General features: G+C 30.1%; 5 protein-coding genes across 12 annotated transcripts; 2 read left to right on the top strand and 3 right to left on the bottom strand.

Annotated features, from left to right (window-relative positions):
- Window positions 1-2,092: 2,092 nt before the first annotated feature.
- On the bottom strand, window positions 2,093-4,503 carry LOC108324134 (uncharacterized protein C24B11.05). Of its 8 annotated transcripts, none has more exons than XM_017556971.2 (8): window positions 4,364-4,503; window positions 4,036-4,124; window positions 3,698-3,763; window positions 3,499-3,596; window positions 3,240-3,365; window positions 2,877-3,140; window positions 2,695-2,760; window positions 2,093-2,582 (listed from the first exon to the last, which is right to left on the bottom strand). In XM_017556971.2, the coding sequence occupies exons 2-8, from the start codon at window positions 4,094-4,096 to the stop codon at window positions 2,430-2,432; spliced, it is 834 nt and encodes a 277-aa protein (XP_017412460.1). In that variant the 5' UTR covers window positions 4,097-4,124; window positions 4,364-4,503; the 3' UTR covers window positions 2,093-2,429. The 8 variants fall into 8 exon arrangements, with proteins under 8 accessions (XP_017412460.1, XP_052731534.1, XP_017412462.1 ...); XM_052875574.1 differs by having other exon boundaries at window positions 4,045-4,124; window positions 4,364-4,502; XM_017556973.2 differs by having other exon boundaries at window positions 4,036-4,114; window positions 4,364-4,501.
- A 7,242-nt stretch (window positions 4,504-11,745) lies between these two features.
- On the top strand, window positions 11,746-17,909 carry LOC108326527 (protein ABC transporter 1, mitochondrial). Its single transcript, XM_017560081.2, has 8 exons — window positions 11,746-12,469; window positions 12,602-12,827; window positions 13,896-14,048; window positions 15,079-15,237; window positions 15,647-15,806; window positions 16,506-16,615; window positions 16,902-17,018; window positions 17,346-17,909. Exons 1-8 carry the CDS (start codon window positions 11,940-11,942, stop codon window positions 17,739-17,741), a joined length of 1,851 nt encoding a protein of 616 aa, XP_017415570.1. The 5' UTR covers window positions 11,746-11,939; the 3' UTR covers window positions 17,742-17,909.
- Window positions 17,910-20,320: 2,411 nt separating this feature from the next.
- LOC108326489 (pectin acetylesterase 6) lies at window positions 20,321-28,722 on the top strand. Its single transcript, XM_017560020.2, has 12 exons — window positions 20,321-20,824; window positions 21,572-21,654; window positions 21,806-21,935; window positions 22,079-22,152; window positions 26,099-26,185; window positions 26,259-26,383; window positions 26,475-26,535; window positions 26,825-26,878; window positions 26,967-27,044; window positions 27,413-27,518; window positions 27,693-27,838; window positions 28,297-28,722. Exons 1-12 carry the CDS (start codon window positions 20,626-20,628, stop codon window positions 28,408-28,410), a joined length of 1,257 nt encoding a protein of 418 aa, XP_017415509.1. The 5' UTR covers window positions 20,321-20,625; the 3' UTR covers window positions 28,411-28,722.
- Window positions 28,723-34,494: 5,772 nt separating this feature from the next.
- LOC108324149 (transcription factor MYB61) lies at window positions 34,495-36,254 on the bottom strand. The gene is made up of 3 exons (XM_017556998.2): window positions 36,122-36,254; window positions 35,894-36,023; window positions 34,495-35,759 (listed from the first exon to the last, which is right to left on the bottom strand). The coding sequence occupies exons 1-3, from the start codon at window positions 36,252-36,254 to the stop codon at window positions 34,685-34,687; spliced, it is 1,338 nt and encodes a 445-aa protein (XP_017412487.1). The 3' UTR covers window positions 34,495-34,684.
- A 32,658-nt stretch (window positions 36,255-68,912) lies between these two features.
- LOC108325538 (transcription factor PHYTOCHROME INTERACTING FACTOR-LIKE 15) lies at window positions 68,913-71,319 on the bottom strand. The gene is made up of 4 exons (XM_017558627.2): window positions 70,338-71,319; window positions 70,182-70,247; window positions 70,016-70,081; window positions 68,913-69,940 (listed from the first exon to the last, which is right to left on the bottom strand). Exons 1-4 carry the CDS (start codon window positions 70,899-70,901, stop codon window positions 69,524-69,526), a joined length of 1,113 nt encoding a protein of 370 aa, XP_017414116.1. The 5' UTR covers window positions 70,902-71,319; the 3' UTR covers window positions 68,913-69,523.
- Window positions 71,320-72,089: the final 770 nt, after the last annotated feature.

Here is a 72,089-nt window from a genome sequence, read left to right on the forward strand (position 1 = left end):
TGCAATAATGGATGTTTTAGTTATCATGCAATTTCAGTTCAGCGTAATTATTTTCTATTTTATATAATTATTTAACCTTTTATTTATTTTTTATTTTGTACTGTGATTAGATATTTATAAAACTAGAATTTTGTTCTTAGATATAGAAAAGAAAATGTATCTTTCTGAAATTAAATCATTTATAATATCACCATCATTTTATTGAGATTTTTATTTTTAATTTTTTAAAATATTTAATTAATATTTGAGAAGCTGAATTAAAACAAAAAATTGAAATTGAACATGACAGTATTTAAATTGTAGCACTGAAATAGGAAATTACAAAAGAATGAAAAAAAGAAAGTAGAAGAAACCAAATTGCATTAACATGAAACTCGAAAATGAATGCATTGAAGCTCATGGTAATCAGTAAAAAAAGCAAATAAAAATGAGAACCTAAAACTAGACTAGAACTCTTCCACGAAGGAGTATTGTTCTCGGTTCCTAAGCCTTCATCCTTGTCACCTCGACAGAATATAAACTCAACAGCTTGACAACACAGTAACCCAGTAGTTTCACAGTGTAGCAGCCCGATCTTGGTAGTTTAGAAGCATGGCAGTTCAAGCCAGCAACTCAGTAGGTCTGCAGCTAAGAAGCTTGGCACCTAGTAGGTTGGCTCCAAGTAGGTTGACTTCCATGAGCTCAACATCCATCAACTCGACACCTATCAACTCGACTGTAAAACTTGAAGCTTCCTAGGATACACCAATCTAAGCTAGAATTGAAAAATAAAGGAAAAAATATGCTAAAAAAGTGTAATAAACTTCAACAACAAAAGAATATAGAAATTAAGTTATCAGTAGGCCTGACTGAAATTTGTTCAAATTTGACAAAGTCAGTCCCTATTTCGAAGATTTTGACCGAGTCAACCTCATCTTATATTTGACTGAATTTTACTTTTAAAGATAAATATTTTTTATCTATTTAATTAATTTTTCTCTATTTTTTAAAGTTTTTAAAAGATAGTTTAGTTCAATTTAGTTTGTTAAAATATAAAAAAATTCAGTTTGTCTGAACTAATTTTTCAATTAAGAAAAATTGCTTTTTAGTATAATATATTTTTTCATAATTCATATCAGTTCAATTAATTTTGTCAAGTTCTAATAAGAATTACATATACGAATAAAGATATACCTTTCACTCGATTGAAATTGAGATAAAAATAAAAATTTCATATCATTCAATATAAAAAACGAGAATAACGATGAATTTTTACTTAAATATAAATATGAAAATGAATTTTTAGTTTGAAATATCTTATTTTGATTAAAAAAACATATGTTAATTTATAAATTGTGTCTTATTCTTTTTCATTATTTATTTTTCTTTTTCATATTTTAATTAATTAAATATTTTTATAGTATTTGGACAAGTATGTTAGGATTACCATGAAGTTGAAAAGAAAAAAACAACCTATACAAAATTAAGTATTGCATCAAAATTGTGAATTTTCTAAAATGAGACTAAAAAAACAAAATCAAATATGAAGAATTAAAAAGAAACTAAAAATGTAATTTTGTCAAAAAAGTTCTACGTATCCAATTTCATATTTAATTTGTGTTTCTGTCACGAAACTTCTTTAATTTCTTAAACTCAAATTGTTATGCATTACTTTAACCCATTTTTTATGATGCAGTTGGCAAAATTGGTGATCAATAGTGAACTCTCTTTTTCTCTTCTTACATGAAATTGACAAAATACACTTGCAACAACTTCTGGTCCATCATTATACACAAATATTTATGGGAATGTTGATTCACTTACTTTAATGCCCAATTGCTTAGCTAAGCCATCCAAAAGTTTCCCATTTTAACCATTACAGACACACCACTTAAAATTTGTTAATGTTTTGACCTTACTAAGTAAACGATGTTAATGTATGTTGTAGACTCCATGGTTAGAGAAATTCCATGATGTGTCAGTAGATTTCATTGATGAAATGGATGTTGACAGACTTGAATCACAGGTTAGTGAACTGACTATATACTTGATCTTAACAGTGAAGTGCAGTACAATTTTCTAACTGTGAATTAGGATTGTAAGTTCAAAAGAGTGTAAGAATATGGATATTTGATATGATTATATGCGTCTGAATTATTGATTTCTGAGAGATACACAACACACATGTCTCGTATTACCATTTACCAGACCTACGAAAAACCTTATTTAGTATATTAGTATATTTTTTTCTCCCTCCATTTTTTAGCTCTGCAATATACATTTACAAGTTTCTCATCCATTCAATGTGCCAACTTGAAGATTTATATAGTTAAGCATCGCCATGATATGGAGAGATTTCAAACTTATTGTAAATTTAGATAGACACAAGCTTAGGTTGAAACCCCGCGATTGCTTGATAAGTGTGCTAAAATCTTTCGTCGAAGCAAAACTCAAGCTAGGACCATGGTTTCCACTGCTGGGGGTTGAATCTTTTGCTGTTGATTGCCTTCTTCAATCTCCCATATTTCAGGTAATGCTTCTTTGATATTGTGAATACTATTCAGGGCATGATCAGCACCAGGCACCAAATCTGAATTACCCAACTGCCATCAATTACTTGTTAGGTTACGTTGCAGTATTGCATAACAAATGAACATGAATGTGGAGTTATTTAATTTCTTGTATAAAATGCATAGATTGCAAACTAGAGCTTACTAAAACAGTGTGAAGTCCAGCTACTTTTGCACTCGCAACATTTCTAACACTGTCATCAAAGAAAATCTGCAGAAGATAGGATAGAACTGTTATGAATTGATTCCAAGAGTTTTACAAAAAATAATATAAATAACCCCATAAGTAATAATCCTATGTCGCTTTTAGGTAGTGCTGAATCTTACTGTTTTCTTCGGATCCACATTAGCAATCCGAATAGCAGCTTCAAAGGCTTCCACAGAGGGTTTGCAGAGGATATGAGTCTGGGAATTGAAACATCCACTCTCTGTTAAATCTGTGAGAACATGATTATCATTCGGTAAATCCATGTAATTGATTTGTTTGTTAGGATTAAGTGTTTCAAAGCATATGATGCCCTCAAAACAATCTTCCAAACCCAATCTGTTGAGAACTTTAACTGCATGTGCGTGATCTGCATTGGTGAATATCTGGAAATAACATTTTCAAGTCAAAGGATATTATGGAAGGCTCTTCTTCACTGAACAAACTTATAAATGTATAAGGTTTAACTTTTTTTCTCGACATACTATTTTACGTTGAGGCATGGAAAGCAGAATATTCCTTAATACTGGATCAGGTTTCAGTTTCTCGTATGGTAACCTTCCATGAACGTAAGCATGAAACTCGTCGTTGTCAAATTCATAACCAAGGACCTGCGAGGAAACATGGTAGAAAAAGATTTCTCTTCAAACTGTATAAACTCACTGAGATCATATATAATTGACAGTGAATCAATTTCAGAAGTATGATGAAGAGAAAAATAAGGGCAGCACCAAATCTTCATACCTTCAATCCTGCCATAGTTGTTCCGTATTCTCTATACAAATCCAAGCACATTTTTGGCACTTCATCTTCTTCAATATGCAAGTGTTCTAACATATACTCTGCAAAAAGTAAAAGATTGGTTAACTATAGTACTTGTATCACATGAGATTACCTGAACACTAGACTGTGTAAGATTTTGTTATAACACTAGAATATGTACCTTGAATGTTCTTGCGACAAAACAAATTGAGACCTATGCTCAGCGGGTAGAGAGTGTCATCCATATCTGTGACAAACATTTGGAATTAGAAATTAGTTCCATCTTCTATTTTAGAGGGAAACACACCATCATTAACCCTTTTTTCCCCTTTTGAAACAGGCAAATTGAATTCTATATTTTCTTCCGTTTCTTTCTTTTCTTTTAGCCTTGAATTCTGAATTAACGTTTGCTAATTCTGAAGCAATACCAGATAAAACTGAGCCAATATTTCAATGGAAAATTTTCTAGGTGGCTGGAGGGAAGTTAAATGAAGAGGCTAAAAGGTTATAGAGTTGCACCATTCATACCAAAAAGCAAGCACTCGTACTTGACTCCAACAGTCCTGAGAGCAGAGTCCATCTTAGCTGAATTTCAAATCTGCAACAAACTTCAATAACAGTGAATAATGAGCACTATATTTGCACTTTGATGATCTTACAAGAATATGAGCAACTGAAAAAAGTATGAAATAGAAACCAACTAAAACATGCCCAGTGCAAAAGTTTCAAAGCAAGAGTAGAAAAGTTTAAGCATCAACACACCAAATTTGAGCAGAAGATTAGTGCTTTCTATGTAGTGTATTAAAAACAATACACTTGTGATTAAGTAGATGAAAGGATTACTAACCCAAATCGTGAATTTATAGTTCGATACTCTCCACTCGAATCTGCTTGTTGTTAAAAACAGCAAGTTAGTAAGTATTAGTCATTTCATGGGTTATGTGTTAAATAATCAATGCGTTGAAACATGCCTAGCAGTTCGAACCACATAAACAAAACCTATTTAAAATAAAATAATATCTAGACTTTATGAACATTAACATGAAGAGAGATAAAAACAAATGCAATAAGTGGCACGAAACTAAACGTAACAGTACCTTTACCCAAAAGTAAACTAGAGTGTCCCAATGTAATACCTCTACTGCACGAAATGGTCGTTCGTGGCTTACAAAATCTATTCATTTATGTATATATGAATTTGTAGGAGGACCCCACCACTACGCATAATGTGCGAGGTGACAAACTATTTCTGAGGTGGTGAGCATCGTCATTTTTCAAATGTAAGACTTTCTCATCTCTCTTTCCTTTTCAGTCACTTTCTCTTCCATAACTGCTCCATTTTTCATTATATGCTTCTATCCTATAGTTAGGAGTTGATACTTGCATTTACTTACAAAATATATATATATATATATATATATATATATATGACTCCATGCATGTTGACAGTGTGTTATCTCCACCACATGCTTCACTTGAAGAAAACTGTATAAATTGGTTCATAGGATGTGCTAGTGGGTGTCAGATTTTCATACCAAGGAAAGATTGGGTAGTAAAAGAAGAGGTTTATTCGTTTAGCTATGATGGAATATAACTATATATATATATATATATATATATATATATTAAAGCATCATTGGTGTGTATGATTATTAATAAAGCACGTAGGACCATTAAAAATGTTATGATTTAATTTAATGTCCTTTGCGTACAGAACAGAAGCCACCACCGTCCATGCATGTGACGATGTTAGGCTGGTAGTGGTAGAAGCCGAATCATCAGCACTAAAGAGGATGTGGTTTATATTGCCACGGCAACATGGAATGGAGTAAGTAAATCTCTCACGATGGACCCACACAATTCTAAACCTTTAATAATAACAAGTTTAATTGGTTAAGTTTCACAAACTATATTTCTATTAATTATCCTTATTTTATTTCTCGTTTTCAAATATTTATAAAACTAATGAAAATATTTATTTAGACTTATTGCCTTAGTAAGTTATAAATAGATATTTGTTCAAATTATAATATATAATGGAAATAGCTTTCATGTAATACACTAGAGAGTATACTAAGAAAAACTTAGTTGAAGAGTGTGTGAATAGTTAATCTATGGTGTATTAGATGAGGAAATGATAGTTCCTTTTGTGGATATTAGGTATTAGGTTTTAACGTGTGTGTTATGCACCGTTTAATCCTATAAAGCTTATGTTTGTAAGGTGATAATTCAACTTCACTTTTATTTATATATATAAATAAAAGTAAAGTTCAATTATCACCTTATTTATATATATATATATATATATATATATATATATATATATGATTTTATGACTTTTTTTAACAATTTTTTGACAATGGATTACATGTTACTGTTTTATTGGTTTGTATATTTAAAACGAACTAATCACAAGCTATCCCATAAGTTGTTATAAAAAAATTGTCAAAAAAAGTCATATATATATATATATATATATATATATATATATATATATATATATATATATATATATATATATATAATATAATATAATATAATATAACTTAATTTTATTTATAATTGATTGAAATTCTTAACTCTCTTTTTTATATTGTAAATATTTTTGCATAATCTAACATGTGTTTTATGAGATAATAACCTTATTTGACTTAGAATATATTTTAAATAATTCTATTACATTCTTTTAAATAGTTAAAATTGATTTATAAAGTGAGATTTCTTTTTATAATGTAAATTGATGATAACTAAAAGGAAGTTTCGGGTGATGCTAAGTAACAAAACACTTCAAGAATTTAATTAGTAGATTAGCATGTGAAGGTTTTAAATATAAAGATGTGAAAGTATGTGCCAAAATGGCCAAAGAAGGGACATCCACTTCAATGAGTAGGCTAAGGTGAACAACATATGAAACACACAAGAAAAGTGTTTAATATAAATAAATTGATAGTGTCTGAAAATATTATATGCTTATGGAGATGTCAAAATGGATTAATATTAGGTTATTCGGATTAATATGTACTCATATTTATATAGCTATTTTTTTCTAAAATTTTAATGAAAAAAAGTCATGTGTGATATACTTATACAAAATATCCATTTCTAATCTATGAAACAGAATTATTTTAATTTAAGTAGAAATAAAACATTTTTTATGCTCTAAAAAGAACAAAATATTGTTCCCGATAATATAATGTTGCACTTTCCTCTTAGATTGTCTGTTTAACAAAAAAATAAAAATAAATAAATTAAGACGGCTTTTAAGTAAGTTTTCTCCTCTCTTCTTTTGCTAATCCCATATATAAAAGGTCTACCCTATTTATCTTTTATTTCTAATTATTTCTCTTGATTTTCATACATGTATTGAAGGTATAATATTAGTTATGAATTTAAATTAAAACAAATATAAAAAAATTATTAGATACATTGACTTTAATTAGATTTTGAATATAAATCATATTCACCGATCATGTAAATATTTACATTTTAGATAGAACTATCTAAAGAATTCTTCAACAAAAAGTTCCTTCTAAAGTTTTGAAATATTGATTTAGAGTTTGTAGGACAAAATTATACACTGTAGGTTGTTAAATTATTTTAAGTCTAAATCATTAATTTTTTTTAAACAAATAATTTTTCTGGCAAAAGAAAAAAATACATATTCCCTATTAATATTTTCCATTCCGTTAACTTAAAGAGATGTCTTAAAAGTGGAAGAATCATGTTACAATGTTACACCGAAGAGTAATCACAAAAGAACGTATTTTCATTAATTAATACGAAACAATAACAACATATGTTCTTGAAATATTTTCTAGAGTCCAAATTTTTATGAGTTTTTGTGTTGTTTATCTTTTTATCTTTAAAATACTATTTTTTGTATATTAAAAAAAGTTTTTAATCAATAAAAAATTGAGATAAGAATTCAATTTTGAAACGTTGCATTGATTAGAGAAAATTAAATTTGTAATTTGCAATGGCTTAAAATTAGTTTTGTAAAAAATACCGAAGCATGAGAATATATGTTCATAATAACATATGCAATAATAGATTCATTGCAGGCTTACTTTCAAACGAAATATCAAACTCTTAAATCATAAGTTAAAAGCGACAAATATAAAATAGAGGTTGACGTAACATAAAAACCAATTGGAGATAACAAAAAAATATGAATTTTAAGCAACATGAATTCATTTTTAAACTTTCTGCACTTTGTAACTGTGTGATTGAATCAATTATAAAATTTAAATTAAATGATTTATTTAATTCGTGTTTAAAACTATGTAACATCAGATGTGGCATTTTGTATGCGTTCCCACAATATAAGAAAATCCATTATAATGTCTAATGTAAGAAAATAAGATGTTAAAAAATTACAACATACTCATATCTCTTTCAATGATAAGTGTGTATAATTATGACTTTTTTCTGTCATTTATTCATTATTTTTCTGTCAACACTCCTGTGAACTGTCGTCCACTTAGAATTATGAAACAAGATTTTTGAAATGAAGCATAGAAAAGGTAACATTGTTGTAAGCTGTTCCGTAGGTCATGGAGAAGGGATTTTGAAATGTTAACTGCCAAAAATAAGAACACCTTTATTTCCTTTGTCCACGGAAAGGGTTTTAGATTTCAAATTAATCTTCTTTTGCATGTGTCAACTGTCAAATCTAGAAAGGAAGAAAATTTGGGTAAGTTTTTTATTTTCCTTTGTCCACAACAAGGATTTTCATTTATGGGTGACCAATATGCATAATTTTAGTATTTTGAGGTTTTTGGTTTAAATGTAAATCTTGAAGTTTTCTGCCATGGATTTATTATACAAGGGTTGCATTGTAGTCACCTCATAAATATTGCAGAAAAAAAAATAAAACAAACAAAAATATTTATTTCTTGTCATGATCATAACATACATTCTTGACAAATTAATTGTATCAAAATTAGCTTTTTTGATACTTTAACCAGTTAGGTCACCAGTTATGATATTATATTTATAAAAAACAGCTTTCAAAATCAATGCTTATTTATGATATTATGTTTATAGAAAAATAACTTGTGAGTGAATCAAGGATATGTGATTTCAATAGTTAATTAACCTTGTATTTAAAGGTTTCTTCCATAAAAAACCTTATTTATGATTTTGACCAGTATGCATCATTGCATTAATGTCCCTCTATGAACATTTTAATTTTCATTTATGAATATTTTAATGTTTATTGTCTAATGTGTTTCTGTGAAAGTTAAACAAAACCAAATTAATAGTGTTTTATTTTGGTTTGAGGTTCATTACATTGTTATATTTTCTTACTTTTTTTATTTTATTTTTTATGTTTGTCTTTCTAATAATATGATTTTTTATTTGTTTATAATAGATGACCAAAAAATTTGATCTCATAAACTATATGGATACTAAGCAGGAAACATTGAAGCTTGGTGTTATAAAATAAGTGACTTATGGTTTGTTCAAAATCATGATTTTAGTAATCATATTGAGATGATTCTGGTAGTATTCACAATGACTACTACTATGCATGTATATAATTATAGATAAATAATAAGTACGTATTTTATATTTTATATGTAGGATGATATGATACCGATTTTTGTTATGAAGAAAGATGTATGGTTGTGGAAGGATTAATTGGTTGAAGGCTAAACTTATGTTTTTCTCAAAATCTTAAAGAATCAGGACAATAAACACCTCTATAAATAATGTTTATTGGTGCAACGACTATTAAGCCACAAGAAATTGCAATTTGTTTATGAAATATATATATATATATATATATATATATCATATTTAATATTGTTTTAATTCTAGGGTTAAATATGTTTTTAGTTCCTAAACTATAAAGCGAATTTGTTTTTAATCCCTTTTTCAAAGTAAAGTACATTTTAGTCTTCCTCCTTCAAAAAAACCTTAATTTTTGGTTCTCCTCGGAGGATAAAAAATTAACGTTTTTTTGAAGGAGGAGGACTAAAATGTACCTTACTTTGAAAGAGAAGACTAAAAACAAATTCCCTTCATAGTTTAGGGACTAAAAACATATTTAACCCTTAATTTTATAACACTAGTATATCTATCATATGCATTTAATATAATAATTTGTTTTTCGCATAATGGACAATTGAGTGAAAAAAACATTTAAAAATTTTAGAGGTGTAGGATGAAATAATTGGAGATGTAGTGTGAAACAACCTATAAAATTTCAACTTCAATAACTTTTTTTTGTACTTTCATAATTTCTTCTTGCACTTCCTTGGAAATTTCAATTTTATCGTTTTTCTCATTTTGAGTTTTGGAATGTACATTAGAAAAGTTATATTCTAGATTGAATATTCAAAAATAAAAAATAAAAAATATATTATGAATTATATAATTTATAATAAAAAATTATATTTTAGGTTGTATATTTTGAAATATAAAATAAAGAATACATTTTGGATTGTAGAATTTAAAACATTTATTTATTTTTATAAAAGGTGAAGAGTGGAGGAGAGAGAGTTGATGGAGAAAGAAGTACTAATAAAGCTGGAGGAAGAAAAAGAAACTTTAATGGAAGAAGAAGGAGCATCGTTAGAGAGATGGAGGAAAACACTTTGATGGAAAAAGAAGTCATAGATGAAGGAAATGAGAAAGAGAAATCTGTTGGTTGAGAAGAAAGAAAATAAAGGAAAAAAAATCATTTCATATTTCTATAAAAAAAAATGTAAGTTAAAATAAAATCTATGAAAATGCATAAAGAAGCTCCATCCTTATTCTTGCATTGAAGTTGTCCTTAACTTTTAAGACCTCTTCTCTATAAAGATAGGATTCATCCATTTTCATTGTGTTTGTTGGTTTGCTTTCGCCTTTGTTTATTTATGGCTTAATATCTCTATGGTCCCTATTTTCGTTAGGTGTGTTGGATTTGGTTCTAGTTTTTTTTTTCTGTTCAATGTTGTTCTATAGAATGTAATTTTTGTTCAATTTAGTCCTTTTTGCAAACCGCGTTTAAATCGTTAACGAAGACAGTCTAGGTGTGCACAAGACTAATGAGATGACATTTAACTTCTGCCACGTCACCATCTTCTTCAACCTTCAACCCAAAATTAGGGTTCTGCATTTGGAGGAAACCTTCATGTGCTTACGTCGCGAGAAGAAGGAAAATGTTGCTTGCAGTTTTGCTTTAATGGAGGATGATTTCGCGAATTATGCAGGTCGTGGTAGCATGAAGAAGACGAACCTAGTTGTGTAAGAAAGCACTCATGGTGGTCGGTGGAGGCAAGCAGCGGCGCGATTCTAGGTTTCTTTGATTTGGGATTTTTCTGGATTTCATTGTGGTTCTCTGCAGGTTGGAGAAGATGATGGCCTTGGGGCTTTGCGCGACGGCGGCAAGGATTGTCGCGTTGACGATGAAGCTCTCGATTTGGATGATTCACGGCTGATGCGCGAGAATGAAGATTCGAATGGAGTTCGAGATTAGGGTGACTTGCGACATTATTGACGGTGAAGACTTAGTGGTCTGGGTGGTGCAATTCAACTTTCTCTGTTTCCGGCGGTTTGGGTGGGCGACTTGAGAAAATCCTGTGTTGGTGGAGGCGCGGAGGTGATTTGGGTAACGCGGCGACCCGAGGAGAGTTTTGTGATTTGGGAGAGATCGCGACTTTGGTGGTGGTGGCCATGGAGGTTGCGCGTGATGGCTGCCATGGTTCTCTGCAGGAGCGGCTTCACGGCATCATGGTGACTTTAGACGATCTCTGCGGCGGCTGTGGCGTTAGGGTTTAGTGGCGGTGCTAGGGTTTCGGTTTCTGTTTAGGCTGAAGGTTGAAGAAGATGGTGACGTGGCAGAAGTTAAATGTCATCTCATTAGTCTTGTGCAACTCCGTTTGCAAAAAGGACTAAATTGAACAAAAATTACATTCTTTGCGACAACATTGAACAGAAAAAAGAAAAAACTATGACCAAATCGAATACACCTAACGAAAATAGGGACCATTAGAGGTATTAAGCCTTTATTGAAAAACACTTTTTTATACTAAATATCCATTTTTATAGATATTTTGGTTATTAAAAACAGTTAACTTTTATATATTTTTATACTAAATATTCATGGATTGAATTTACAAAGTTAAAATCTATGTTTATAAATTTCATTTGGTGTGATTATTTGTGTTCAATTTAACCAGCAGCTAAAGAAAATAGTTGTTATATGAAATATGAGAAGACGAGGAAGATACTTGTAATTGATAAAGAAAAAAAAAATGACAGTAGCTTGTCCTTCCTTCCTAGTTTGATGGAGGAGACAGAGGCCACGTACAGGTGTTTGGTTTAGGCACATGAATTCAAAAGGAGCCACTAAACTTGAATTGCCTCCTTAGCGAATAGACTCACTACTCAATGGAACATGAAATGACGATTCTGAATCTCTTTAGAAAGTAATGGCTTCTTCCTTCAGGGACCTCACCAGACTCTTCAACGGTGTCTCCCTAATTGCCAATGAATTCGCCAAGCGCTCTTTACCCGCCACAACCGATGATTTCCAAACCCTAATCAAGAAAACCCTCCTCTCCGCCACCGATCTCACCGGCCTCACCAAAGGAAACCTTCGCCAATTTCCCAACTCTCCACCCTCCGCAAACCCTACACCGCACCGTGCTGATACTGCGTCTAGTTCCGTTGTTTTTTTCACCGACGGTAATCCTTCTCAATCTGAGTCAACACAGACGACCACAACAACACCACCAATAACAAACGATGACGGTGTTGCTTATTCTCCTTCCGACGCATATCATCGGCAAGCTTCCGATGCAAATGTTTGTGCTGCGGAGGAAGAGAAGAGTGAGGTTGTGACTTCTTCTGAAACGGTTAATCGAGGTGTGAGTGGGGAAGTGGCACCTTTGCCGCCGTTGAGGAAACGAAGGCCCCGGGAGAGGAAGGTTCCCGCAACACCATTTTCTAGGGCTCTCGGGTTGGTATTGGTTGATTTCATTTACAGTTCATCACTTGGATATGATTCATTGCTTTCTTTGGTGTGGATTGTGATGAATCGCATTTACTATTTCTAAGTCATTTGTTTGGTGTTATTATCATCCGCTTGTAGGTTTGCTGGGCTAGGAGCAGGTCTTGCGTGGGGGACACTTCAGGAATCTGCAAAGAGGCTTGCCTTTGGTACGCCTATTTCGCAAGGCAACCAATCTGCACTTTCCCCGTTTTTGTCTGAAAAAAATGCCGAACGTTTGGCTCTTGCACTGTGTAGAATGCGTGGAGCGGCGCTCAAAATTGGGCAGATGTTGAGCATACAGGACGAATCTCTTGTTCCTGCTCCGGTAATGTGACATGCCTTTTATGCTTGCAGCTTAATTGGTATCTAAAAGGCTCATCTTATTAGGTCTGATTGTCTCTAGAGTGTTAAGTAGGGGTCTCTTTATGAAGATTACAGTTATCTTTTAATTAAGTGAAGGATGGAGACACGTTGCATGGTTTAAAGACAAGTTTACTTTAGAGGAGCCTCATCTAGTTGGTATGATGTGAACATTTTTATCTTGGATGAGCATCTTGCATATGATGGTGTCTTGATGATGATAAGTTGGATTGTTTTTTTATGTCTTCCTATTTTAGCTGAAGTTGGGTACCAAGGGTGCATTTAATTGAATTGAAATTCATTGTTATTTATAAATTCATTGCTATATTATTTCCAGTGATGAAAATCTAAGCAGTGGACATTTTATTTAGTAGAAACAACTTCCAATCTTTTTCATTGGTTATAGTGTTCCACTGTGAATCATGTTCACAGACAAACCATCAGTCTCTAAATACTGAATGGTTTCACCTATAGATTTTCTTGGCCCCCACTATCTTAGTACCTCTAGTGATAGAGCTACCCCCTTTTGATCTACTCTCTTAGCTTGGACTTTTACTAGTCTTCTCTGCACATTCTCAAACCTCCCAAGGTAGAAAAAAACAGAAATTTGAATGATGAAATTTATTAAAGTAAACTATTTATGGTTATATAAACAAGGATATTGTTTTTTTTTTTTCAATTATTTACGCAAGGAAAGAGTTGCTGCTAAATAAATTCAGTGATCTCTCATGTCCTTAGTGTATTTAGTGGATTGAATTTTTAAATAGGCTTTCAGTGTTTGCCTAAGTCTGATTAATGGATAAAAATCCTCTAACTAGGAAATTTTCCATGATTATGTTTTGGATGGTTAATGGTGCTTGTCATCCCAGACTTGCTAATTAAGTTGTGAAACTGATACTATTTCTGATTTTTTATTGTGGTTATGATTGTCGTATTAGCTGTTAAAAGTATTCTGCATTGAGGAATCAGTAAACTACTTTTGTTTATATTTTTATTTAACTTTAAATGTAAACTCTTAATTCTTTGTCTGCAGATTCTGGCTGCATTAGAAATTGTCCGTCAAGGTGCAGATGTGATGCCAAAGAGCCAGCTTAATGAAGTTTTAGATTCTGAATTAGGTCCTGGCTGGTCATCAAAATTAATTAGTTTTGATTATGAACCTATAGCTGCTGCAAGTATTGGCCAGGTATTTTTGCTGCTTTTTTTTAAGGGTGGGGGGAGGAGTTGGTACATTACATCTGAAAAAGTAAAGAATCAAGCTAACTTCTAATAGAAACTCCATTACATCTGCCCAAAGACGCAATTAAAGCTGATATGATGGAACAGTCTACACGAATTAGTTTTCATCATACATGGCACCCTCCTTAGCTAACCAGTTGGCACAAAAATTGGCCACCTTAAAAATATGCTGAATGAATAATAGTCAGTCATAGGAGATTAATTTCTTGAAACTATATTTAAGTGTATATATGGTCCTTAAAATCACCCTTGTGAACGAGATCAAAAGCTGTCCAAAGCCACCAAGGTGTTATGAGAAACATAACTGCTAACCTACATTGGGTTTGAACAAAGTTTGTTAGAAAATCGTGCAGGTCCATCATGAGGAAATCAGGTTGACTAACAAACACACAAACTTTGCAAGCATGATGAGCATAATCACATTCATACAAACGTTAAATTATAGTCTTTTGAAGTGCTCCATTACACGTGGTGGAATGAGAAGATATTGATTCTCTATAAAATCTCATTTAGTGGGAGGGAATTGTGAAAAAATGGTAAAAGAATGGAGATTTCTTATTGGACAGCCTGTTTCCAAATCCATTGCCAAGACAAAGAACGCGAGGCTAAAATTAGATTGCTTTTCATTGGCCTACTATAGGCTTAGTTAACTGAATATTGACCCAAAAGGTTCACATAACCAGATAAAGGAGTCCTCCACCTTGGTCTGCATAAGACCTCAACGAATTGGAGTCACAAGGAGATTCAGCTGGCCACATTTGCTTCTTAGATATGCCATCTTTTTGACATTTTTTATTTTGTTTTTATTCCTTGCATGCCAAATTTCTGCATCTATAATTATTTTTCAAATAATTAAAAGTTCAAAACTTCCTTGTTTTTCAAATAATTGTCCTAGCAGCAATATCAAGCAGTTTTATATTGAAGCGCTTCTGCGTAGTCTAATAATATTGCCTAATGCGGGTCCTCATGGAATTTAGGTGCACCAAGCTGTCATGAAGGATGGCATGCAAGTTGCAATGAAAATTCAGTACCCTGGTGTTGCAGATAGCATTGATAGTGACATTGACAATGTGAAGCTTCTTTTAAACTACACAAATCTAATTCCTAAAGGACTTTATCTTGACAGAGCTATAAAGGTGCGTATTTATTAATATTAATTCAATTAATTCAGACATCTTTAGTTGTATGTTTAAATCAATATTCTCTTTTCATAGTCTTTAAACCCACACATTTTCTGTCTTGTCTTTAGGGGTTTGGATCCCTTAGCCCCGTCTCTTCCTTTCATTGAGTGCTATGCCTTCTGATTCATCAGTGAAATCCTAAACCATATTCAATCTGTTATAGTTTAATCTGTGTGCATACTTGTTCAACTCTTGAATTAGCACCTCTTTCTTTTTCCCTCTTCACCTTTCAACCATCCATCTAATTTTCCATGATCTGGAGTCTCTTACCTATATCATGTAGAAAAAAATGTCTTCATAATTTGACAAGTATATGTCTATATGCTAAACCTTGCTTTTTAAGTTCTTCCTGTAATTTTTCTAGGTGGCCAAAGAAGAATTATCGCGCGAGTGTGATTATAGGTTGGAGGCAGCGAATCAGAAGAGGTTTCGAGATCTTCTTGCTGGGATCGATGGATTTTATGTTCCAATAGTTGTGGATGCTATTTCAAGTAGAAGAGTATTAACTACCGAGCTTGTTTTTGGTAATTATAAGAACTTTAACAAGTTCTTTTTGATGCATTTTTCTATACATCTTTACATGTGATTTTCTGGTACCATAATTTGCGTAGCCTGCCTACACACTTAAAGTGATGTAAAAGAATAAAAACATATGTGGTGTTCGATGCAGTTGCATTTGACATCCTGTTTAGATGGCAATGCTCTCAACATATATATGTAGTTATTATTTGTGTGGAGGATATAGTTTTCCAGATTAGATAGCATATTTTCCCTGTAGATGCTCCTCTTTTATCTCATAATCTTATTTGGTATCCATTTACTCAATCATTTTTTTTCTTTTTTTGTAATTCATGAAAAGTGAGAAGAAATATCTGTTAACTAAAAGAAACTTCATGTAATTAATTATATAATTATGTTTGGAGAAATTCTGTTTCCTTTAATCTGATAGTTTTATGAACAAAAATTTGCCCATGATGTTTTTAATCATTCTTTGCTACTAGTTGAGAGATGCTACTTGTCCCGTTCATCAAAGAAGGGATGCTTTCCTTATTACTTCAATTTTTTTATTCTATTGGGGGAAAAATATTTATGAATTATTGATTTCATATTTAGTGTGTCAATCAACCTGTTTACAGTATTCAGATGAAATAAATAGAATGATATTCTTGTGAATTAAATATTTTGCCTGTCTTTGAACGTGGGGTGGTTTTCTCTTGCTACAGGAATTACAATTGACAAAGTGGCGTCACTGGACCAGGAAACTCGTAATCATATTGGCAAAAAGTTATTAGAACTCACACTGATGGAGTTATTTGTATTCCGATTTATGCAGGCATGTTATTCTGCCCTGTGTTATTTTGACATACTGACTATAGCATCACCAATCGGAGAATTCCGGTCCATGCATATGAAATTTGAAGTGTACCTTATGAATTTGGTTTAGCTATCTTGTTCAGGTGTTGTCTAAGTGAAGTAAACATATATTAATTGTTAAAAGACTTGAGTGAATATGACAGTAGTTAAGATTTAAGTGGAAAAACTTCACTCTATCTGTGCATAGTTCTCACACACACGATTTTTGTGATCTCTTCTTAACTTGGAGGGTGTTTTTAATGCAGACCGATCCTAATTGGGGTAATTTCTTATTTGATGAAGCTACAAAGATCATCAATCTAATTGATTTTGGAGCAGCACGGGATTACCCTAAAGTATTCGTTGATGATTATCTAAGAATGGTTGGTTCTCTTTCTTTCTAATTAATCTCTCTATATCAACAACTAAGCTGAGGTTTGAAATCTTCATTGTTTTGTTTCCTATGTCTAATTTTTATTTTACTCTGTCGGACTTGCCTTTATCATAATACACATGTTAATGATAAAAAAAATGCTATAAATATACGTAACTTTTCATAACTTGTATCCCAAACTGTTTACATGGCAATATATTGCACTTATACATGACAATTTTTATGGGTCCCATCCTAGTAACTAAAGTGAGGATTTTAAGCCGGGCAGCAAATTCTTCTGGATTTTTATTATTGTTTATTATGCATAATTGATTAGGTTCTAGCATGTGCAAATGGTGATAGCGATGGGGTCATTGAGATGTCCAGGAGACTTGGGTTCCTCAGCGGAATGGAATCAGATGTCATGCTAGATGCCCACGTCCAAGCTGGGTTTATTGTGGGTTTGCCATTTTCAAGATCTGGTGGTTTTGATTTCCGATCAAACAACATTACTCAAAGCATTTCTCATCTTGGGGCAACAATGGTCAAGCACAGGCTTACTCCTCCACCTGATGAAGCCTATAGTCTTCACAGAAAGCTTTCCGGTGCTTTTTTGGCATGCATCAAGATTGGGGCCGTTGTCCCGTGTAGGGAACTGCTGCTTGAAGTATACAAACATTATAAGTTTGGTGATGTAAATGATATCTTATCTAGTGGCTCAGTGTCTGCATAGGTTAGTTATTTCCCCAATTATTTTTTTTTCAATTATAATAATATGTGGGAAGCTTAATTTTTTTGCTCGAGCACCTTTCGGGAGTAAATTTTCTCCCTCCCCGTTTGTAACATTAGTTGCCTAGAGTTTTTCCAATACAAATTATTTGAAAGGTGATTGATGCTTTAAGATTGTGTTTGGATAAAGAATTTTAAAAGGAAACTTTATTTTTTACATAGAGTTTGGAAGATATTATGATAAAAAGGTTGTTTTGAATAATTTTTTTGAAAGAAATTGTAGTTTTATAAATTTAAAATATGATTTTACTATTTAAAATTAGAGACTTTCAAAATTTTATGAAAAACTTTTTATTTTCTTTAGACTCTTCTACAATCGTTTATGCATTTATGTTATATAATGATTTGCGTTATTGATTATATGTTAACGCTAGTTTCACTTGGACGAAGAGAAACATTTATTAATTTGAAAGTTGCAATTTTGATTAGAATTTAATTTATTAGTTTTGGTTTTGGAAAGTCATATCTATTTTGATGAACTAATTTTTTTCTCTCTTATGATGTGAATGTTTAAATTTTTTTTATTGAATGTTTTGCAATTAAATATTTAATGTTTGGTGATGAGGTTGAAAACCAATTAATTAAATTGTTAAAAATTACTTTAAAATAGAAAAATATATCAATTTTTTTAAAAAAAGTAAAAAAGTTAGAAAATCACGACTTCTACATAAATAAAAAAATAATAAAATAATGTAAGCATATTTTTATTTTAAATTGATTATAATGACTTAATTAATTAAATTTTTTAATTTTTATGCTTTTTTTAGTTTTTAAATAATTTTTTTATTGCTTTATAGAAGTTCTTATATGAATATAACTTCAATTTTATTAATTTTTTTATTAATATTTTTTGTTTAAAAATAATTTTGACAATTTTATTAGCTAATTAAAATTAAAACATTAAAACTTTTTCATATTTTTTTACAATTTTCATATATATATATATATATATAATAAAATTTATATTTATAATTTTAATAATCAAATTATTGGAAAATACTTAAAATAAATAATATTTTTGTACAAATAAAGTATAACAAATTTATAAAGTAAAAAAATTACAATTTTCTTACTTCATTTGTCATATTATTTAAAAAAGTATATCTCAACATACAAAGTTTAACTATTTAAAAATTTAAAAAACATAAAAAATGTGAAAATATCAATTAATCAAATTATTGAAAAAAAAATTAAAATTAAAAAGTGTGTTTATATAGAAATTAAAAAAAGCAAAAAAGTTAAAAATATTAAAATAAAAAGGAAATGATAGAATGGAAGAGTTGAAAATCTTAATAAAAGAGAAATCATGCTCTTAAAAATAAAAAAAAGATGCCGTAAAATTTGAGAAAAAAAAAACAGAGTAAAAGATGCATTAAAATTGAGAAAAAAAATCTTATATGTTAAGTACCACTTTTATACAAATAAAAAAGTTAAAAAAATTTAAAGAGATATGATGTCTGCACAAAAAAATTATATGAAAGTCGTTACTCACTTGCACAATTTCAGTGTATATGTTTTTTTAAAAAAATAAACCAAAATTCTTACAGGAATACACGAGTTAATTTCAATTTATTTTTGAAAACCTTTTTGAAAAACGTGTTAAAGTTGTATACTGGTTTCACAACTTTAATTAAGTGTAATTAATATTAGTCGCAGTTAACTGACATGATTTCAACTTTTAAAGAAGTTGTTGTGTGATTTTACGGCTTTGCTCTTAGAAGTCAAAAGTTATCCTATGGAATGACTTCTTCTCAAATATACATGATTTCTCTCTCTATACTTAGTCTTTGAAAGAATAAACCCAGATCCATAATTCTAAAAGCTTATTCGCCCCACATTGATAAAAAGAAGTTCATTTTGATGATTTTGAATTTGGGTGTTTCCTATAAAAAGTTAAAACCAACCTGCTGAAGTAGGGTTTATCAAATATTTTAAATATATGTGGTTTCTAATAATAAATATATGTAGTTTCTAATGTATTTTAAATATTGTTAGACATAGAGTTTGGTTTATAACTATTAAAACCATTAGACCCTATTTGTTTATAGAGGTGTGGTAGCCTTTTGCCAAGAATCAATTCCCGTTGTACGTGGTGGGCACAGCAAAACTTTAGGCATTACATTGCTTTTGCCCCCGGAAAAAGTAAAGCTAATTATTCAGCACTTTACTTTCTCTCTAGTCATTCATTGATACGGATCTGTCCATTTAAAATGATGTATATATTATCAAGAAATTTTATTTAAAGCATTAAAAACGGATATTCATTGCTCAAAGCATAATGAAATATCTATTTGTTTATTGTTTAATACAATGAATGATATTTGGTAAAATAAAACAAAGAAAGCCTAAACGGGAAGCGTAATTTCTGGATTTTATGATAGCAAGCAGGAAAATCTTGATACCCTTTAATAACAATTGATACAATTGAACGTGATTGGCTCCGTCAGTGTCTTCTTCAACTAGTCATGACAATCATTGTGTTGTTTTATAATCTTTGTTTCCTATAGCCCACAAATTAACACAAAAGAAGGGGCAGAAAGAAAATGAGATGTAGCTTAATTTTGAAGACATGAAGAATTATTAAACTTTATTATCGTGAATGGTGATTGTGTGAAGAAAAAGAACATAATTTAGGAGATGGGTGTACCATATTTTGTGTTGGGTTTCTTAGGAGAAGTAAGGTAGCTTTTGTTTGGTCCACATGCGAAGAGAAACGGCCAAGGGTTGTTATTTAAAGGAAATAAATAGTGAAAGACAAGGAAAGAGATAAATTGAATGGGTGAATAACTGAGGAGAGTTGAAAGAACAGTGTGGTCAGCTTCATCAAGATGATGACAATGAAGCTGCTTTTGGTAGCCGTTGAACTTGCATGCTTAGTTTCTGGGATCTTCTCCTTCGGATCTCAGACACTGTCTCAGCTTTCTTTCTTAGAAAACGGTGTCGTCTCCACTCGCCCTTCCTCAACTCAACCTCAACCTCTTATGGTCGACCTCACTCTCATTCAAGAAGCTCATTCTAAAGGAGCTGGTCTCTCCCTCTTTCTCTCAGTTAATTTTCTTTAAGTGGTTTCTTTGTGTGACGTCTTTCTTGCTGAAAACTGCATTTTGAGCCTCTCTGATGTTGGTACTTCACATTGCATTTTTTTTGTATCGTGTCGCATCATCTTTGATTTGCTGGTTATTGTGGGTTTAAACATGAGTTTTAGTCCATTGATTTCTTTATGAGTCTTGCATATAATTAATATACTTTTGAGTTATTACACGAAACTTACATTTTCTAGCTAACCCTCATTTCTTGTTTCTGCTTTAAATTATGCACGAGATGTTGAGCAAATGTTTTCTCTATTTACCAGACTTGCATTTCTTTGCTTTTCTCCTTTCAATTCTTTTATTCTTGGACATTGGTCACTTATAATCGGGATTCTTAGTTATGAGATACCATGGTGGCGTTTTAGATGAAGAGTGACCTTTCACCTCCATATCTTAAATTCTTTGCTTATAGCTCCACGCAAACATCCTATTTGTCTCTGCAATGCATTTCTGGTTTTTCTATTACTGTCTGATTATGCCCCGTATTTGTATGGAACTGTGGATATGCTTTTTAAATGACCTGATACTCGAAGGATAGACTTCATTATGCGTATGATGCTTGTTTGAGTTGGTTGAGTTTTCGTAATAGATGGCAAAATTGAAAAGTTTAAATATAGTCTCATGCATAATTTTCTTACTTGATTTGAAATCGTGAAAATTCGTTTTTTTTTTCCTATAATGCCAGTCTGTTTGGATGGAACATTGCCTGGTTACCATTTGGATCGTGGATTTGGATCTGGTGCAGATAGTTGGCTTGTTCATTTGGAGGTAAAGAATGTTCGAGGTTTGATATAGTTTCTAAAATTTTCCCCCATCGTTATAGCCACTCATTGGCCTATATTAAGAAGGCACACTGTATAGAAAAATTAATATCTGAAGTCCTTATTCAACCATACTGATACTTTTCTAATACCTACAGGGGGGAGGATGGTGTGATACCATCAGAAATTGTGTCTATAGAAAAAATACTCGTCGTGGTTCCTCAAAATTCATGGAAAATCAAATACCATTCACGGGAATATTGAGCAACAAACCTGAAGAAAACCCTGGTTTCTCCCTTTACCTTAAGCATGCATGCATTTTTTTTTTTACCTTTTTAGTTCATTTAAACTCTTCCCTCCTGGAGGCTGCAACTTATACATACTCAAGCCTGTCTTCTTTCATTTTTCTACATGTAATCTTCCATGGACAGATTTCTTTAATTGGAACAGAGTTAAGTTACGGTACTGTGATGGGGCGTCTTTCAGTGGAGATGCCGAAGATGAGGTTAGTGTCAAAAACATGGACTTTTATGAATAACTGTATTGTAACTGAATGAATTATGATCCCTTTGGCTTTGCTTATATCCTAAAAAAATCATTGCTTTTGTAAATCTTCCAAACCATGCTTTTGGACATTGTTTAAGACCATATAAGGTCTTCTTTAGGAGACTTGCCTTATTTCTTCCTAAGTGAGTTTTAAATCCCGGAGGAATATCCATGTACACTTGTTTTTCTAAAGTTCCATGAAGAAAGACATTTTTCATATCCAACGGGTGTAATTCTCATACAAAATGAGCTACCAGAGCGTGAACAACTTGAACTATATTCTTCTTTCTTGCAAGAGAAAAAGACTTCTCATAAACAACTCCATAAGTTTGAGTATACTGCTTTGCAACCAATCTAGTGTTATGCTTGTTTACTTACCTGTCTACATTATGTTTCACTATAAATATTCATCTACACCCTAATGCCTTTTTATTTTTTGGTTTGACAACAATCTCCCATGTTGAGTTTCTTTCTAATGTATCCATCTTATCCCTCATCGTTTGAGTCCAATGTTTACTTCTCATGGCTTCTTGGACTGACGTAGGAATTTCTGTGGCATCAATGACAACAATAAAGCTTAGAAATGGTCAACGTAGACGTATTGAGAAATATGATATTTAACCAATATTTTTCCCTTTCCCAGCATAATGGGTAAATTCTCAATGACTCTTACCTCATTGTTGCCATCAAGGCCTCTCGCCTCCAAGTTAGATAACTCTTCTTGCTCCGGAGTCGAAGTGAGTTTTTTTCTTTGATGTTTTTTCCCAAAGAATTTGTCTTCTTTTTTATCACCATGGGTTGGTTCTATCTCATTTGTGGTGGCTTCATCACTTGGATATGTTAAAAAATGACACTCACTTAGATATGCTTATGGTGTATATTCATTTTTCATAAGCCTTACAGTTTATAGGACTAACAATAGAACTTTTCATCTATAGACCATAATGATCCCAATTATTACAATTTAAACACTATAATGATTATAAAACATAACAATATCCTACAGATATCGGTATGGTAATGATAGAAAAGAGAGTTCCACTGCCTCAAAAAACTATATTTTATCATCTACCAAAGGTATAATGTCACTACTATGGAATACATAATAGACAAAGAATATGAGGTTGATAAAAGAAAAAAAATACAATAAAGAATGTCAAATTAAATGATGTGATCTCATGGAAAAAAAAGGAAGACAAGAATGAGAAGAAAAAAAAGGAGGAAATCAAGCATTAAAAAAGTAGAATCAAATTTAAAATTTGAAATTCATATAAACAAATATTGAGGAAAGGAAACATGTTGAGAATATTTGCTTAATATGTTTTTATTTAAATTAAGTTTTAGGAAACCTTTCATTTTTTAAAAAAATATCTTATTGCATAAAGATATAAGTATATTTATTTATTATTAAATTTATGAAATTAAAATCGAGATATAAACATTTAACATTTTGTTGCATTTTTCTATATATAAAGTAGATGAATAAAATAAAACGACAATCTTCTCTATATAACATATCTCTTATATTTCCAAAACCCAAAAATCCCAACCCTTTTTCTCCCCCTAAACCATGGGGTTGACGAAAAAATATTATATTTTGTGAAAGGTGAGATCATGGTGATATAGATACGATGACTCTCGAGATGATAACATTTGTACCTTTTTCTATAAAGAGGATAATCGACAAATACACCTTTAAGAGCTCTAAGATCTAATTTAGTGCGATTAGGATTATAGTAGTGGAGAAAAAACACAGAACATCCAAATTTTCTATAATGTAGACTTGACACTCTTGGAAGTATAGGAAACAAAAGATAATGTAGACTTGACACTCTGGAAGTATAGGAAACAAAAGATAATTTTAAGGTACGAATGGGTAAACTATTGATGAGATATATATATAGTAGTTCATACAACTTTCCTCAATAGGTTTTGAATAGGTAACCTATTGATGAGATATAGAGTAGTTAACACAACTTCCCTCAATAGGTTTTGAGAACAAACATCTAGAAAAAGAGGGCTCTAGCTACCTCTAAAAGATGACACTTCTTCCTGCAACTCCGTTTTGTTATGGAGTGTTAATGCATGTTAGCTCATGAACAATACCATTATTAGATGAAAATTTTGGAGAGTTCTTGATCCACATATTCAATACCGTTATCAAACCTAGTTTCTTTTATGTTTTTTCCAAATTGATTTTCCACAAGATGGAAAAAATTAACAAAAGTTTGAAAGACCTCAAGATTTACACCAAATACAGATAAAAATTCAACTCCTATAACTTTGATTTGTAACAAAAAAGAAAATTGTTTGGCAAAAGGACCAAATTAGAGTCAAATTGGACGTCATCACCCTTGGTGCTCAAGAGGTCCCGACGACCTTGTCTATTGGAGCGGTGAGTAGGGCACACCTTTCTAGCCCACCACTAACATCACGACGATGATGGCTATTAACAAGCCAGCACAAACATGACTCCCAATACCAGAGTTTGTTAGCAAAATGACACTCACTTAGAATAATCTAAATTTGCTTTTATGTATATTTCATATCACCTAAACATTACCATATAAAAGACAAACATTTGGCCTTTCATCTTCAAGCCATAATGTCTCCAATTATTACAAAACACAGTACTATAATGACCATAAATATAAAAACATAACATACTAACTTCTTGACTTTTGTTCTCCTAATACATTAAACATTACCACTCACAATAACTCTCTAATAACTCCTAAATTTAAATTTATTATAATAGGGGTTTTGATACCAACTTGAACTATGTAAGAAAATAAAGAATTATTTTATTGATAACAATCATACCAATTATATTCTCATCATTCCTATTTGTTATAATAAAAACTTGTAAAAAGGAAATGAATTGTAAGATTCTAAAGATATTGAGAATACTTTTTATTCTAATAATCTGCTATTTCCAGCATACATACCACATTTTTTTAATTTTATCTATATATAACATAATCGCTATTAAATACCTTTCATACTTCCATGGAAAGTGTAGTTGTTCCTTATGCATCCAATCAATGCAGCTATATAACAAAATCACTAAATTTCTGATAGAAAAGCTAGTACCACAAACCTATGCCTCATTCAAGAAAAGAATGTAACTGTTTTCTTTATGTTGAGTCCCTGACTTGGCATATTGTATAACATTTATGTTTTTTTTAGTGTAGGAGTAGCATTTTACCATCTCTAATGTTAGAAATTCAAGTGTTAGTTGGGAGTCCTAAAATGGGTGAAGATGAACGAGATAAACAATATATAATGAGAAAGACCCGTAAACTCATTGTCTTGTAATTTTTTGTTAGAAGTAGTGTCTCGTTCTCTCTGGTATGGTTGAGTCATGAATCAGACATTAAATCTCCTCGGTATGTCCCCTCGACGAATCCAACAATTGGCGCTATTTTTCGGGAAGTATTAGACGAGTAAGGTACTTTCGGTAAAATATTTGTTTGTGGAAAGTATTAGACAAGTAAAATACTTGAATTTGGAGGGGGAATTGATAGAAATTCAAGTGAATTTGAGAGTCCCATATTGGATGAAGATGAGTGAGATGAATAGTATATAAGGAGAAAGACATACATATTCATCGTCTTATATGGGTTGGCTCATGGCTTATCAAATCTTTCTCATATCTCCTATTAAAGAACCCAACATCTAAGAATGTGATAAATATAGTAGTGGTTCATAAAATTCCAGTATGCCGGCCTATAATTTATTTAAGATGCAGAAGTATCAAACCTATTTTGTATTTTGTGAATATTTGCTATATCTTTTCTAGTGAACAAGTTTCTCTTACATACCCTTTAGTGCTGACAAACTAGATCTTATGAAAAGATACTTTATTTGGAATTGTATTTGCGTTGATATCGTTCTTCTTTCAGTCTGCACAGCTTCAATTTCGAGGACAAAGAATATGGCTAGCTGCAATGGAGGAATTAATGTCGAAAGGAATGCAGAAAGCCAACCAGGTTTCCCATTGCTCTTTATATTGTTTTTCAGTCTTTTCATATGCATCAATGACAAACAACAAATGAATATCAGGCACTTCTCTCTGGATGCTCTGCGGGTGGTCTGGCATCCATAATACATTGTGATGAGTTCAGGAGCTTATTTCCAGAATCTTCCAAAGTGAAATGTTTGAGTGATGCAGGTTTCTTTCTTGATGCGTAAGTTTTATATTTTCCATTATACATTCTCTAAACTGTTCCCTGCCTAGAAACTAATTGGGTATAATTAATGATCTATTCAATCATGTAGAATTGATGTATCTGGGGGACGCACACTGAGGAATCTGTTTGGAGGTGTTGTTCAGTTGCAGGTAGCATTTAATTTAGCTATGTAGTAAAATATTTTTTAATCAAAATTAATAATCAATGTTGAGATTAGTAGGATTTATGCCATTAACTTAGGCATATATGATTTAATCATGAATGATGGGATTAGCAAGGACCAAACAATTGTCAGCTTTAGTCATACAGGGTAATACATAAAGATTTGGTCCCTAAAACAACTTTAGCTGTATATTCTTTAATTTGTTTTATTTTTTTGACGTAAGGTTAATAAAACCTGTACAAATATGTCATGTGGGTGATGTTTTGAAATTGTAGGATGTACAAAAAAACCTTCCAAAAAGTTGTCTCAACCAACTAGACCCGACTTCGGTAATTCTTATTCTGAATGCCATGCTATTCATAACATGAAATTACTTTAGACATTCATATTTTAATCGTCTGGTGTCTCTTCCCACAGTGCTTCTTTCCTCAGAATTTGATCGATCATATTGAAACCCCATTGTTTCTACTCAACACAGCTTATGATGTGTGGCAGGTAACATGACTCTGTACATTGTTTATCCCGTATTACGTTAATGATGTGCCCGATTATATACTAATTACAAAGAGCACAAAACTTCACTTGTCCTCCAAGTTCAATGACATGTACACCATAAGTTCTAGCTTGACTAATTTATTGTCTGAGCTTGCCCTTTGCCTCAAATGGTCCCCTGGTACTTTTTCTTTCTTCTTTTGTACAATTGGATGTACAATTTTTTATCACAAGCCTATTAAAAACCTGGAAACAGAAACCAGGAGTAACAATTACTATGATCTTTGATGTTCACACTTTAGTTATTTGTTATAGGCGCTTTAACTTCATTACCACTATTTTCTATATGATGCGAACATTGTTTTCATCAGGTCCAAGCCAGTTTAGCACCACCTTCTGCTGACCGCCTTGGCTCTTGGAATGAATGCAAATCCAACCATGCAAATTGTAGCTCATCACAAATTCAGTTCCTCCAAGGTTATTTCAATTTCCTATTGTGAATTATGCATGGAAATTTATGTTCATATTTGAAAATTTCTATTCTTCGTCTAATAAATGGTATATCTACTAACATGAATAATTCGTAGCAACTAAGGTACATCTCAATTATCCGATTCCCTTGTAACATGTCATATCTCTTCTTTGAAGCAGACTTCAGAAATCAAATGCTGAGTGACATTACAGACTTCTCAAGGTCATCTCAAACTGGACTATTCATAAATTCTTGTTTTGCTCATTGTCAGTCTGAGAGACAGGAGACATGGTTTGCTGATGACTCTCCCCTTATTGAGGACAAGGTTTATTCTCAACTTAGATTTCCATTGTTTCTAAGATAGATAAAATTTTCCGGTAGTGTGAGATCCACCACATATTCATGGTCCGAACTAATATTAATGACATGTACTCGATTTTTCAATTTTTGAGAAATAATCAATAATACTTAACTAGGCGTAGGAGATTAACTAGGATAGGACCATGATGGTCCTAGACCAACCTAATGAAGATTAAGACAACATAGTAGGATTTAGGAAATTATAAGAGGTTCATGGGGGGTAATGTTCAATTATATCTATAGGGACTTCAGTCCCAGGTCTTTCCAAAAATTACTATTTTCACTGAAAATACAAATTTGATTAGTTCAACAACAAACACTTTAATTCCTTGGATGAAATATTAATATTCACTTCTCAAGCTTTGCCTTTCCCGCTTTTTGTTTATTGGCCTCAGAAAATAATAATAATCTTTTATAATGCAGCCAATTGCAGTAGCTGTTGGAGACTGGTATTTTGACCGAGAAGTTGTCAAAGCTATTGACTGTGCTTACCCGTGTGACAACAGCTGCCATAATCTGGTGTTTAACTTTAAGTGAGCAAAATTTGTTGTCTACTCGTTACATCTTAATTCTTGAAATTGCAATGAGTTTTCAACAATCAACATTCATAAATTATTGTGGAAAGTCATTTTTAGCTGAGGATGCAATCGATTAACTTCGTCATTTTCACTGATAAGTTATGTCAACAAAGACTCATTAGATCTCATTTTTCTACTTTTGGTATATAAAATGTTAAATTGGTATAATTCAAAAAAGGAGTATAGAATTTCCATGCCACTTGAGAAGGAACCCTGTAACATTTCTGAATTCTGAGTTGTTGCCATATATGATGATTGTGTTGTTCTTTTACATGACTCGTTAGTCATCAATTTGTGAGTTGTTATCATAATGGGAAAATGAATATATCATAGTCATTGCAACCTATTTGTGAGCAATTTTGCATTAATAAAAGGATGATAACTTATGGTTTGCGCACAAACAAGTCTAAATTAACATTCTAATCAGAAAGAACAATTAAGATTAAAAATAAGTAAATAGCAAATTTTCTGTATTTTTTGTTTGGATCTAATTGTTGAATTACTTTTGATGATTGTAATGTTAATTATTTTAAACTACGTTTACTTTGTTAAAAAACTTAAAAGTCTTGAAACATTCCCATAATATTTAACCATTAATACAAAAATTGGATTTTATGATGATTTATTATGATTGCTATAATCCATATGTTATAGTAACCGAAGCGGTGACATAGTCATAAATATAATGAGATTTTTTATATTGATTATCACTAGAATCGATAGAAAGTGAGAACACGTAATTTTGTAATAATGTATACAATTTTTTATGTTAGTTATACCTACAAGTGGTATAGAAAGTGGGAGTGGTGACAATTTTGTAGTAAAATACAATACATTCTAGGGCAACTCCTTTCAAAGTTGTAGAAAAGGCCTTACACATAATGACATCATTAGTCGAGTATAAACTAACTTGAGTGATGTACACATCGACATATTTGTTTGGATTGATGCTACCATTATATCCTGATATCGCAACAAATGGATGTTGGAGATTCCCTCTTGTTGTTGAGGAGTTGTTTGTTGTTCCTCTAGTTTTATTGTCACTTTCTCCTTGTTGATTACTTCTTCAGCTTCAACGCTCCTTTTGAGTTAGACGTTCTCTTGCATTAAGGTATTCATCTCTTTAGCACTTCTTTTCTTGAGGAATTTCTATTGCATTTTCATATGTGCTTCCAACATTGCAACTATTCAATCGAGGAGGGTCCTGAACCTATGTAGACACGATCTAACAATTCTTTTTCACATAATATATGTCAACCAATGTTCTTACAAAGTTGAATATACTCTGCAAATACTCCAACTTCAAGCACTCCTAGCTCCAAATACAAGGTACTCGTCCTTTTCAAGAGTACTCATCCTCTCTAGTCTAAATAGAGGTTGTACCTGCAGAAAACACTTTGATGTACTTTACTGCTTTAAATAGTAATAAATATGGTAATCAATGAACGTAATTAATTTATCTTGTGTAATGTGTTATTTATACATTATTCATTTATCCTTACCAATATAGGCCTAAGCCATGTGACTTAATTACCTTGCTTGAACATGTTTTAAACTTTTACTATTATCTTAACCATAATTTGTAAATGTCAGTAAGTTGGACAGTTTCTTTGGATTGAATACATGTCAGTTTAAGGGGTTGATATGCATTCAAACAAACAATACTCATCGAAATGTGCTTAGACATATTTGATACAACTTATATTCACTAAAAGTAAAAATTTTAATTACTTTATTTTTTTTATTTTAATTATATATTTATTATAATATGCAAATATATTAATAATTAAGAAAAAATATATAAAAACCATAATATATATATATATATATATATATATGTTAAAACATATTTAATATATAATTATAATATTATATATAAAATAAGCTGTTGCTATATAACATTGAAAGAATTTTAAAAGTTTCATATAATCGAATATTTTATAAGAATGTTTTCAGATGCAGAAATTATTTCCGTTTCCGTTTTTCAAACTTTCATACGTAAGAATTTACTCATGATAAGAGACTTTTGTAATAATTTTTTGGATTTAGTAATTCGGTGCTCTTGGATATTGGGTCATCAAATTGGAGTGGTTATTTCAGTGCACAACTTTCTTTGGGAATAAAATAAGAAAGAATGAAAAGTGGGTGTTGCTCCCTCCACCACCACACATCTCCTCTTAGGGTTATTATTTTTTAATTTTACCCATTCACAACCTATTTCATTAATAACCTATTCTAGTCCCGTACATGAGTAAAATACTTTTCTTTCATTTTAATATTATATTTCTTCTTCTCTTTTTTTCGTCGTTGTGAGATACTACAAGTTGCAAAGGGTGGTGGTGGTGGAAAGAATTATCAAGCAGTCTCCCTCTCGTGGTGCAGTGCGTGTCGTGCTTCCTCCAGGTGCGTATTCGAATAAACCTTGAAATAAAACCCTAAAATAAAAAACGTAACCTTTAAACGGAGGTGACATGCTTCAACGGATGTCAACATCCGTTTAAGGAAAAACGGATGTCGACATCCGTTTTACCTTAAACGGATGTTGACATCCGTTTTACCTTAAACGGATGTTGACATCCGTTTTACCTTAAACGAATGTTGACATCCGTTTAAGATATCACCTCCGTTTAAAGGTTACGTTTTTTATTTTAGGGTTTGTTTTATTAGGGAACATCCGTTGAAGGATGTCACCTCCGTTGATGTATACTTCCTCACGCTGGTTGATGCTCTGGACCGCTCCTCGATGTTCCTCCACACCACGGCGGCGACGCTTCTTCACACCACGGCGGCAATGGAAGCTTTCAAACAAAAAAAAATTGGGAAGAAAAAGGAATGGAAGTGCGGGAGGTGGGGAGGTGAAACGGAAATGGAAAAAGGGGAAGAGAGTTCCGTGGGTGGGTGCTGGGAAAATAAATTAGGGTTTCAAATTATTTAAAATAGGGTAAAAGTAAAATCTTTTTAACTTAAGGATATAATTGTATTTAAAATAGTGTGGGGAGGTGGAGGAAGTATAGGGTGGTGGTGGAGGAAGCAACCCCCATAAAAAGTTTGGGAGAGCATAACCTTATAAGGAAAATGGGTCCAACCTTCAATGGGCCGCTACACTTTAATGTGGGTGGTATTACTCCCACACACTTGTACCTTCTAAGTTCACCCCAATTGGTTTAGAAAACACTAAAATGACGAATATACCATATCCTCTAAGAAAACCCGGAATGTAATTATGAATATTTTTTAACACATAAATTATAATTTCATTAAAATTCGTAACAATCCTTTATATATATATATATATATAAGAAAAATATTTTGAAATTGCTGAGCCAGAAATTGAGTTAGAAGATATAGAGATAATCTATAATAAAGAGAACTTCAATGTTGATTGTCACTTATAATATAAAGAATAGATGGATACAATGAATCTAACGTATAAGAAAAATTCAATATACAATTTCATTTCTAAATCAGTAATTGATAAAGTTTTACATGATAAGAAAGCAAAATTAGAATTATTTAGATCTTAGACAACATTGGATCCGTTCATTATAATTATTGTGTCTTAATATTGTTCAAAGTTTCAAATGAACAACTACATTATATAGTCATAAGAAATAGGAATCTCTTCTGTTGCAAATAAATATAGGTTACTAACCCATCATAGTAAACTCACAAAACCTACCACATAACATATTATTAATAATCTTGTACGATAAAAAATATTTTTTTCCTAATAAACGTTAATCAATAATCATATAATTGAGATAATCATACAAAAATATTTTTTTTCGTGAAAATGTAATTTGGATAATAGTACATACAATAATTTGCACAATAATTTTTTTTTCATAATATCTCTATCTATTTCATCATTTATTACATGTCATAATGATGGAGAGAATGATAAAATAGGAAATTGCACGAAATGTTTATGAATATTTCCTTTCGATCATTTTTTATAAGTACATATTTGAGACTAGTACCAACATATTTAGTAAACTAATATCGAAATAATCCGAGATAAAATTAATAACATTTATATTATTTTATACTATCATATAAAGAATTTTTTTTTCTGTACATTTTTTTTTCATTTTTACCTTTTAAATAATCATTTTTTAAAATTAAAATAATAATTTTACTAATTTTATCCTATTAAATGACTATTTTTAAATTTAATTACTTTTTGTATTTGACTATTTTTAAAAAAATTAATTAGTTTTTTAAAATTAAAATAATTATCTACAATAAAACTATAAAAATTATTTCCATTAAGTTTTACAATTATAGTAATAATAATTTTATTATTTTCTATCATCATGAAAAAAAATAGACACACAAACACATAACACATATTTTCACTTGTCAATTGATAAAAAATAATCTAACATTAGTTACTTACAAAGAGTTATGAATAGTTAAAGGACAATGATGTTTTAGCACCATAATTTCTTTTTTTACATTTATCTGATACTACTCTTTGTTATTTTTTTCTCTTTTCTTAATATTTTTAAATACAAAAGATAACTTTTGTGAATATCATTTTACTATTTTTTTTAAATAGTAGTGAAATAATCTTTTTCTTAGTTAAATGCATTAGCTACAAATTAACTGTAATGCTGGAATTCACTTTTTTATTATAACACAATTTACTCTTGCAATCAATCTCTCAGCTCTCTACAGTCACTGTCACGTACTTATTTGCCTATGCTCTTTCATTCACTTACCGTTCTTTGCTTTGTTGATTTTTCTTTTTTTCCTTTTTATGAGAAAAAAACCCTTAGTTAACGTAGTCATGTTTTCAACTATGCTGACTCTGTGTGCATAATCTGTGTCTTCTATGTTAGGTATCACTGTAGAATCGGTGACTTTTCATTTACTTTCTAGGATTCATGTGCGTTACCCAAGATTAATTGGTAAGTTTTCATTTACTTTCTATGATTCTTGTGCGTTACCCAATATTACTTGTTAATTTTAGTTTCATGAGTGGTGAAGTTTGAATTTAAAGGATGATGATTATGTTAAATAATTTTGAAAATTGGAGCGTTTAGGAAGATTTTGGGATGGTAGGTTTTGGTTGCAAAGGGATGTTTAGGATAATGTTTTGGAGTTTGAAGTGTCTTAAAGGAAGTAGAAGACATGGGGTATGGCTAATGTGGCCCTTGTTAGCTCGGAAGTCCTTGTCTGATTGCACGGAAATAAGCGATTTTGAATTCATGGCTGCCTATGAGTGCTGTCACTTAACTTCTCAAAACCTCACCATTCAAGTCTTTCTTGCGCCTTCAAATGTCAAAGAATATCCACAGGCATCCACCTAAAATTAATAATTATCAGGGGGAAATGCTCCCTCCTTTGTTTTTTAAATTAATATCTCTTTTGCTTTTCAAATTAACCTTCGTTTTGGTCATGTATTTTTCTTCACTTGTAATTTCTCAAAAGGAAAACTAACGGTCTCGTTGCGCAGGTGAAAGTAAAACTCTCCCATATTGAAATTTCACACGACAAAATGATGTGTAAGTGGTGTCAATCTCTTTCTTGGGATACAGTAAATAAGGGAGGGTCTATGAATTTAATAACAAAAGAAATGGATGTAAAATTTACTCATGACAAGACTTGTCATGTTGCATGGAAGGATCCACTCCCAAAACTCGCATAGAGGGAAAGTGTCGAGACTACTATGGGAGTGAATATATTATTCTACTGTCTAGAAAATGATGGACAACCATTAGAAACATTGGATTGGTAGAAGTCCTGCTTACACTGGTTTGCTGTCATTTTCAGTGGTATGAAAGTGGGAAAACAAGATCATACCCGGTAGAAGAGATTCTGAAAATTGTTTGCATTTGCAGGTAAAGTAACTCTGTCCCTTGCATCAAAATGAAAATGAAACTTTGCATGGACCAATAAAAACATCTGTGATGGCCGGAACTTGGACATGCAAATGCACCATTGCGGTTACAGTGTAGCAAAGAAAGAAAAGAGTAGAATGAAGACAGAATAGCAACCCTTATTCCGCAATTCTACCCCACACCCGAGAAGAAGAAAGTAAAGACAGATGGCTTGGCTCACAAATGGTAAACAAAGTGAAAAAACAAAAAAAAAAAAAAAGGTGAAATGATTGTTTTGTATTAGACCTACATAAGAGCAAAATCTGTGGTTTCACACACCTGTACTAAGAATAGCAATCCCTTGAATCGGAACCCTTTTAATAAAATCTTTGTTTTTCTCCAATCCTTTTACATGTTTCCAAAGGCTGCCCTGAGCTTCTGGATGTCCTTGGAAAATATACTAGAGGTTTGAGATGGTTCTTGCTGCTTCGTGCTATGAGGTAACATAGCCCCTAAAGTGTCAGGTACCAAATGCATTGATGTTTTTATCTCGTTGCATAAGGATTCAGGAGCTTGATTTTGTACAGAAGCCAGCATTGAGATTGGGTTGTGAAGGTACTCATCCCACTTAGCTTCTTCTGTATGATTCTCCATCATATGAATTTGTCCCTCTTTAGTAGTAGAGGTGCTACATTCTGCCAATCCCCAAGAAGAAAAGATGTTTAAGGGGCTGCTACCTTTCAACTCTGTGCTGCCATTACTCCTAATGCTGCTATTGCTATTGTTGGAGGCACTGGCTTCCCAGTAATGAGATCCATAGGCTGTAGAAACACTGTCAGAAGGAACAGCAAGTGAAGGCTTGTAGCAAAACGAATTAGGAAGAAACAAATTGGTTGTAGGTGTAGGATGATTAATAGAAGTGGCAGCATTGAAAGGAAATTCAGAGTTCATATCGAAAGGCCTTCCAGTTTGGCCGAACCAATGAGTAGAGTTTGAATCATTAGGGAGACAGTCATTGGTTGCATAACTCATCTGAATTGGAAAAGTTCCCATCAAATCTGAGGGCTGGCAACTAGTGTTGTAGCTCTCTTGGCGACTACTATTCATAAACCTGTCTAGGAACAAGTCTTTGTTGTAACAGTTGTTGGTTACGAAATTGCTGTCACTTCTGCTGTAAATCTTGGAGCTGCAGGAACCATCCATCTCGGGTGCATAGGCTTTTGGAGAAATTGATGTTCTCTGCTCATAGGAAGCTGAATCTGACTTGGAGCTCTCTGATTTCAGGAGGTTCAATTCATTGGACACTTCCGGTGCTTTACCTTGGCTCTTACCGGTGTCATCTCCGTTCTCAACCTCGGACAGTGGTTTATGTGTGACAGGGTCTATGCCTTTTTGCCTCAGTTTCTTCTTCAAGCAAGAGTTCCACAGATTCTTTATTTCATTATCGGTCCTCCCCGGTAACTGTGCCGCAATTTGAGACCACCTGAGACAGCACAGGATAACATGCATGTCAAGCAAAAGAAAAAAAAAGGTAAACCATAACCACAGTAGAAAAGGAAAAAAGGGAAAAATTCATTAATTCAATCATGAGAGAGACTGAATTACAGTTACAATTACCTGTTCCCCAATACTGCATGAAGTTCAATGATAAGGTTTTCTTCTTCTTGGGAGAATGTTCCTCTCTTTAAATCAGGTCTAAGGTAATTGATCCACCTGAGCCTGCAGCTCTTACCACACCTTTGCAAACCTGGCAATACATTGAAAAAGAGATTAATAAGAGTTTTGTATTTATTACATGGGAAAAGGAGATTAAAGGAGGGTGAGTTGGATAATCGGATCAATTACCTGCTTGCTTAGGCACAGAACTCCAACATCCATGACCATACTTAGTAATATGCCTCAGAAGCTTTTCATCCTCCTCGGGAGACCAAAGACCCTTCCGAAGCTTCTGCTTGTAACAGCAAGAGTGTCTTCCCATTTGTAGCTTTTCCTTTTCCCTTAGTTACCAAATGAGGAGAGAACCTCAAACCTTTTCAGTTAACACAAAGTTTGTTTATTCCTACGAGAAGTGTCAGCAGGGGTGGCAGTGAACAAAAGCTATTGGGGGCTGAGATAGAAAGAATGTGACAGCCAGAGAGATGATATGAAGAAGGAAAATGAACTGGCAGCTGAGAAAAGAAGTTGAACTAATATAAGAGCGAGGCCCCATGAGAGAGGTCACAGTCAACAAGGTTCCCCGTATTTTCTTTCTTTATTTATTTTAAATCTATACAAGGCTCGAATTACAATTATATGGTTGATCTATCTGATAGAGATTCAACAATGTCAAATAGGACTTCTTGTTCTATATAGGTCGGAGTTCAAACAAGGTGAAAAAATGGGGTTGAAACTTGAAACAGTGTACACCATGTCTTTTCGAAGCTGTGAGCATTGATGTCTCTTGCAGGAATGGTGGGACACCTTTTCTGATATGATAATCTAGTGAAGACAGTATAAGGGAAAAAAAAAGGTTCGTAATTGAAGATAAAAAATGGACACTTAGAAAAAATAATGGGAGAAATTATTTTACCCTGCTGACAAAGTTTGCACAGAAGTTATTATATTACTAACCTGAGTCCTCATTATTCAAAAACCTGAATTAATTGTTTTATAGACTCCTGAAGAAAAAGAAAGCAATCCTAATAGCAAAATTTCCTTGTCAAACGCTACAGTCTCGGGCCGTCTATGTCTGTGAAAAGCGAAATGCGAAATACCATTTTGCAAGTGCAGCAAAACTTGTGTCTGAAAAAATCAAGTAAAATAGGTCCTATCTCTTCTTTACTCTTTGAGCTTTATGTGCGATTCATCCATGTCATGATTTCTTTGAAAAGTTCCATCATTACGTGGAAAGAACAATCTTTATTTTTCCGTAAAAAATAATGCAAGGTGTTATCTTTATCTGTTGAAATCCAACGGCTGCTGCAGATTACTCTGGTTATGATAGTTTCCGTTTTGAAAGATTGAAGTCTGAATTCTCCTTTTGTCCGCACTCATTGAAAATATTGACTCTTACTGGAGGAAGTAAGTGCGAAAGAGTAATAAAATTGAGTTATATTTGGTGATGTTGGTCACGTAGACGCATAGATAAGGTTAAAGGTAGGGAGTTTGGAAAATATTGCTATTACTACAACGCTGGTGCTAACCGTTTTTTATAGCTTAGGGTTGTATCTGTATTTTACAAAACATCTTTTTTCTCAATAATTAACCTACCACTTTTAAGGAAAACTTTTATTATGGGCAACTAACTATTGGGCGCATTACTGATTTCACTTAATATTAATTTTATAATCGTTTTATTAAAACTTCATTAACTCCACAACCATCCCACCGGCATCTATGGTCTTCACATGTGCAATACTTCTTTCTACAAATCAAATTCAAGTTTCCTCTTTCTTTCTTTATTCTCTAATTAATTAGACACAAACTTATTCGAACCTTTAAATAAACGCTCTTTTCTTCATCCAGTACCTCAATTTGTCGGTTCAAAAATTAGGAATTATCTATAATTACGTATTCACCAAACTTCTAATCCATTCATGCACTGTATGTAACTAATTAAACAGCTTACACCGTTTGCCCTTATGGCGTCTCGTTGTTTTCTGAAAGAAATAACATGTTCATGTTTATGCCTAAAAAAGAAGAAATATTAGAAACAAAAACTCTGAGCGCATATAATATTAGTTTCTTTTCATATTCAAGTGTTAGATACGCTATATTTTTATGGTATGGTTTGTTATGCGCAACAGTGCAGATATAAAAAAAATGCAGAAAACAGATGTTTTATATTTTATAAAGCTAAAGCAGAAATTACGGGTTGTGATGCAGGTCTTGGTTCCTCTTTATGTGTTTTATGGTATTCTTTACAGCTTCCTTACCTCCTTGCGGTTGCTTTCTGCATCTTTTCTATTACTTTTCTTAAAATCCCAGACAAGATCATAATTAAGAAACTATCTATGTATAAAATTAGAAAGAATATTCTGTTCAAAGTGACATAAAACTCAGACAGGCAAAGAACGTTATCCTAATAAGGTAAATTGAGATTGGAAATCATCATACTGACATATACTTAAAAAGTAAAAAACAATTGAGAGAACAACATTAGAAAACAGGGGAGGGATAACGCTCCATTATTGCATATCATTAGCTGTCCACGCCATTTTTATATGCACGCGCGTGTGGCATATCATAAACTTAACATATGTTATATCTTTTTGTTACATCTATTATATATATATATATATATATATATATATATATATATATATATATATATATATATATATATATATATATTAAACATTATAATTTATCGAAACAAATAATAATATTATTTTATACGATAGAGATCTGGTTAATCTCGTTAATTATTTCCGAACGTGAAGTTTTGCATCTTCTGAAAATATTTTTCAATAGAAATTCTTATATGATATTTGTTGAGAAAATTGTTGTTATCATAAATCTAATTAATGTAGTGGTATATAGCTCTTTTTGAATCATTTATTTGAAAATAATAATCATAAAAATGTAATTGTTTGTGTATGGCCTTGACTGCTTCTATTTCACCTCATTGTTAATCTCTCAAATACTAAAATTTATGTAAACAAAAATTTGATGATATGTAACAAAATAAATTAAGTGAAAGTGAGGGCATTAATATAAATATGAACAGCTAACTAGTACGAGGCTTCGTTCGATGCAGGCTTGGTTTTAAGATATGTATAATAAAATTATGATTAATTTATAAAATTTATATACTAAAAATAAATTACATGTTAAAAAAAATAAGTACAGATAGTTGTAACTTTTTATTATGAGTAATCAATAAAAGAAATAAAATATAAATTAAGAAATAATTGTATCTTTAAGTAAAATTGATGATCATGATTTATTTTATTAGAAGAAAAATAAAAGGTATAGTGTGCAAGAACTCCCTCTAATGTCTTAATCTAGATGATTTAGATCATTAAAGGAATAAGTGGATATCTATTAAACACAAAAATATACATTTAATACGTATAATCACAAATTAATTATATTCATTATAATTTATATCACAATCGAATACAAAAAATTAATCATCCAAATGATTACAAAATAAGATTGTATCATTATTACACTTAGTTTTTGAACTAACAATAGTTAGACTTCTAAAATGTTGCTTAAAGGGAACTATCTCACTTGAATAAATTAAAAAAAAAATTTAAAATGTATAGTACTTGAGTTTCCTTACGCGAACACTTCAGTGAAGGCTTATAGCAATTATGTGTATTATCAACATCAATTGTTCTTGAGTTTCTTTTTGTTTAAACCTTAATATGTTTATATGTAGTTGTAAAATCTTAAGAACTATTTTTCAACTTATAAAGATTATATTTTAAATTTGAATTAAAAATTATGAATATATATATATATATATATATATATATATATATATATATATAAAGTAACTCTTATTTATAATTACTTAATTAAAAAAGTATTTATATATATCTTAAATTATGAATATGTATATATAATAACTCTTATTATTGATTACTTAATTAAAAGAATGTTTGTATATCTTAAATTTCTTTAACGAAAAATCACAATTAAAATTTTAAGTTTAAAATACTACTGTAATGTTGTTATATCATTAAAGAATATTAAATTTATTAACATGCAATTTATATTATATTGAATTTTAGATCATGACAATAAAAAATATTTTTTATCGTTATTACTTTTTCTCTAACTTTCTAAGTTCGTTTCTTATCTCTTTGATTAAGAATAGTAATTTTATAAGTTTGTTTCTTATTTACATAACAAATGCATAACTTCACTAGTATTTGACTACATAAATATTTCAAAAGATGAGTCTAGAATAGGTTATGTTGAGTTATAAAATGTGATTAATTGAGAATGCATGTTATCTAAGTAATGTGTCAATTGATATTTCTATTTAAATATTATGATTTTATAAGATATGATGGTGTATAATTTGTTGTCAAGTTTTTTATTATTGTTAAATGATCTATAAAATGTTTAATAATACAACCGTGACAATCGTATTATAATTAATATACTAAAAAATTCGAATATTACAAAGTTTTTAATTATCTTTTAAATTTCTTATTCGTATAATTTTAGAAGTTATAATTTTTGTTACCCAACTTTGTACAAATATAAAATTAGATTAATATCTATAATAAAATACTACGAAAATGTAGCAAAAAAGGTACTGTTATTTTTATAAAATAAAATAAATGTAAAAGATAGATACTGTGTAAAGTGAAGTTATTAGTTACAAAAAGTACAAATTTAATAAATTTATAACATATGCATGTGAGATAAATATGTATCAAAACTACAAATACATACAAAAATTTAAACAAAATTAAGTTACTACTTATATGCGTATATTGTGTAGAAATTAAATAATTATTATAATTTATTAAATTTTCAATTTTAAAATTCAAAATTAGAAGGAAAAATTAGCTTTTGAATTTCGAAATACTTATAAGATGTTTTTATGATAATTAATTACTGAATTTATAATTTTTTCTAAAATAGATTTTTTTGTAATAAAATAAAAAATTATGCATAACAAATCAATATTGTTTTTTCGTTAGAAAAATATTGGTTCAGTTATAGCATTAAGAGTCTAAACCTTAGAATATAAATTGGAATGGTTGAATAGATATATTATTTAACTGAGAAAAAACTAAATAATCATAAATTCATATTGATGATCCAAAATCTAAAATGGAGTTAATGCTACAAAATCGCACTAACACAAAAATCTAGAATGGAATTAATGCTACAAAATCGAGGTAGCACAAAAATCTAAATGGCATTAACGCTACAAAATTATACTCACAACAAAAGAACTTTTTTATGCATGATGTTTTATGTTTTTTTTTTGTAAGTCTATTACATGTCAAAGTAATAATGGTATAAGTAAATTTTCGTTTGGTAAAATAATATATGTAAATTTATGTTTGATGAATGTGTATTGATATCTTAAATGTAATTATTTTTTTAGCAAGTACAGTGAATAGTTTATAGTATAATAAGTATCATATCGAAACATAATATTTAAACTGGTTAGATTTGGATAAATTAGTATTTGAGTGGTCTGACGAGTATCTAAAACAAATTTGTTATAATAAAAATTGTGTAAAAATGTGCTAAAATGAATTTAATGTGAAAAATTGGTTTCAATATCATAAAAATGTGTTGAAACTAGATTTCACCACTTTGTCCATCTCTTTAATTAATATTTATAAAAATGTAATTATTCATGTTGTGGGAGTTATCTTTAAATGTAACTTTAGGTTCATTCACGACACATTGAGCCTAAAATCATCAAACTTTAGTATAATTTCTTAGGGACTGTTTCAATGAATCATTTGCATTAAGATCACAACTCTATGACCACTTAGAGCCCTAGCTTTATTTCTAGCATCTAAAGTAAGAGGAAAATTAGTTGGTTTGGAACTTAAAACTAGTTCTCGCTCAATCTGAAGTCAATGAAATAAGACAAATGACTAGTTCATCCAACAATAAGCATAAACTAATTTACAAACATAAAATAAAAACATACTTTGATGAATACAATAACACCACAACTAAAGAGTTTCAAAGGGTTACATTTTAGATCAAGAGAGGATTAGCTTCTCATAATGGATACAAGCTTTGCGATGCTTTTAATAGTAATGCATCTTATTCTTCTTTAAGGTATTCAATAAGTAAAGAGAAAATGTGTCTAAAAAGCACTCTAAAAATATCTTAAAGTTTCTCTTTTTTTCTCTCTAGAAATCTGTCTAAAATATAGGTAGAACTCTATTTTTATAAACTATCCAAGGCAATGCTCAACAGTGAACTCATGACTCAACAACATAGATTACCTTCTTATGTGGGTTTGTTTCTTTGGCCCAGTCTCAGGCTTTGATGCTTAACTCCTGAGATAACTTCTCTGAAAATAAGTTTTCATGGCTTAGCTTCAGGTTTGGTCCCTAAGATTTCCTCTTCAAGGGGTTCTACTTTTTGTGTCTCAACCTCAATTCTACCACTTAACTGCACCGGTCACAATTTTTCCATAATTGCTTGAAATTAATCTGTTTTCTCTATTTTTTTCATTTTGACTTTCTTCCGGTACTAGAAACTACAAAACAAACTAAATTAGGCAAATTTAACATAAACATAACATATTCAAAACAAGATAAATGTCAAATTCATCTCAAAATTAACTAAAATTAGACACTTATCAATATATAAGAGACTTAAATATACTTTTATTATATACGTAAATTGGGCGCTTATCAAAATGTACCTCTATTGAAACCATGGAAAATCAATACATAATACAATAATACATTCCAACAAGTTTAGAATTTTTGAAGTAGTATATATATATCTCAAATAAATTTGTAAAGTATTGAAAAACTGATGAAAAATACTAACAAAATAAAAAACATACCCTAAACGATGAAATTTTTAAAATTTCATACTCACAATCCCCTCTAGGATTGACCAATGCATTTGTACCCTATTTCAAATAGCTTTTATTTTTGAAGTTTCTTCATCTGAATTTTATAGTAAAAGTTATGACTATTTAAAATTTTTAACCACTAAATTCTCTATCAACATCTTAAATGTAAACACTTTATATTTGAATACAACCTAATTGAAGTTCCACAAAAAACATATTGAGACAAAAATAATTTTCTAAATATTTTTAGTGAATTTTACAAAATTAAGATCATATGGATTAAGTTAAATTAGTCACACACATGGGAGAAGATGAGAAAAATTAATTTCAATAGGTAAAAATGTTAGCAAAATAAACTTTTGTGTAAAAAAACTTGTTCAGTTCTTCTACATCATCTCATGTAAACAAAACATTACAATTTACCAATTCTATTTTAGTTTTCCATTTCCAAGTCCTAAACTATACTATCAAAACACAATTATCTATTAACTAATACAATAAATTTTTTACCATTGCACTCTAAAAATAACAAAACTTCCAAACAAATTAACCACTATAAAACAACTAATTTAAACTTACCTAACAAAACCCCTATGTTCCTTTATCTATGTTCTTCTACCTTTTATCTTACTTTGCCATGTGCAATGCATTTGTTTCTTTCAATAATAATTGGATTCTTCAGTATCTTTATAACTAACTTATTCTTCTATTTGACCCACTTATTTTTCTCTTTTACTTACTTGTATATAGGAATGAATTAAAATAAAATACTAGTTTTAGAAAACTAATAAAAGAAAAATAGACAAAACACATACATTCACCATGATAATTGAATCCAAAGATACGCCAAACAAGAAAAAATAAATTATATGAAACTTAATTTTTTTAGATGACAAATACAGAATTAAAATCTCTACTGCGAATGAGCATACTTTTTTCGCATTAACGAAAGTGTAAACTTTTTTCTCCTAAATTAATATTAATTAATATAAGTCAACGATAAATCGATTAAAATAATTACATATGTATATAATTTTCGCCATAGCAGCTTCAATATTAATTAATATTATCGCCGTTTTTATTAAAAAAAAAGAGAAAATAATATATACATCTTTATTATATTAATTTGTATAATGAAATTTCACCTTTGCAGTCCTATTCCATTATAATAAATTGTACATAAATTTAAAAAAATTGTGTAAATTTTTTTAAATGATTTCGGATGAAGAAAATAAAAAAAAAACAAATAATGTATGGTTAGATTTATACTTAGAAAAAAATACGAGAAAAAGAAAATTCACTTATTATTATTATTATTATTATTATTATTATTATTATTTGTTATTATTAGAAAAGAGATACTTCATACTTCTATATATTTTAAGAAAAAACATTAATAATAATGATTACATAAAAAAATATTATGCAATTACTTACAGTGATTCATAATGTGTTATATTATTATTCGAGTATGTATATGGTGATACCTTGATCATTTTAATAGTTCTTTTTATTTCTTTTTAATTTTAAGATATAATTAAAAGAAATAATCCTTTCATATATATACTGTTACACCTTATAAAGTAAAACACATACAAGTGAGAATAAATACTGATTGAAAAAATTATAAAAGAAAACACATTAAATATATATATATATATATATTTCTTTTTTCATCATTTTATTAGTAGATTAAGATTTCTTTTATCATCTATCATAAAATTATATATATATTTACGGAAAGGACTTAATTGAAGCAAATTTTACGATATATAAATCAAATTGAATTTTTTTTAAAAGGTTGAATCAACTTACCGAAAGTGGAGATAAAGAAAGCAATTAAACATTTATTATATTAATGAGCAGTTTCTTCGAATCTTAGAGAGATGATGCCGATGTTTATATTTTTTTAACCATATACAGTTTAAAGTTTCTCATATTTCTCGTGAGAGAAATCATTGTATTGACAAGTTAACTAATTTGATTTTTATTGATATAGAGTCGTTAAGTAGTTTAGTATTTTATCTCCATATATTTATTTAATTTCTTTTTAACATGTATATGGTTTACCTATGTTTTGAAAATGTAATTCTTTTATCATGGATTAAGTGTGATCCCCATGTATTGTATTCATTATTTTTTAATTTTAACAAAAAAAATTATGTAATGACAAATGATGGATGGGTATACTCTTAACCTAATTGAGATGTTAAAGTTTATAGTAATGACTAATATTGACTTATTTAAAAGGGAAATAGTTGGTTAATAAAAAATTAAAAAAATAAAAATAAATATAATTAAATTATTATTACCATAAAGTGTTAAATGCTTGTAGTTAATGTAACAAGTAATAAATATTTATTATTATAATAAGTAATAAATATTTATCATTATAATAAGTAATAAATATTTATCTTCTACTAAAGTCATGCAATATATGACAAATTCTTGTAATCAATAACTAGTTTAGATACACAACTATACAAAAAAATGCACAAAATTATTTTTGGTATTTTTATCAAATACTTGACATGCATAATAAAATAAATATATTGGATATGTACATTGTTAGGATTAGATTTCATTACTTCACCTTCATGCATATTCATTAAACTCATTTCAAATTTCACCTTAAAATCAACTCATAAATTTACTCATAATCACTTTACAACTTGAGCTCATGCTTCTATTAAGTTTTAATCCCTTAAATCTTTAACAAAAACAAACACATTTTAATGAACAAGAATTTAATATTACAAATGAATAATCTAATAGGTACTTTGTTCAAGTTCTAGATTATACAATATATTTCCCAACATATGGATGATTAAGTCACAACAAAAATTCAGCAAAGAAACAAAATATTATTTAAATGAAGAAACATATATATTAACAATACAAATACATCAAAATCTAATTAATTACATCTAACATCAACGAATAAATTTAACTTTCTATTAAGGTGAGCTTACAAAATAGAAAAAGAACAAGACAAGAAAAGAAAATAAAATCCAAATAATTACTCTAAGATCCAAATTTGCGTTTCTCCTTCGCAAATCTCCTTTAAAACGCATTTTCAATTTTTTTTACTGCCCTAGCCACCCAAAGGTGGAAGAGTGCCCCAAATCTAGGGGTGGACAAATAGAACTGAACTGCACTGTATTACTAAAATCTGTACTGAACTAAAAACTAATTTGTCTAAACTGAACTGAGCTATAAAACAGTTCAGACAAACTGAACTGAACTGTTTTTTGTTTTATCAAACTGGACTGAACTGAACTATACTAAATTGTACTAAACTACAATATAAACTAAACTGAACTACTAACTATACTAATTTTAAACTGAATTATACTAATTTTAAACTGAATTGTACTAGTTTTTAAACTGAATTGTACTACTTTTTAAACTGAATAGTATAACAATACATGTTCTTTTTAATTGAAATTTATTTTAATATTTATTTTATTTTATTCATAAGTGTCTTCCAAATTAACTTTTTAATTATTTGATATTATTATTTTCTATTTTATTTATATTTCTTTTATTATTATATGTTTATGGAAATTATTTTATTATTTATTTATTTATTTTATTTTATGTTTTATTTTTTTATTTATATTTATTTTGTCATGAATATTATTTTACTTTTATATTTATTTTTTTAATTTTTTATTTATATTTTTTTGTTTTATGTGTATATAATTTATTTTATCTTTTTATCTACTTATTTTATTTTAAAATAATTTTTTATTTATATTTATTTTGTTCCCTCGTAAAATTGTTTTATTAATCAATTATTTATTATTTATATTTTATTATGTAAAAATTAAACTAATATTTATTAATTATTATAATATAATAAAAGATAATACTAGAAAAATTACTCCTAATAAACGTTTGTTAATTTTTTTGTCATTTGATATTTCTATAATATTAATTATTTTTGCTACATTACTATTTTTTTATGACATTTCATTATATATTCATTTAATAAAATTTAACGTTAAAAAATATTTTTTAGTTTTAGTATGTAAAATACTATCATTTAAAAATAATAATATTGATATTTATTTTAAAGTAAGTTGATTTTTAAAATAAATAGTTATTTTAGTGTGTGCACTTACACACATTTTAATATCATTAAAAAAAAATTTAACATATTTTTACATATTTAATAATATGTTAAAGAATATAATATATTTAAAGTATTATTTTTTAATATAGTCTTTTTTTATGATTTATATTACTTAATCATTTAATAAAATTAAATTTAAAAAAATATATTTTACTTTTATTACTTAAAATAATATTATTTAAAAAGTAATATATGTTTATTGATAAAAAAATATAAAAATTTGTGATAAAAAATTTTGTCTTAAAAAATTCATTATTAATTTTTTATTTAAACGGTTTCTTTTATTAATATTTTATTATTAAATAACGTTTTCCTAGCAAGACGGAACAATTGAACGAGAACTAGAGAAGAGAAAAGAGTAGATACAGTTCTCACAGTTAACTGAAGTGGATCAGTTTTTTTAAGTATAATATAATATAGTTAACTTTAGTACAGTACAAACAGTTATTTTTGCCCAGCCCTACCCAAATCTCGAAGAAGCAAGATAAATACCCTAACTTACACATTTTATTTTATTTTTTTACAAAGAGGACAACAATAATAGTTGAAATTTATAGGACTTCATGTGACTATCTATCTTGTTCGAATAGTTTACATACACTCTCTAGGTTTAATAAAAGTATGTATCATGGGCATCATATTTGAAAAATGATTTAACATTCAAGAAATTATGTTGAGATATATGTAAATTTTTTTTCATATACTCTCAATTAAGTATTTTATTATTATTATCTTCCTATTAAAGCAATGAAATTTAAGAAGACACAAGAAACTTATATAGTATATATTAACATATTGTTGGGTAAGAATTGCAAAAGAAAATCCGCAGATACGGATATTTGAGGGTAAAATCTGCCACGGATAGTTACTACCTGCAAATAACGGTAGCGAGTATTTTAATATCCGCTTTTAAACGGGTTGGATACGGATAATATACTACTCGACCTGCGGGTACCCGTTACCCACAAAAATAATAATAATAAATTATTTATATATTTTAAATTAAAATTAATTAAAAATTAAATTAAATTATATTTTATTATGTTAAATTTAATTAAAATTAAATTTTAATTTATATTTAATTTAATTTAATTTATATTATATATATATATATATTTAATTTTATTTAAATTTTATTTTAAAAGTGTATAAAATATTTTTTTTTATTTTTTACGATATTCGTGGTTATCTGCGGATTTTAAAATACTTACGAATATTTATTAAGCGGGTACTTGCACGGGTAGCTGACAGGTTGCAAATCAGATCTTTGCTTTGTGAATCGAATTACGAGTAAGTACTATCCATGTTTGAAGCACTATCTGTATCTGACCCGACCCGTTGCCATTCCTATTTTAATGGAAAACATATATACCCCTCGTTAGACACAACAATGAGGATCTATATCTGTAATCTATTGACGACTGCTAGTGAATGTTTGCTATATATTTTAAATTAAATATTTCACGTTTTGCAGTTAGTGTTATGTGCCGGCATATAAGTCATGTATTAATTTTAATTATAGAGATTCTCTAATCTTTTAAGCATAATTGAAAATAACATACATGAAACTTGTTATAAGAAACTCTTAAGTTTGAAGTTTGAAGTCAAGCAAATATTCTCCTTGGAGGTATATGCATGCATACTTACAAACAGACACCCAAAAGTGTAACCGTATATATTTTTTTTCTCTCAAAAAGAAATAAAAGATGTTCATTGGTATAAAAGCAGACATAAACGTAAAATATGACTAAGAACATTTGAAACAAACCTCCAAAGGAAGGAGAATATGGGAGTCTTTTGTAATAATAATATTGTATTTAGGTTGTCTGTTTATGACGAAACTGTTCTATTACCCAATCAATGTCATATAAACTTGGCTATATTATATTATTCAATCATAAACGAATCAAGAAACTACATAGTTCTAAAAAAGTTGAAAAGGGAAAAGATATTAGGCTCATCCTAATCGTTATATATACTAATGTATACTCTGGCGAGCTTATCATATTCATGCACATGAGATGTTTCCCCTAGTCAACTATTGTCTATACTATTTTACATTTATTCATTAAAACATTTGTTACTTTGTAATTGACGTTTATGCCAAAGATTAATAATCCAACATATCGTAGCACCACCACCTCACTCTATATCATAATACAATAAAGTAAAAAATAATCATTTAGTTTTAATAAAAATTAGAATCATACATTAATTAAAGATAAAAATAATTTATAATAAATAAGTATAGGAGTTTTAAAATGATATAACTTAATTAATACGAGTTGGTTTACTAAAGATTGAGTTAAAATTGAATAAGTTCAATTTAACTCATTTTTTAGAAAATTAGAAATTTTGTAACATGGTTGGTAGGTTAATGGATTGACTCATCTAAAAATGATGTCTCATTCTTTGAATTTATTTAAAAAAAATCAAAATATCAACTTATATTATAATAAAAAATTTATAAAAATTAGTAAAAAAGTAATAAAAGTTCGTGTTAGTCGGTTATGTGTCAATATATTTTCAATTTGTTTAATCTACATATTAAATAAATTGAATTCAGTTTAATTCATATTTGAAAAATATTAATTTTATTTTTAAATTCAGAACAAGGTGAGTCACACATTTTGACATCTTTATAAATCAATACAAAATTATAGGATTAATTTCGTAATCTCCATGGCCTATCAGGATGCATTTGTTAAGCTTATCCATTTTAGATTTAGGTATATTGGTATTCCTTCAGTACCTTTGTTCCCTGTAAATTAAGGCCAAGCTGGCTTCTATTGATTCCTCCATATATATAAAAACAAAATACGAGCATAAAGAGCCAAGTTTCAAATTAAAGAGGTACTGTAATATTTACTGTGTACTACCTTACTTATTCTTTGATTACTTGATGTACTCATGTGTGTGGATAGTTTATTTATTTATTTATTTACTAAACAAGTCAAACCATACATACACCTTTTCCTTGCCCACTTCATGTTGCTCTCCAAGAAATAATAAAATCTTAAAAATAACACAAAATCAAGTTAAATATACGAAGTTAGTTAATAGTTAAAAATTGATCTTATTAGAAGTTTGAAATTGTTAAATTAAATTATTGTATTATACGTTGTTATCGAAGTTATTTGCTGAAATAGCTAACGAAATACAAAATAATAGAAAGGACGTATTTATATGATATTTTATATAAATTTAGTTTTTTTTAGGATTTCTGTTTTTCATTAGTTTTGAACTTTATAATTTGTTATTTACTAGTATGTTATTCTATTTAAAATAAAGTAGCAGGCATATATTACTTTTAATGATATACGTGTATCAAGATATTATGACATATCTCCAAAATATTTATGTTAATATCTTATTATTTAATAATCAATAACCGAATTTTGTTATATTCTCAAAATATTTTAATATTTCTAACATATTTACGGTTAATAATTTATGATATGATAATTTATTATCAATTTGTTATCATATTTTATTATATATATATATATATATAATTATAATAACAATTTATTATTTAATATTTCCAAAATATTATGATATAATATTCTTAAGATATAATATTTAATTATATTCAAGTAACAAAATATATTTAATATATCTGAAAATTCAAGTATGAATTGAACGTATAAAAGTATGAGTGTATAAGTGTTTGAAAGCATAACTACCTTGTATATCAGAATATAACTTACGAAATTCAAAAAGCGTTAAAAGCAACACATAAACTCAGATTAAAAGTTATCTGAGAATTATTTCAAAAGCGTTAAGAGCAATACATAAACTTGGATGAAAAATCATCCAAATAATTATTTCAAAAACATTAAAAACTACGTATAAGCTTGGATGGAAAGTCATCCAAGAACTGTTTCAAAATAAATAAATTGTTATTATAATTATATAATTATATATATATATATATATATATCATGAAAAAGAAAATCACACAGAATACAAAAATAATAAAATCCATCTCATGTGCTGTGTAGAATAGAAATAAGATACAATAAATGTTAGGTAGAAAAGGGTAAAATTAGTTTAAAAAAATATTTTAAAGACAAAAGATGAGTGAATAAAAAAAGTTATAGAAGTTAACTTTTGAAAATAAATAGCAGTTTAGAAAAGGACACTACAATACAAGCTCTGAAAAACAATTTATTGATATAATAGTATTATTGTTAATAAGATGAAACAAGCATTTTAATTATTAGTTGAAAAAAAAAATGAACTTGGGTAGCGTGCCATAAGTGTTGTTATATACGAAATTAATGTGTCTGGTTTAAAGTGGAAAATTTGTGAAATGAGAAAATGACTTGTTATTTATCATTTGATAGAATGAAAACATATTTTTGAATCTAAGTGATTTGAAATGAAGAATGAATATATGTAATATTATTGGTCTAACAAAAGGGTGCCTAGTACTAGAGCGCCTCCTTACCAAATTTGACCCCATTTTGCAAATGCACATGTAGAGGCAGTAATTATCCCTTAAATAATCAGCTTCTCAAAGGATTAAATTATCCTCTTCCATAAAAGGAAAAACACTAATCTTTGGTACATATAACTGTTTGAGAAATTGTATTTCATACCACCAAGCCCTATTTCAATTCATTTAAGAGAGACAATCTCATCATCCTCTATCAGACCCTTTTGTTTCTTCTCAAAGCTTCCCATCATTTTCATCATTATCATATGTGTCGCATTCTTAGCGCTTCAAACCCTCCTCAAAAATCTCTATTTTAAGATTTTCTATTCTTAAGTACTCTTCTTTTTATCTGTCTTTTTCTTTCTATTTCATAAATCTTTTCTTCAATTTATAAATTCATTTTTAATCATGTGTTTTAACCGTGTTTTATTATTTAATCAAACACTTTCGTTGATCAAACATTATTATATGACTTCATGACTTCATTATATATATAGAAAAAATTATATAAAGAAGTTCGTGTAAAAAGTTGCTATCAATGTTAATAAATTTAAATTATACAGGGGTTGTATACATTTACTTGTATAACTACTTTATAACTTGATGGTTTCTCTATTTGCTTTAATACTTTTAGTATTGTAGAGGTTGCTTTCATCTAGGTGGTACCGTAGACACAACTTTTTTTATTGATAAGAATTGTTATGGATTGGATTTTTCAATATCCAGTCTAGATTCAATAAAATGATATATAATCTAAATTTAGTTGATTTAATTAAAATAGATATGAGATCTATTTTAACTAGTTTAAAATCTAAAAGGTGATCCAATCTAAATATAATTAAGTGGATTGAATTTAAAATCCAAAAATATGAATGTGAATTTGACATTAATTTATTTAAATGGAATTTAAACAATATGAATTTAGATTATTATAGATTGGATATCAAAATTTGTATCTCTTGCTCACTTACTAAATTAAATTAAAATATTAACTTTTAAACTGCTAAGTATAATGACCGTTTTAAGGCTTTTTTTTTCTTGAGTTGGTTAATATTTTCTTCAACTTCCATTTTTAGTGTCATTGGCAACTTTCACATCGAGAATTCCTTTATTTTCATTTCGTAACATGTCTAATTCTTGCTTCAATTTGGCATTTGTTTAGTTGTCCAATCGCGTGAAAGTCATATAGATGAGCTTTTAAAAACAAATTCACATTGAGATATATAAGGCAATAATTGTTTCCAAAGGTTCACTTAGAGATTGTATAAAAATTTTCTTCTCCTTATATCTAAGAAAAATTCTCTTCAAATAATTACGACTTTAGTGACTCATTTTAGCTGAGTTACATGTAAAAACATTATTTCTTAATAGTGATATAAAGAAAAAGGTTTACACGAAACAACTTTAGAATTTATTTCTCTAGTGATGGTTAGCACTTAATGTACAAGTTTAATAATTTATTTATAGTTTAAGATTAATTTATTGCTAATGTTATTTAAATTTCATGACATTATATCTTCATTTGATTTTAAAGTAAAGAAAAACAGCTGGTCCAAATCTGAAAAGAAAAGCAGTCCAAAAGCTCCCTGGCCCACATGCGCCTGAGACAAAAGTCTCGAAAGAAGCTTCTGGTTTTCAGAAGCTTGTTGAGTACGTTCAGCTGCAAGGGCGAGAGGGAGAGCGATCTTCGACCAGCTCCGGCAAGGCCACCAGCGGCGATGATGATGGATCGAAAAGAGGAGATCGGAATGGGTCACGCGAGACAAAGGTAAGTACTTCTTTCTTGATCAATGTTTACAGAGAAGAGAAAATGAAATTGTATATATTATTCTTTTTTGAATGGATATCAGATATTAATACAGAAGCTGGAATCCCTTATATAGGGTTCCGGTAAGCCCAAAGAGGCTCCTTTCCTAACAAACTACCAGAAATAAAACAGAAACATTAAAACATTTAATATCCTCCCCTCAAGCTGGATGGTGGATACTCACCATTCCAAGCTTGGAAATGATAGTCTTGAATCGATTCCGAGGAGGAAACTTAGTAAAAATATCTGCGAGTTGCTCTTCTGACCGGATGGGGAGTAAGTGAAGAAACTTAGCTTGGATTTTCTCACGAATGACGTGACAATCCAGCAACAGAAACATTAAAACATTTAATATCCTCCCCTCAAGCTGGATGGTGGATACTCACCATTCCAAGCTTGGAAATGATAGTCTTGAATCGATTCCGAGGAGGAAACTTAGTAAAAATATCTGCGAGTTGCTCTTCTGACCGGATGGGGAGTAAGTGAAGAAACTTAGCTTGGATTTTCTCACGAACGACGTGACAATCCAGCTCAATGTGTTTGGTGTGTTCATGATAACTCTGATTATGGGCAATGTGCCTTGCAGAGTTGTTGTCACAGTAGAGGACAACAGTTGTTATTGGTTCAATATGCAAATCTTGGAGTAGATAGTGCAACCACTGCATTTCACATACAGTAGCTACAAGAGCTCTGTATTCTGCTTCTGTAGAAGACCTTGAAACCGTACTCTGCTTCTTTGACCTCCAAGAGATAAGAAAGCTACCTAAGAAGATACAATAGCCAGTAGTTGATCTCCTGGTATTTGGGCATGTGGCCCAGTCTGAATCACTGAAACCCTTTATTTGAGTGTTAGAATCAGCAGCAAAAAAGAGTCCCTCAGCAGGACTTAACTTGACATATCTGAGAATATGTTGTAGTGCTTGATAGTGGTACTTAGTTGGTTCCTGCATGAACTGACTTAAAAGGTTGACTGTAAAACACAGATCAGGTCTGGTGTTAGTAAGATAGAATAGTTTGCCTATTAATCTCCTATAATCACTGGGATTGTTCATATAATCCTCTGTCTTGTATAGACAGCTTGTGTTGCTTAAGTAGGGTGTAGAGCTAGGTTTGCTTCCTAACATTCCTGTTTCTTCCAGAATATCTAGAGCATATTTTCTTTGGCACAAATGTATTCCTCTCTTAGATCTAGCTACCTCAAAACCAAGAAAGTACTTGAGTTCTCCTAAGTCTTTAATCCGAAACTGATTATCCAACAGTGTCTTAATGAGATTGATCTCCTTCATAGAGTCTCCTGTTAGAATGACATCATCAACATATACAAGCAGAGCTGTAAAATTATAAGAGGTTCTTTTAACAAATAGGGAATGATCTGATTTAGATTGGGTATATCCTGAAGAGATAAGAAACGTGGAGAGTTTTTCAAACCATTGCCTGCTGGCTTGTTTCAGTCCATACAGAGACTTAGTCAGCTTACAAACCAGCCCCTTATTGTCAACATTTAGTCCTGGAGGGAGATCCATATAAACATCCTCATTTAAATCCCCATGAAGAAAAGCATTGTCCACATCCAGCTGATGTAAAAACCAGTTTTTAGAGGCTGCAAGAGCAAGCAATAATCTAACAGAGGTGAGTTTAGCAACGGGGGAGAAAGTGTCTAGAAAATTTATCCCTTCTTGTTGGGTATATCCCTTGGCAACAAGCCTAGCTTTGTGTCTCTCAATAGTGCCATCAGCCTTATGCTTTATCTTATAGACCCATCTGCATCCAATGGACCTCTTTCCTGGAAGAAGTTGAGTCAAATACCAGGTCTTGTTCATTTGGAGGGCTTGTATTTCCCTCTTCATTGCATCAATCCATTCGGGGCTGGTCTTAGCTTCTTCATAGGACTTGGGTTCCTTATTGACAATTATAGCAAGAGTATATTTCAAGTGTTTCTCAGAAATAGACTTGTAAGATAAGACACTTTCAATCGGATAAGGTGTAATCAAATTATTCTTGGCACACAACTGGGTGGATGGAGATTCATCACCCTGTTGTATGTAATTTTTCAAGTACTCAGGGGTTTTTCTAATTCTACTGGATCTCCTATGTGCATTACCTGGTCCCTGTTCATTAGGATTAATGTTTCCAGTGGTAGTGTTTCCCTCAACTGGTCCTTTACCAACATGATTGTCATGAGTAAGATCCAAGGTTTCCCTTTCATTCCCGGCAGAGTCCTCTTCAGAACTGCTGGTAATATCACCATGAAAAAAAATGTCTTCTTCTCCTGTATTACTATTATTTCTTTTTTGTTTGTCTTTATATGGAAAGATATCTTCATAGAACACAACATTTCTACTAACAAATATTTCTCTGCTATTAATGTCAAGAACTACATATCCCTTTACTCCATTCTTGTATCCTAAGAAAATAGCCTTTCTGGCTCTAGGGTCAAGTTTGTTTCTATTTCCTTCTAAGGTAGAGGCAAAACAAAGACAACCAAACACTTTTAAATCAAGATAAGTGGGTGAATCACTATGTAAGAGTTCAAAAGGAGTTTTATCCTTGATTATAGAGGATGGCAGTCTGTTAATTAAATAAACAGCTTGGGATACGGCATAAGACCAATATATGTGGGGAATATTAGATTGAAAAATTAGGCTACGAGTCACATTCAATATATGTTGGTGTTTTCTTTCCACAACAGAGTTTTGTTGTGGGGTTTCAACACAACTTCTCTGATGTTCTATTCCATAAGAGTCATAGATATTAGAGCAATTGAATTCAGGTCCATTATCTGTTCTAATGATTTTAATGACTTTATTGTGTTGAGTTCTCACCTTAGTAATGAAATTTTGCAAGATATCCCTAGTCTGACCCTTATTAAGCATGAGGAAAGCCCATGTATGTCTACTATAGTCATCAACAACAGTTAAAAAATATCTGTGACCATGTACAGAAGGGGTAGATATAGGCCCCCAAATATCACAGTGAATCATGTCAAAACAACTACTAGATAAAGAAGTGCTCTTAGGGAAAGGTAATTTGTGTTGCTTGGCAAAGTGACAAATATCACAAGCATTATCATTAGCATTCTGAATATAAGGGAAGATCTTACACATTTTCTCAAGAATACTATGTCCAGGATGGCCAAGTCTATAGTGCCATAGATTTACATTGTCATGTTCATAAGAAAAAGTAAAACTAGGAGCTAAATTTCTTCCAAAGGATTGCAAATGATATAGGCCCTTGCACACACTAGCATATCCAATCATCTTCAATGTGGAGTTGTCCTGAATTTCACACATCTTAGAAGAAAAAGTTAGTGTACAATTAATATCCCTAGTAAGACTCTGAACAGATATGAGGTTAAAGGTGAATTCAGGTATATATAAAACATTGAAAATCACAAATTCTTTGGAAAAATGTATGGTTCCAGCATACTGAGCAGTAACAACAGAGCTATTGGGTAGTTTGACAGATATGGGTTTTATTTTATAGAAAGTTGTAAACTGGTTTTTATCATGAGTCACGTGGTCTGTTGCCCCTGTATCTATGATCCATGAGAACATACCTTGTGTGTCCTCTGGACTGTCCTTTTGAATTTGACTGATACTGTGGGATGGGCTGTCAGCCTTTTCCAGCATCTGTAGTATCCTCTGCATCTGCTCATGGGTGAAAGAACTTTGAATGGCACTTTGTGGATTGTTCTGTGTTCCTGTAGAGGTCGAGCAAGTATTGGCTGATCCCCATTCATTCTGTCCGGCGCTGTTCTCACTATTGCTGTCATTTCTTTTGTACCAAGGTGGGTATCCATGCTTGGAATAACACTCATTAATGGTATGGTTCATCTTATGACAGTGGGAACACTGTTTCCCGTAGTTGGGGTTTCTCCCTCTCCCTCTTCCTTGATTTCTGGGAGGGTTTCCGCGCCCATAGGCCTTCCATCCCTGATTATTCTTCCACTGGTTTTGTCTCTCAATGGTGTTTGCAAGAATTTTGCTGTCGCTTTGACTGAAACCATGTTTCTCTTGTCTTTCTTGTTGTATGATGAGTGAGAAAACACGATTAATATTGGGTAGGGGCTCCATAAGCAATATCTGGGTTTTGACAGTGTTGTAGCATTCATTCAAGCCCTTCAAGAAACATATAACATGCTCCATGTCTCTGTACTTGTGTGAGACTTTGGATAAATCACAGCTGCAAGGAACTTTACAACTGCAGCTTGGAATGGGTCTTAAAAATTCTAATTCTTCCCACAAAGTTTTCAAATCTGTAAAATACTGGTTCACACTTCTTTCACCCTGTCTAATGGAATGGATTTCTTGGAGTAAATCTGAAAACTTGAAGTGATCACCCTTAGAAAATCTTTCTTTCAATTCTTCCCATAGTTCTTGTGCATTTTCTACATATATTACGCTCTCTGCTATTTGGGGTGAGAGTGTCTTAGTAATCCAAGATAGTACCATCATATTGCTTCTTTCCCAAGCATCAAATAGGCTGTCGTCATTTTTTGGCCTTGTGATTCCTCCATCTATGAATTTCAGTTTATTTTTGGAGAGAAGGGCTCTCCTCATGTTTCTGCTCCATGAAGTATAGTTTGACTCATTTAGAACTTGAGATATAAGGGAGGCACCAGGATTCTCCCCTGGGTACAAGTAGTAAGGACTAGCAGGGTTGTTGGTTTGATCCACTTTCTCCATAATGGCAAGAAAGAAATTAAAGAAACAAGAAAAGAGTCAAGAAGAGGAAGAGTTTGCAGCGGAATGAGTGGCAGAACAGGCACAAGACCTGCTCTGGTACCATAAAGAAAAACAGCTGGTCCAAATCTGAAAAGAAAAGCAGTCCAAAAGCTCCCTGGCCCACATGCGCCTGAGACAAAAGTCTCGAAAGAAGCTTCTGGTTTTCAGAAGCTTGTTGAGTACGTTCAGCTGCAAGGGCGAGAGGGAGAGCGATCTTCGACCAGCTCCGGCAAGGCCACCAGCGGCGATGATGATGGATCGAAAAGAGGAGATCGGAATGGGTCACGCATGACAAAGGTAAGTACTTCTTTCTTGATCAATGTTTACAGAGAAGAGAAAATGAAATTGTATATATTATTCTTTTTTGAATGGATATCAGATATTAATACAGAAGTTGGAATCCCTTATATAGGGTTCCGGTAAGCTCAAAGAGGCTCCTTTCCTAACAAACTACCAGAAATAAAACAGAAACATTAAAACATTTAATATAAAGAGTCATGAATAAAGATATATACTAGTAGATCAGTTTAGAGTAAAATTTGTTTTTTTTTGTATATTAGATAATATTTTGCTTGCAACGAATGGATGACAAGGGTATGATATAAACAATTTCTATCAATTAACTTTAAAATGAAGATATGAAAAAAAAAATCTTATTCATTGACATTAATAGAGAAAGATCAGACATTTTAGATTTGTTAAAAGAGATTACTATGTATAAAATTTTACAAAAAATTAATACGAAGATTGTTCATCCAGTATAGTTGTCATTGATAAACTCGTTTGGAGTTAGTACACTAAAATTGATTTTAAGCGGAAACATATAAAAGATATTTACACGTTTATCTTGTCATCAGACTAATAGACACGATTAATATTGTTCGGTAGTTCAAATTACAATGCATTATTTTTATTGCATAATTCATTAATGATACTTTTTTATGAGTCGTATTATGTTATATCACTTCTAAATAATCGCTAAATTTTATCTAAGGTGATATTAAATTTTACATCATATTGACACGATGAATGAAAATATCTAAATATTGAATAAAGTAGGAAATATAGGCATGAGAATTTGATTTTGTAGAGGATTTAATTGTACGCTTATCTTACACAGGTGATAGAAATGTCTGGTTGGTTCTCTGAAAGTGTTTGAGCATATGATATATGAAGGGATTTGGGGTCCCATATTCCCAATCGTATTTCATTTAATTTTTCATACGGATGATTCTCTTTTCCAATACCCTACATCTGCCCCTACCACTCTCTGTCTATTCTTATCCCATACTTCCACGTATATCTCTACTTCACCACAGCATCACTTCTAATTTACATCATCTCTCAACTTTCTTCCTCATCTAAAATTCTCTTATATTTAATAAAATCGAGATTTAAAATAATTTAAATACTTTTTTTTATTCTGGGTGAAAAGAAGTTAATATATATTTAATCAAGTATATTTATAGTATGTATAAATGTTAAAAAATATACTTTAAACTTAATTTAACTCTATAAAATTAATTTATAAGATGAGATTTGCATTTAGATATTCAACAAATAAAAAATATTATTAGAATAGACTTTAATCATATGTTTGATAATATATTAAGAAGTAAATTTTAAATCTAACCCAATCTTATAACTAACTTGTAAAATGAAATTTACACCTATTTATATAATATAAATTGGTATTATTGTATCTGGAATTTTCAAGTATCAGAATTTTGAAAGTAGGGTGAAAAGTGGCGAGAGAGGGAGAGAGAGAGAGGCAATCGAAGGTAACGTCACGATCTTCAGGTCGAGTGTGCACACACATGTGTGTGGAAGACGATATATGTTGTTGGATAGTGAAAAAAGAAGAGAGGATAAGTGTGCAGGGCCATGTAATGTAATGTAACCCTTTCCTTTCCTTTCCTTTCCTTTGAATTATTGGCACAGCAGAGGAAGTTGAAAGGGACATCCACTGGAACATGGCTTATACCTCACACAGGACCCAATGCAATTAAATACTCTCTCACCCATGGACCCTCACTAAGTACTCATATCATCCAGGCCTCGATTAGACCGTACAACTAATTATATATACCATACCCATCATCATCACCATCCATTCATTCATATATCTCATTTACACTCTCATTCACGGTAACCTATTTCTATTAGCGTAAAACATAATCAAGTCAAACTGCTGTCATCATCTCAACTTTCCCACGTGTTCTCCGCACACTGGTTGTCGGCAAATCCCTCTTTAACCCACTCCTTCATGCTTAATTTATTCTTTAATTAATCAACTGATGTCATGATATGAGATGAGATGCGATGCTACTAATCATCATTATACTTACTAATCCCTTCCCAAACAATATTAATCAAATTGCGTTTTGCAAGGCTTGTCGGACATTACCACACACCACACTGTGTAAATACTATTCTCCTCTCAACGGCCAAACCGTGAGGTAATTAATTATTGCTACAATTTATCAAGCTTATCATCATGTGTGTTTCCTTTCTCTCACGACATCACTGTTACTTTCTCCTTTTTTTTTCTTTCTTTATTCTGCTGTGAGAGTCAAAGAATTAGAGGATCAAGTGGTGTTGTGTTTTTTTGGGCTCAGAGGCTTACGTTAGAGACAGGCCAAGTTATAAGATCTATGTCGTAAGGAAAACATCATTACTTCATGCAACATCATCCATTCTGTCAACGCTCCAACTTCAAAACTATATATATATATATATATATATATATATATATATATATATATATATATATATATATATATTATTACCAGGATGTGAATGATTGGAGAGACCAAAATGTAATACAGTAGTCTTCACCATATAATTTAGGGTTCATATTTGCTGTTGTGCTTGAAGTTAATTCTTTAACTTGTTTAATTATTATCAATGTGAGAGACGTTATGATATAATAATTATATTTTATTTATTAATCTTACATAAATACTGTTTAAGTTTTATGATAGTGATATTGCACAGACTTCTCATCAACTGACGTATATTCACTCTAATTAAGTATATAATTATATGACTCACAAAAAAATATTAAACCTAGAGAGATCGATATAGGTCATTTATTCAACTGCATAAACTTGTATACTATGTTATCAAGACATGACTAAGAATGTGTGTATTTATTTGAGAGAATAAAAAAAGAATATTTTATTATGGAGATATATCACACTTATTTACTTATTTAAAAAAATGCAGTTAAATCTTTTTATTTTATTTTTAATGTATAAGAATACGCATTTAAAATAATCAAGCTTTTTAGAATGATAATAATTTTTTAATTTTGAATTCAAGTAAGACAATTAATTTATCCATATACGCAGGTCTTAGTTTGGGTAAAGACTTCAAATTATTTTAGACAAATAAAATAAGTAATACATTTTTATTTTTTTATAACCAATATATATAAAACAAATTTTAAGAGCAAAATCCTCTCTCTTTTTTTTGTTATTTAGACATAAAAGTTAATGAATATTTGAAATTCTATAAATTTATAAGAATACTTTCATTACTTAAAATTAAAAAAAAAAATACTAAAAAATATAAGATATTATCTCACCTCTTTTATGTTCTCTCTCTATATATTTCTCCTTCTCTCATTTTCTCTTTTAATCTTTCTTTCTCCATTCTCTATCTTTTTTTGTTGGTTCTCTTATTCTTCCTTCCTTTATTCCTTTAATCATCTTCTCTCTTTGTTGTCCCCCTTTAAGATTTTCTTCTTCTTGTTTCCCTTCTCTTTTCATTTGTACTTTCTTTTCTATATATTTTTTCTTTATTAATATTAAAGTGAAAAAGTGTCGATATTTAATAATTTTCTGAATTTTATTTTATATTAAAATTTAATTATTAAATATTTAAATTCCTCATTTTATTTTTTAAACATTAATGTTTAAATATATATATATATTCGAATTTTCTTTGATAGAGAAACTTGTGTTAATATTTATGAACGTCTCAAAGCGATGGACCATTGACAAGATTGAAAATGAACACGAAGTAATGTAACACCAAAAAACTTGAATCAGTTAATCAAGTCAATTACAATTTAAATACGTGAAATCAAACATCATAAATCAAACCTAACAAAATCCAACCCAAATCAAGGATGTATATGAAGGTTTTTCGTAGTCATGTCATGTTCTCGATTAATATATTTTCCGTATTCAAAGTCTTGACTTCAGCTCTGATTTGTTCTTTTCTTCATTCTTGGAGTGGTTCTGCTAATCTTTTACTAACATCTCCTATTGTTTGTTTCTTTATTCATTATTCTTTCCGAATTCCTTTGTCTGTTTGGAATTTCCTGATATTATTGCACATTATTTCTACCATATTATCTAACACTATAGCTTTCCCTTGCTCTCAAAAAATGTTTTCTAGTATTTCTCTTTCTAGAACAATAGATGTCATTATAACTTTCTATGTCTTCTCAATTATCCTCGATACTACAACATTCAGAAATGAAATTATTTTATAGATAGTTTTTATATTATATTGATTTTTAGATTTTGTTTTCTTTAGTAGTTATTTGTGATTTAAGTCTTTCTGGAATAGTTGATTTTTTTAAGGGTTTTCACTTTTATACAGTGTAAGCTATTAAAGTAAAACTCAAAGTAGTGAAGAAACGGTGATGCTGATTTGGATTTTTAAAAATAGATTAGGATTAAGAGAAAGTGAGAAGATTTTGATTAAAAGTGAAAAAAGAGGGAAAAGAGAGAAGAAAGTGAGATGATTTGGATGAAGAAAAAGTGATTAGATTAGTAAAAAAAATTATAATAAATAATATTTGCATTATATATTAAATCACTTACATTCTTGAGAATACTCTGATGATTGGTTATGAAATGAATTATTTATATTATATTATATATATATATATATATATATATATATATAGTTTTCAAACCTCATGACAATATATTTTTAAAAGGAAATAATTTTGTATTTAGTTGCTGCACAGATAAAAGAAAAGATTGTTGTTTTCAAAATTTTAAATAAGGCAAACATTTGTTTTAAAAAATTATATTATTCACTCCACCTCATATTTTGTTTGAGTGGTGTGATGAAAAGTCAGAAACGAAAAATTGATAAAAATAATTTTTTTTTCAGTTTAAAATAAAGTTTTGAATATTTTTCCTGATTAAATTAAAAAAAGTTTTTATTAAATTTAAAATCTAAAACTTTTATCTCACGTAACTCACATCCACCCTGAATCATGCCAAATGAGTGAAAATACAAACACAAACAATCTCTATCTTGTAATCCTTGTGTAACTAAAGCCAAATTACTTTTGTTGGTTTAGTTATGAGTTGATCCCATAAGCTAATTAACCAAATAAACTTTGATTAGTTAAATGTGTGTTTCCTCTAAACGTCAACCTCTAAAATAAAGTATATGTTATTAAAGTAAACTCCCAAACTATTTTAAAAGTCTTTACGAAGAAGCATCACATTAGAAAAGTCTACATAGATATGATACATAAAAATGGTAATAAGAATTGAGATATTTAAAGAAAAAAAGTAATATAAAAATGGGGAGTTTAAGAAATTATTGAAGTTATTAAGACGGAAGAAAGGAGAACAAAAAAAGATGATGGTGTTTAGGTAGTGATGGGACTGGTTTTAAGTAGAGGGAGGTCACAAACACAATTAATTAAACTCTTTTTTAGATTCTAATCAACATATTACTTGAAATCGTAAGAGGCATCATTTATGTGTCATTGAAAACTAATGAATGACAGGTGCCACCATTTGCCTTGCCTCATTTCACTTTCTTTTAATCCATTCATTCCCAAGCCATGACAACCAATTGACAAGAAATATCAACCATCACCTTGGGATAATGCCATAACACATTCTGCTAATTAGCCCTCATTATTATTATCACTAATAATTTTCATTTTATATTATTTATTTTATTTGCAAACAGATTAATAATAGAAAGATTTGTGTGAAAAGTAATAACTGAAAATAATATCTCCTGTTTTTTACATAAGCTAGGGTCTGGTTTTTGATGATGTTAACATGTAAAAGATGAAGATATCTAAAAAAATGACGTTTTATTCGAGGAAGCAACCCATGTTCCTGTGAGTACTAATAAATTATGCCACTTAGAAGTGTCTATTCGAGAAGACCCCTAATGTAGACCACTTAATGAAGGCCCATTAACGTTAAAAGCAACATTAGCACATGCACATGTCACTTATTTCCAATCCCTTCATATTACAAGACATAATTAATAACATAATGTAATTCAATTCCAGCACTTATTCATTGCACCAAATCTCAATCTCATTCATTATCAATCACATAACCCAATTCACACCACCATTACTCAAACACTGCGCATTACTTTTCCACTTAATTCCTTCCTTTTCACACACACATCTCATCTCAGTTTCATTTTCTTGGGGTGAAAGAATCTCACTATCATTTTTTTATGCTACTTGTTAGAGAGATGGAAACACCAAGTTTAAGGGCAAAAATATATGTCTCATACCACCACATATTTCTCATTCTTCTGTACAAATAGAGGCTATGGATAATTCATAATACTTTTTTATTATAATTTTAGTTTCTGTGATACAAATATGTAATTCAGGGCTTTAAGTTTCAATTACAATTATTTCATTTTTAGTTAAAACCTTGTTATATTTACTAATATTGACTAATTAAGTGTATTTTATCAGTTAATAGTTGGAAACTTTCAATTATGAAGAAAAAAAATATAGAAAAAAATACGTGTTTTGTATGTAGTGAGAATAATTTGATTAAATTAACAAACTCTAAGCTCATGTAATTTTGTTCGATCAACGTGTCATTGAAGGAAGGCATTTTGTCGGGGGATTGAAGATGAAATAGAACCCTAAAAACAAGGGATCTTGTTCCTCACAATATGAAAGTGGTATTCATATAGAGTGAATTACATCATAAAATAAAATTATTCATTAGAAGAAAAGAGTTTGAGTGGTAGTATTATATAGACTTGTGATGCATAATAAAAATAAATACTATATTTCGTTACTTTCAATATAATCAAAACTGAAAAGTATAATTAAGTTGAAATATTATTTTCCATGATCGGGATATTTTCAAAGACAAAATTATAACAGAACATCTGAATTTCAAAATGAACTATATCTCAACAAGTTACCTTAACTATTTCAATATCCGTCATTAGCATATCGATTTTTACGTGTTATTTTCTATTTGTATAACTAATAATTTTGTTTAAAATTTTCACACACTTAAAATCTCATATCTCGAAAATGTAAAAATGGTTTTTGTGCGAGGAGGGAGAGGAAATTGAAAACACTTATAGATTACAGATACACAGTAAAGTTTGGTAGAAAAGGGTATAAAGAAATTTTAGAAAACTAAAGAGAAAGGTGAAGGGAAGGGAAAGAGATGGAGTATCAAACAGTCATTATTACAAATTGACTTTAACTATAAGGAAGAAAGCTCAAGTGCAAGATTGGCATCTAAATGAAATTATTATTTTTCGTCTTTATATTTAGAATAAAGAGAGAGAGGAATTTAATTTTTATAAAAACATAAAATCTACGTGAAAAGGTGATCAAAATAATTTAACAAAAATTGATGATCTTCTTCTTTCTCGTGGCATATAAATAGGAGTCAGCGTGGCTATCTCATCGCCAATTACATCACAAATATCAACCATGCGATGCATTAGGGTTTTTAATGGTTGTATTTTTTTTTATCGATAAAGATTAATTGTTAATATTTTAATAGTAAAAAAGTTCAATCAACCTTTTTTATTTTTTATTTTTATAAATCTTTCAAACCTTATAGTTATTAAATGTTAATTAATGGAAGAATTATTCACAATATTTATTATATTTCTTTCTAATTTTTATTATTAAGTCATTCTTATTAGACATTACGATTTTTTCTGAAGCTTTAGTCTCATCAGCTAATGATTCAGTGAATAATGTGTTGCTATGTTATTGGTATTTCAATGTTGATTGTGAGTTAACTGCAATGAGTGTTGGCCAATTAATGGATTTTGTGCATTGCAATATAAACCTAAATTGGTAACACTGCCATTATTAGACTATAGCTCAAGTTTTATTAGCTTTTGTGTCTCAAAATGTGTTGACAAGTGTTGCATAACATCATGTTATCAAAGTCAAAAAGCATAATCTTATCACTCAAAACATAAAATTGCATAACTCTCCACCAATCGTGGGCCATTATATTATATCAATCAAAAATTAAACACACATCTTTATTCAATATATATAGTGTTCTATAAGCGAATTTTAAATTTTGAACAACTTCAAATGTATTGAAACTTAATTATTTCGATCAAGTTCCTTTTTAAAATGTTTTGATTTAATAAAGTAATTTAGATTTTTTTTTTCTTTCCGAATTCTAGTACAAAAAGTAATTTTTAGTTTCTACGTGAAAATTTATGATTTTACCTTTATTAAAAAAAATTAATAACTCTATCATTCATAGAATAAATTAGAAAAAAAAAAAGGAAGAACGAAAAGTTGTAAGAGAAACAAAGATTATAGAGACCACACTAGATTTCCCGAAGAAAGTGTTCGCAATGTGATGATGAGGAGTTTTTCTTTTTCATTATAAATGTTATTTGAAATTCCTTCATTTTGTTTGAAAAATATCCCGTACAAAATTCTCATAATTTAAAAATTCCTCGGATTTGATACCTATGACAATCATTTTCAATTCATTAATAATGTTAACTTTCCTCTCTCATAATTATTTATTCAAACACAATTAGCATTTTCGCATGTGCATTGTTCAAATAAATATGTATCTGCATTGTATTTATAATTCACAATAATTAATTTTTCATATTTAATATTCACAATAAATAAACGTGTTAAATATATACATTATTTTCTCTGTACTAAAAAATTTAAACATGATATAACATTGTTTTTAAATTTAAAGTCATTGACATTACTAAATTTTAATATTGATAGAGAGATAAATAATGTGGAGAAATTTTTTTTAGTCCTAGAAATAGTGTATAAACCTTCCTCTTTATATAAACCACAAATGCTAACTAATGCACCAAGGATTCACAAGTAGCATCTAGCATTACCAGCACACTAATTAAAAAATTTGTATGTATTTTTAATATTCATTTTATGGATAATTAAAATATTGTATAAGGATATCGAAGTGAAACGTCAAAAGAAGTTATATAAGTAAGAACATGATATTAAGAACAAGATTAAGAGAAGATGTGACACGTCAAAGTATCGAGGAAAGGAAAATCAAATAAAAGCCAACATAAGAGTTGAAATGATAAAAGAATGCTCAAGAATTATCGAGAAAAACATTACTAGACACAGTTAAAAAAAAAGGACAATGCTCGAAAGAGAAGTTAGCCTAACTACTGTGAAAAAAAGGGCTTAGTAGATATAATTGATACAGCGTGAGCAATTTTGAAGCAATTATCACAATTTATGTAATTTTTTTATTTTATTTTACTTTACTTTAATTATAAAAAAATTAAGAGAAATATAAATAGGTTATTCAAATGTAAAAGGGAGGTGACAAATTGTAGTTACAAATCAAATATTCCGTGAACACCATAAATAGAAAAGATGATAAATCTAGTAATAATTCGGATCACCACTTCTGTAAATTTCTTTTATTCATTTTTATTTTACCTTTGATAGTTTAAATTCTTGCAATTTAAGTTTCCAATTTGATCACTTCTATTTATCTTCATCTTCTTCATTTATAAGTGGTTTACATATAAATTTATCTTAATTATGGAATCTCAAAATTCAACTCACTCTAATTTGGATTGAAAAAAATTAATTTACTAGTTCAATTGACCAAAAATTCACGTCGAGTTAATTTCATCCACCAAAATTATATTGATTGAGTATCAACTAAAATCCTGAAGAAACACATTCATAATAAGTATTTTCTAAACTAGGTATGAAACTTGCATAAACAAGTTATTTAAAATCAATTATCAGAAAGATTATACAAAAGGATTCTTTTTAACATGGATTTCAAGCACACACAAAATTATCATTTTGTGAAGAAGAGAAAATAGGTACAAGGCATGAGTAAGAGAGGGAAGGAATTAAGAAATTTTACACATTTTTTATGATGGATGTGTACTTAGCGTTATTAAGGTGCCGTTAACAATTCCAAAGCGATAAGCCTGTCTTTACTGTAAAGTTGGGCTGCAAGCCTGTTTCTTCAAGAAATAGTATTTTCCTTGGACTAAAATGTACTTTTTGTAAATTTTAAAGACTTATTCTTTTATCAAGAAATACTAAATAACTAAATAAAAACGGTTAAGGTGATAATAACATTTTGCAAATAACTTGGATGGATAATATATTAAATTAAAGTACAGTTCTAGCTACAATTATTTATTTAAGGTCACTACATAATATTAGGTTTTTTTTACAGTACAATTCTAATTGGAAATTACAAATATGGTGTAGCTTTTAAAAAACATTCCATCCAGGATAAGTAGTTGAGGTGACTTTATAATGAAAAAGTAGTATCATTCAAATAAATTGAGTCGAAATCGTGACCGCATATTGACACGATTTTGTTGTATAAATAGAAGTAGTATCATTCAAATAAATTTTGTTGTATAAAAACAATTAATAATAGATTATTTTAAAAATACACTGGCACAATGTATTGATACATCTTTAATAAAGTTTATTTAAATAAACTATTAATCATTATTTATAAGAACTGTTAAAGTTATAACAAAAAATAATAATAAAGATTGTCCTATATATTCCTTTCGTTTTAAATTATGCACAAAAATCATTAATAACTGAATTATTTTATGGTAAGCATGATTTTGGTTCCATCAAAGCTTTTGGTTATTTATTTATTTTTTCAGAATAAGATTGGGTGTGTCTTTTGAAAAAATATTTCTGGAAGTAATTTAATGCATTCTGAGAAATAAAATTCGAACTGAGATGTAGGAAGAAATTTGATTGATACAGGAAGCAACAGCCAAAACTGACATGCCTAGGAGCCCAATTTACTGAGCACGACCCAAAAGAGCATACACGATTCCGAGTTGGATTATTTACGATTTACTCATTGTCACAGCCAAACCAATATTCTACCTTTTATTTTTCCGAACTACCTAACATTGTTTTTGTTGGTAATATTGCTCATTCCACACCAGTGCATTGTCGTTTAAACATTGCCACAGAACAAAAATCATGGATAACTGTTTGTCCTATGTAAGTTTTTTAATCATCATGCTCTCTCAAGCTTATAAATAACATGTTTTTTTCCTGTTTATAAATATAGAATCCGGTTTGTACTTGAGCTTTCGTTCATCCTTAGCATGCTGGTGTTGGTGAATGAAGCACCAGGCAATGGTTGCTATTCTACAACTTAATTAATTTCAATGATTCTCACAAAATAATATCGGATGATAACTAAGAACGATACTTTAATATAGACGCTTCCAATGGCCATTTCCATCAGTGTGCTTCAAAGCAATAAATTATCCAACTGTTAAAGTCAGAGTGCAGTTGCTGAAAGTTACCCCGATCCCACCATATTTATGTGAATCGACATGGTCATGGTTAGTACAAATTAATGGCTACTGGTGAGGGAAAACCTGATTCGATGGTTGTTTTGTTGCAAGTTCAGTTTGTCCATTAAGATATGAGTTCTTGGAGAGTGAGGCCAATAGAGTAGTTAACTGGTGGGAAGGGTTTTCAGCCCTGTTGGTAGCTGTGCCAGTTGGAATACGAGGATTTCCAACCATTGGAATGAACGATGCATGAGAAATGGGCATGGTCGGAACTTGGTTTGGGAAACGGAACATATGAACTCTGTTGTCAGTGATTGCAGGCAAAGGTGTCGTAGCGAACTGAGGCAGATTGCAAGGGATGGTTGTGCCTGACCTTAACCCCATTTCAACTCCCATTAACTGCTGCAAATGGGGTGCGTTCATCATACCATGACCAGGTAACATCATAAAAGGCATGCAAAATCCGCCACCCATTTTCATAATCTGCATCCCAAAACTAAGCTTAAAACATCCATGTAAAAATGACTGTCTATTTAACGTAAAAGACTTAAAAGGTACCTGTAACTGAAGCTTGAGGGTCTTAAGATATTCAATGGCATCATCAAGCATTGAAGCTTTATCCGTCTGAGATACAAAATGGACACAACAATGTATATGGAATTAAAAAACAAGCACAATTTTCAGAAAATGAGAGGGGGCAATTGTATGTATCCAAAGTCCAAACCTTGTTGCAGTTGGGTATGAGCTCCCTCAATATATGCATCCTCTTGTTTATCTTATCTCTTCGTTTCTGCAAACATCAACAACAGTAACATGTTAATAAAGAATCTAATAATTTCTTAAACTGTTTCTTGTCATCACCCAAATGTATGTCCCTCACCCTTTCACACAAATTATGAGCTTCTGCATTCCTACTTCTCTTCACTCCTGTGCCTTCCCGAGCAGGCTTTTCCTTCACTACATCTTCTGCTTCTTCATAGTTCTGCACCGAGTCATCGATGTCATCATGTTTCCTACCACAGACGTTTCTGTTGTTTGAGGCTCCAAGAGAGCATACGGAAGAAGATTCTAACAAGGCTTCATCACTGTACTTTGTTTCAGCTTTTCCCTTTCCTTCAAAACCTACTGAGCTTGATTTTTGGTTACGATGCAGACCCCGAGATCCGCGAACACCAAGACCACTGTTATGACCAACAGCTGGAGATTGCTCATCAGGAACAAGGTTTGATGCATCAGAACTCAAAGGGTTTTGGCTTTCGACTGATCCATTACACGAATTTATCACTGAGGAATGCTCAGAACCTTTGCTGCTAGAAGCAGCCTTTGAAAATTCAGCTCTTTTAATCATGTGTACTCGTTTTAAAGGAAGACGAAGACAAGAACTTTGTTCAAAATTTGGTTGTAAATTGTTCACAGCAGAATCCCTTTGAACTGGAAAGTACATGAGGAGTAGGGTGAACTCAACCTTGCACTTTTTGCATTGAAGACACCTTCATCAATTGCTTTTATTGAATTTTCAGACGAGGGAGACGATGAATCTTTTTGCGACCATTTTCTCATATCAGTTCAAGGGAACCTTTACCATAACTGGAACAGAATCACACACTTTTGCTATAAACGAAAAAGAAGGAAGAGAAAAAGAAAGAAACAGAAAAGTGCATGAATATAAAAAGCGAAGAAAATCCAAAGCATGAAGTTACAAGGAAGCTAGATAATAGGAGCTTGAACTCATCCCCTGGTCGGGTGGAATCAGACATAAATTATAATATCTTGGCTAATAACAATTTTTAGCACTGCAAGAATACTTAATTTCTTTCTTTTAGAATTGTGAAGTAAAAGAAGAAAGAGTGGCAGTGATGAAAAGCAAGATATGACTAAGATTAATTGTGAAATGAATGTATAGTGGTCCTTCTTATTATTAAGGTTAGCAATGTGAAATTCAACTGCTGTCACATCTTGTCCACAAACTTATAGTTATCCTGTCTGTCATATGTTACAGCAATTAATTGGGTTGAAAAATATTTGTGGTGAAGGGGATGAGGTGTACCATTGCCAATTTGTTTGGGCGGCAAGTAGCTGAAAGTTATTGGAATTTAATATGTGAATTTTTTTATAAATTAATATCGAAGAAAAGCGAGAATGTGTCAAAGACTATATAAATATTTAATATAATTAAATTTAAAAAATTATTTTATAATTTTAAATTTAAAAATTAAAATATATCAAATTTAAACAAAAGTAAATCTCAATTTTACTTTAAAATTAAAGACTAAATACTTATTTATTTTTTGTTTTTCCTTTTTATGTGTCATCAGTGTTTTCCAATTTGATTATTGCTTATCAGGTGACTTTTTTCTCATTTCACGTACAAATAACTACTACTTTTAGAGCTGATAAGATAATTTTATATCGATGGTCTCATATTATATCTATATTAAGAATACTTAATCTCTTTTTAGTTTTAAGAATATACTCAGATTGATCACTTTCTAAATAAGAATTAAATATGTTTTTATTTTTAAATTATCATTCAATTTTGGTTTTTATATTTGTATATGAAATTTTATTCGATTTTTATATCTTTCCATTTAGAAAGTCCAAGATTTAGTTCTTCTTTACAAAAATCTTAGTA

The sequence above is a fragment of the Vigna angularis genome, chromosome 3 (genome assembly GCF_016808095.1).
Source record: "Vigna angularis cultivar LongXiaoDou No.4 chromosome 3, ASM1680809v1, whole genome shotgun sequence".
Lineage (NCBI taxonomy): Eukaryota > Viridiplantae > Streptophyta > Magnoliopsida > Fabales > Fabaceae > Vigna > Vigna angularis.

Coding starts and splice junctions, on each gene's coding strand:
- LOC108324134 (XM_017556971.2), bottom strand. CDS start 4,096: ATGGACTCTGCTCTCAGGACTGTTGGAGTCAAGTACGAGTGCTTGCTT. Junction 3,366..3,498: donor CAACTATGGCAGGATTGAAG/GTATGAAGATTT, acceptor GTTTCCTCGCAG/GTCCTTGGTTATGAATTTGA. Junction 2,583..2,694: donor CTGGACTTCACACTGTTTTA/GTAAGCTCTAGT, acceptor AATTGATGGCAG/TTGGGTAATTCAGATTTGGT.
- LOC108326527 (XM_017560081.2), top strand. CDS start 11,940: ATGGCTTCTTCCTTCAGGGACCTCACCAGACTCTTCAACGGTGTCTCC. Junction 14,049..15,078: donor CTGCTGCAAGTATTGGCCAG/GTATTTTTGCTG, acceptor CATGGAATTTAG/GTGCACCAAGCTGTCATGAA. Junction 17,019..17,345: donor TTGATGATTATCTAAGAATG/GTTGGTTCTCTT, acceptor ATAATTGATTAG/GTTCTAGCATGTGCAAATGG.
- LOC108326489 (XM_017560020.2), top strand. CDS start 20,626: ATGATGACAATGAAGCTGCTTTTGGTAGCCGTTGAACTTGCATGCTTA. Junction 20,825..21,571: donor AGCTCATTCTAAAGGAGCTG/GTCTCTCCCTCT, acceptor CTATAATGCCAG/TCTGTTTGGATGGAACATTG. Junction 22,153..26,098: donor GTGGAGATGCCGAAGATGAG/GTTAGTGTCAAA, acceptor TTCTTCTTTCAG/TCTGCACAGCTTCAATTTCG.
- LOC108324149 (XM_017556998.2), bottom strand. CDS start 36,254: ATGGGAAGACACTCTTGCTGTTACAAGCAGAAGCTTCGGAAGGGTCTT. Junction 36,024..36,121: donor TTCTGTGCCTAAGCAAGCAG/GTAATTGATCCG, acceptor ATGTATTGCCAG/GTTTGCAAAGGTGTGGTAAG. Junction 35,760..35,893: donor CATGCAGTATTGGGGAACAG/GTAATTGTAACT, acceptor GTGCTGTCTCAG/GTGGTCTCAAATTGCGGCAC.
- LOC108325538 (XM_017558627.2), bottom strand. CDS start 70,901: ATGTACTTTCCAGTTCAAAGGGATTCTGCTGTGAACAATTTACAACCA. Junction 70,082..70,181: donor TCATACCCAACTGCAACAAG/GTTTGGACTTTG, acceptor TTTGTATCTCAG/ACGGATAAAGCTTCAATGCT. Junction 69,941..70,015: donor CCCTCAAGCTTCAGTTACAG/GTACCTTTTAAG, acceptor TTTGGGATGCAG/ATTATGAAAATGGGTGGCGG.